Source organism: Temnothorax nylanderi, unplaced genomic scaffold (genome assembly GCF_030848795.1).
Source record: "Temnothorax nylanderi isolate EJ_2023f unplaced genomic scaffold, tnyl_v1.0 TNYL_tig0186_pilon, whole genome shotgun sequence".
NCBI lineage: Eukaryota > Metazoa > Arthropoda > Insecta > Hymenoptera > Formicidae > Temnothorax > Temnothorax nylanderi.
This window is the reverse complement of record NW_027249248.1, coordinates 123939-196027: the sequence shown is the minus strand read 5'-3', so window position 1 is coordinate 196027 and position 72089 is coordinate 123939. Positions and strand designations below refer to the sequence as shown.

At 34.6% G+C, this 72089-nt stretch overlaps 4 protein-coding genes across 17 annotated transcripts in view; all 4 read right to left on the bottom strand.

Annotated features, from left to right (window-relative positions):
* Positions 1-24901, bottom strand: part of Plx (PTB_TBC1D1_like and TBC domain-containing protein plx) — a 32862-nt gene extending 7961 nt beyond the window's left edge. Inside the window, exons 1-2 of one of the 5 annotated variants that reach the window (XM_071716454.1) lie at positions 9616-9828; positions 8706-9219 (exon numbers count right to left, since the gene is read on the bottom strand). In XM_071716454.1, the coding sequence (XP_071572555.1) occupies positions 8706-8822 (117 nt within the window). In that variant the 5' untranslated portion in view covers positions 8823-9219; positions 9616-9828. Of the gene's footprint in view, positions 1-8705; positions 9220-9615; positions 9829-21144; positions 21397-24451 lie in introns of those variants that run through there. The other 4 variants (XM_071716455.1, XM_071716456.1, XM_071716457.1 and 1 more) reach the window with 4 other exon arrangements.
* On the bottom strand, positions 24629-38596 carry LOC139778507 (uncharacterized). 4 transcript variants are annotated; one of them, XR_011719581.1, is made up of 2 exons: positions 29291-38596; positions 24629-25332 (listed from the first exon to the last, which is right to left on the bottom strand). XR_011719581.1 is itself a non-coding variant. In XM_071716447.1 (2 exons), exons 1-2 carry the CDS (start codon positions 37017-37019, stop codon positions 29468-29470), a joined length of 7011 nt encoding a protein of 2336 aa, XP_071572548.1. In that variant the 5' UTR covers positions 37020-38596; the 3' UTR covers positions 26319-29467. The 4 variants fall into 4 exon arrangements, 2 of the variants coding, with proteins under 2 accessions (XP_071572548.1, XP_071572547.1); XR_011719580.1 differs by lacking the exon at positions 24629-25332 and adding an exon at positions 26319-29009; XM_071716447.1 differs by lacking the exon at positions 24629-25332 and having other exon boundaries at positions 26319-29505; positions 30047-38596.
* A 2036-nt stretch (positions 38597-40632) lies between these two features.
* On the bottom strand, positions 40633-71263 carry LOC139778508 (uncharacterized). Of its 7 annotated transcripts, XR_011719583.1 has the most exons (4): positions 52549-53189; positions 44975-52436; positions 44135-44219; positions 40633-43542 (listed from the first exon to the last, which is right to left on the bottom strand). XR_011719583.1 is itself a non-coding variant. In XM_071716452.1 (3 exons), the coding sequence occupies exon 2, from the start codon at positions 51821-51823 to the stop codon at positions 45020-45022; it is 6804 nt and encodes a 2267-aa protein (XP_071572553.1). In that variant the 5' UTR covers positions 51824-52436; positions 52549-53189; the 3' UTR covers positions 40633-44219; positions 44975-45019. The 7 variants fall into 7 exon arrangements, 5 of the variants coding, with proteins under 5 accessions (XP_071572553.1, XP_071572551.1, XP_071572550.1 ...); XR_011719582.1 differs by having other exon boundaries at positions 44135-52436; XM_071716452.1 differs by having other exon boundaries at positions 40633-44219.
* LOC139778506 (uncharacterized) lies at positions 54355-70333 on the bottom strand. Its single transcript, XM_071716444.1, has 2 exons — positions 58965-70333; positions 54355-58483 (listed from the first exon to the last, which is right to left on the bottom strand). The coding sequence occupies exon 1, from the start codon at positions 69816-69818 to the stop codon at positions 62553-62555; it is 7266 nt and encodes a 2421-aa protein (XP_071572545.1). The 5' UTR covers positions 69819-70333; the 3' UTR covers positions 54355-58483; positions 58965-62552.
* Positions 71264-72089: the final 826 nt, after the last annotated feature.

The window sequence follows — 72089 nt, the reverse complement described above, 5'->3', positions numbered from 1 at the left end:
ATTGATATACTAAACTAACTAAACGGATTTCGCAAGGAAACGTGCATCAAACGTGGCTGATGGCCGTGGACAGAAATAACTTATTTCAGCAGCACTCGTGGACTGCATGGCTCTCATCCTCCGTCTTTGTTTCGAAAGAGCTCTCTCTCTCTCCTTCTAATTTCTTCCCACGTTCCACATCTGCTGCACATCGTCTTTGTGACTTCGCTGGACTTCGCCCGAAAAGATACTTTAATTTAGCTCTAGAATGCACAATAACAAAGATTCGGCGCGTGGATCAAAAGAAAATTATAATAAGTTACAACGAAAGAGAGAGAAAGAAGAAGAAGAGAGACGTAATAAAAATAAAAGTAAATTGAGATTTCGGGAGATCTAATTTAGATACCGTAAAAAAAAGCGATTAATTTAGGGATTGTTCAAAAGAGAAAAATTAACCGGAAGTATAATCAATATGACGAAGAAGATAAATGTCGCAGAATTAAAAAAAAATCTTTATGCGTTCAGTAGCATTATATATATAAAATACATTTATTTTGTCCTTTTTTTAGTTCGCAGCAATTTTTATATAAATGTTTTCATGACTTTTTATTTAAGGAACCTTTGTTGAACGAGTCTTTTCCTCGACATACATCAGTTGATTTCCGTTGAGTCCGTTTGATTTTTTTCACACTGGACGTTATTATTCATATTCTTGATGTGGGATTGAGAGCGACATAATTTTCCTAATGAGGTTCTTTAAGGCCGATAGCACGCGAATGAAAATTACAGAGGACAGGACAATGCGGCGATATTATACTTATTATATGACAATAAAGTAAACGTCGCGTCGTAAACACTTGGTTTTTATAATAATAATCACAATCTCTGATGACGTGGAGGGTCTGCATAACGAATGATGATCCTCCTGCGAGTGCGATTATTCATTTAAAAAGCTATTCTATCGCGTGTATATTTGAACAGATACCGGGAAAATTTGCCTGTTTAAGTGACACAGAAAGAAGACAATTAATAGAGGGGCTTCTCGTATCCAATTAAGGCACGTGCTTTGTTATGTTCTCTCTTGTGCTTCCGCGAAGTTGTGCAATATTATTGGTATCCGATGGAAGCGGCCCTTCGTAGAGTTTATTTAACTTCTCATTATGCTCGACGTCACACGTACATCATTAGGGATTTTCCGATTAATATAGATAACGTTAATATGATCTCTTGTGCCATGGCCACCTTGTGACAAAGGTTCATTCCAATCGGAGGGGTGGCCTTTTCGGAACAACCCCCAACGTGAAATAATTAATCGATCGAGACGAGGAGAAAGCAAAAATAAAAATAGATGTGAACATATAATTATAGTTTTACGATATAATTTATAGACATTTGATCAATGTTCGGATATTATATTATATATTGTATTGTTTATTGAAATGACGTTTTGCCAATACCCACATACATTTCGCAAAACTAGAATTGTGATTTTAATTTTAGAAGGATAAAAAAAAGGGGGGCATTCGGTTTTCCCCCAATCTAAAAGCCGCGCACATATTTTTCTCAATAAAAGCAATTCGCCGGGCGATAAAAATAGACGTTTGAACTATTTCTCCCGATGCTATTTTCTTCTGGCACTTGGCACTTTGCGTGCGTTGAGGCTAATACATTCGACTTTGTCTCTCGATCCCAATTGATCGAATTAATTTTGTTGGCATACGTCATCCGATGATCGACGAATCGATGCCATGAGCGTGATGGCAATTAGATTCACGTGCGAGAGCAAAAGTTAATGCGTGCGTGAAGCCGAGTTTCGTTTCAATTGAGACGATATCGCGAGGATATACTTGGCCGTTCGTTTACGGATATATTTCTGCTCAAGGACGAGCGTGATGCAAATTGTGCGAAATTGTGAGAATAAAAAATTTATTTGTTGTTTCTTTCCCATTCGCATGACTCCACTCTCAATCAAATATCAGGAGAGTTGATAACAAAGAAGCTCTATTTCAATATCCAATTGCACAAAAAAAAATCTTTAATTTAGTAAATGGAGTCACAGTTGTATGCAAACTAATATTTACTAAAATGCAGAACATTTTTTTCTCAGTGTGCAATATATAAAATAATGTACTAACAATACGCTTTGATTCTGTTTAATTTCTTCCAAGGATTATCGAATAAGTCCTTAATTAGTTGCTGTATAGTTGTATTAATCGACGTTATTAAGGCGGGATTGACAGACTAGGTATTATCTTATTTTCAATTGCTCTGCATCTATCTTTAACCCTTCGTGGTCACTAGGGGTTAGCATGACCCCATAAATTTTTCAAAGCAGAATTACACTAACGATATTACACTTACTTTGTGATTTTTTTTCAATATGTTAATATTAAATAATTAACAAAATTAATATTGCGGCAAGTTTTACAACATTTCAAGAAGGTTCAGTAATTTTTTCAAATCAAAATAATAAAAACTTTAAATACGGCAGCCGATTAAAGTCGCTAGGGTCGTTTTGACCCCGGTGTGACCATTATGAAACTGTAGATGAGTATGACCACGTTAAGGAAAAAAGTTTTAAAATAATTTTGACAATTTTGTTGATATAATTTGGGTCAAAGGACTAAACTTGACTTAAAATATCTCCAGAATTTCATGTTATTACGATTTAAGCTCTTAGTAGCTGGAGTTAATAAATCCTACCTTAATAATCGTACTACATATTTTGCACTTTAGTAATGCCGGTTCAAGTATTTATGTGTTGTGAAGTAACTTAATAACAATTAGCATAATTCTCTAAGAATCTAAATATTTACATGTTAAACATATACACAAATTTTAATGTCAATGTTAATGTTGCCAGTAATTAAAAGATATTTTTCCGCTTTTACTATATAGAAGGATTAATGTGACGTTTTCACATACAACGAAAAGAAGATTATGTCTACTCGCATTTTACAATACGCATAAAAAATTACAAAGGTGCGTCAAGGTTGTTGCATAAAAAGCAGCTAGAAAAGATACGAGTGCAATAAATTAAACGATATTAAGCCAATATAAAGAAGATAATTTGAAACAGCGTGTACTTTTCGTTTCGACTGCATCAACCTTGTTGAAGACATCATTAACATGCGTATGTTTAATCAAGTAGAAACGATTACGTAAATTATTGAGTATCATAATAATGTATCATGATAACTGTGTCCCTTTCAATCGACATTTGCCACGCAATTAAATAGTCCCCGAAAATATAGAGTTTAATGCTGCGTTGGTCAGCGACAATAAATAATTATCGAATCTGTATCTATCTAGCTTTTTGCTAGATTTCGATTTAGCATAAATTTCCGAGAATATTACGCAAGCGTGACTCCACATGCAAAATTGCATCGCACAGAGCAGCGCAGGAAAAAAAGTATCTGCGAGAACGTGTAATTACGCTGTACGCTTTAAGAGCGTTACGCGATTCGCATTTTATCGTCGCGGCCGACTACTAGTTAGTATACCGCGAACAACGCTTTTTGCACCTGAAGAGTTCGTACGCTACACTGACAGTCATTATGTATAGCAGAAGGGTCGGAAATGCGAAGAGCTAATTTATTCCTCGCGCGAATCTCCCTCAACCACATGTCGAGACGCAAGGAAAGAATCATTATTGTCTTTCTTTCTCCCACGAGCGACCTCGCGCTGTATGATGCCTCATTAGCAGTCGCGCTGAAAGCACGATGATTATGTAAATGCACACACATGAGAAGCATAACGATGCATCGATTACTAATAATTAGTGGTAATGGAATAACTGTGTCACTTTCGATCGACATTTGTCACGCAATCATCAAAATGGGGTCCTCGAAAATAGAATTTAATGTTGCGTTGGTCAGCGACAATTAATTTATCGGGAACATTACATAGCGTCACCTTGGTCGAAAAGCCTTGACGATTATTAAAGTCGGAACTTCGTTCTTTTGTCTCTTGCAAAATAATTAGTAATACAAGATACTAGATGTAATCGAGATATCTGGATATATACTCGAGTGTTGGCAGTATTAGACAGAACATCTTGAGTTTTAGAGAAAATAACGCTCCGTATATGATTATGCAGGCAATTTGTCCTGATCCGTTCATAAATGGCTGAACTTTCACCTGCGAGCTGGGTTAAGTTTATTTAAGCGCTATGAATATTATCGGTAACAATATAATATCTTATAATAGTTTCACGTAATGAAATCTGTTCGTGTAATATTGGATGAATTTTATGTAAAGGAGGGGGTCCAAAAATGGCCGTTTTGTGCCCCGCTGGGAAACCTGTGAAACATTTTTTTCCACCTTATTTAAGGTTGAAATAAGAAGGAAATAATAGTCATTTACCCAGGAAACCACGGGAAATATTTTAAAATCTATAATAATGTGTTTAAAACGTCTGTTAAAGTACACTGAGAGAAATGCTGAAGAAAGTTTTGTTGAAACAACCAAAATTTTGTTACTGTAACAAAATTTTGGTTAATTTTGGTTGTTTCAACAAAACATTTTTGTTACTGTAACAAAATTTGGTAGTTTCAACAAAACATTTCTCTCAGTGTAACTGTGTTTGAGCGGTTTAATAAAAGGTGAAACGTTTTAAAACAAGCACTACATTTCCATTTAATGAATTTTGCATCATGAAATTGTATATAAATGCCGTACATATAACACAATTGCTCATATACGCTTATCATATGTAAATACATTTATAAAACGGGAACTTTGAATTTCATGTTTCAAAAGACACGAGGAATATGGATTACCAGCACTTTGAAATTAATGTCGAATCACAAAACAGTCTCCTAATTAAAGTACGACTTCGTTCTAGGCACTCTTCTAGTATTAAGTATTTTTCTTACGTTCTTATAGACAACTAAGAGTGGTATAGACGCAATTATTGGTCACACATGTGGCTGCAAAGTAGGAAAACGAGTTGTCGGTTGCTGCTCTCACGTCGCAACAATTCTATGGTACTTTGGGTTTGCTGTACATCAACCAACAATACATTTACCTGCAGATTATTTAAATAATTATTTTGAAGATGATTATGATGGTTCATCTGAATCAGATTCTGAACATTAAATCTCGTAATCTTTCAAATATATCTGAATATTTTTCATAAATGGTTGACGTAGTTAGTAAAGAAACAGAACAAAAATAAAAAGATGTGACTGCATATATGTGTATATACAGAAAGTATAAAAATATATATATATGTATGTAATAAAAAATATGTATTTAAATGTAATAAAAATATTATATACAATTTCATGATGCAAAATTCATTAAATGGAAATGTAGTGCTTGTTTTAAAACGTTTCACCTTTTATTAAACCGCTCAAACACAGTTACTTTAACAGACGTTTTAAACACATTATTATAGATTTTAAAATATTTCCCGTGGTTTCCTGGGTAAATGACTATTATTTCCTTCTTATTTCAACCTTAAATAAGGTGGAAAAAAATGTTTCACAGGTTTCCCAGCGGGGCACAAAACGGCCATTTTTGGACCCCCTCCTTATTCACATTTACATTCACATTCACATTTGATATTTGAACTTGCTTTTATGTAAATCGATGGAAACTTTTAAAGAGTTAACATAACACCGTTATGTATATATGTACAGAAGACAAAGAAGTTAATTTGTTTGCACTTCTAAACTGTCAGTAGAGAGTTTATACATATATAACTATTCACCCATAAAATTTCAGCTCCATTTATTAAAGCGATATAACTTATACATAATAATTATAATTAAATTTAACGTGATTGGATCTGAAAGTTTAGTTAAATTAATTCTGCATAAATCTCGGCATAAATCAACGAGTATTAATATTACGTAAAGCTTATTTCCGTCGTAAGAAGTGGAGCAATAAATATTCGAATGGACTTCGAAATTTTATTGGGACGATGGTAGTTTATTGAGATGCGAAACGGTGCGAAGTAAATATGCGCTGAGAAAAAACGTATCTACCAGTATTTTTCTCGATGCATATATAGATATAAGATAATCGAATTTCCTAGAAATTTTTCCGTGTAACGTACGGTCGATATATCGTTGTACGTGACCGGCAGTGGCAGAGAAGTACGCGGAGCGATCTCGGAAAAAAAAACCTGTCGGTTACCATCGCCCACTGTCATCTGCATATGCAGTAAACACGAGGTTGACGAAACGAGGAGAAAAAAAAATATTAGTCTGTAGAGTGCAGTGTTTCTCAACGTTCTTTCAATTCGTAATCTTCTTTCAGTCTTACGTTCCATCTTTCTTCTGCTCTTTCTTATTTTTCTTCATCATCTTTTCCATCCCTATCTTCCCTCACGGATGCAAACAAAAACCGACACTGATCACGATAGAAGATCGGACGATCTATTTAGAAATTTTATACGTTCCATTAAATGTTTATTATGTACAATATTAATAGATTGCATTTCTAGGAGGCCATTAGCTCATGCCGAGAACTATTGCCGATAAATAAACGCTTCGATCAATCAATTATCGGATTATTTTACCGTCAGATCGTCCGGTTCACAGTTATTACCGCGTTCCTAAGTAGCGTCCACGAGGATCGCCACTTAAAAATTCTCATCACGAATGCGATTACGATAGATGATGCAGCTTCAGTTGCTCCCAATAATTTATACATGCAGAGTTAATGCGGGTTTTTAGACTAACAAGGTAGCAATTATCGAGTGCAGCGGTCATCGAATGTTTGCTCGTTACACGTGCAAGCGTATCGACGAGCATCGCGAGGGGGCATGATCGTATAAAGGCTCTGTATTACAATTAAGCCCGATGTAAACCGCGTTGAGAGGATTCATTGCCAAGTTATAGGCAGAACTCTGCAGAACTCTCGCATGCAGTGTGCTCCACTGCTCCATATGCGACGCGCTTGCGTATGCGAACTCGCTGCCAATTTTCGTGATTACGTGTCTACGTAAAATTATCCTCATCCCTCAGTGTTACTGGAACTTTGGCGAGAATTAGTGGGACTTCGACCCAGACTTTGGCCAGACCTTCCGGGAATTCCGTCTATGAATAAAATAAGCGTCAGAACGGGAAGCTTGAAAATTTGTATAATGCGCATTTTCCCTGTTAAATCTCGCGGCGAACGAGTATGCAAACGCATCGAGGAATCCGGCAATTCGGACAGGAATGTCGACGGTAGAAGCTTTCATGCTTCTTACGAGGGAATCGGAACACGGTCAGTCAACGGTTGCTGGCAGGCCGACTTGGGATTTCACGTCGCTTGTCCGGCGATGTAAATTTAGATCGCTGTACGCTCGGTTTCACAAAAATACGCCTTTCCGCTCTAGCGGAAGGAAGGAAAAATAGATACGGGATATATAATAATTTAGAAACGAGAGAGCATAATCTAGAGTAATTTTTCGAATGGTATTATAGGGATCCTGAAATGTTATCATATATTATTAAAGCAAATCTTGACGCTTTTCTTGCGAATTTCTAGGTGGAAGTTTGCAAAACTTATCGCTAAAACGAAGAAGAAAAAAAAGAGAAAGATGTAGTATGCACGTTTCTGCACTGAGAGAAAGGTTTTGTTACTATGTGACCAACCAACATTTTTTGCTGCGAGAGCTAATTAATTTTGCAATAATAGCAAAACTTTTGTTGCCATAGCAAAGTTTTGCTGAACTTTGCTATTGCAACAAAAGATTTTGTTATTATTGCAAAATTAATTCGTTTTTGCAGCAAAAAAATGTTGGTTGTTCACATAGTAACAAAACCTTTCTCTCAGTGTGACGTTTCCATCAGTGACGTGTTATCTGCACAATCTTTTGATTTTCAATTGCAGTGAGTAATGCAAAGTGAACTTCGAGAAAAGCAGATAAGCTTTAATTCAGTGTCACTTGCGATTACCGATCTTTGGCAACGATAAAGCGGTGAAGTGTGCGATAATGATGGCTGGCAGATTCCGTGATAAGAAATCTAGGTGATGAATACACAATGAAGAAAATTAATAACGCCGTCATTCGCCATGACGTATCGAAGCGACACGTTCCACTCGGTAGCACCGGGTTAGCTTTAATTAACCCTTTGCCGCGCGTGTCATCAGCAATTACAGCGAAATTTCTCGGCATCCTGGACGAAGGATGTAAGTAAACAAGATTTTCCAAGTAATAGTTTATCTACATTTATGTTCATTCAATTTCAGAAAAATTATAAAAATTCTGAAAGTGTAAAAGAAATCGTCGTTTCAGGATTAATCTAAAACAATACTTAAATTAAAACGATACGGAAGAGAAGTTTCAACAGAAAAAATTGTCCAAATTCTCTTAACATTGCCAATTGATATTATCAAATATTGCCTCACTCGTTTGATAAAGTCTGATAATGATAAACAGATAAAAAGACAAAGAAAAAAAACGCGGAAGCGTTTATACTTCATCTACGTCCAACTTCAGAGAGACACGAGTAGAAAATAAAATTACGTAAATGACTTTAGCGGTCATGTATGACCGAATGATTCGCCGAAGCATGCAGTTTCACTAAAACTATCAATGAGAAGTGAACAGACACGCTACATCATTACCTATCACAGATGTATTTATGTAATTACGCAATTTACGTAACTCCGAAGTATGTACAGAGGATCGTATCAAATGCGATTTGAACGCGAGCTTCGAAAAAAAAAAGAGATTGTGGCTGAATTCGCGACTGTACCAGTCGCTAAATAAAGTGCACACGTACTTGCGCATTCGGCGAAGCATGATCTTCCGATACCCTGACCAAGGGCTCCTTAGCGACTTTGCTGCCGTCGCTGTAAGACCTGTAGGGACTGGAGGCTGATATCGGTACCGTTATCATCTTGACTTCTGATCCTTCGCGCAATAAACTTCTTCTATAGCGTTATTCTACCGGTCTCATGCGGAATAAATTTGCACAACTTATTACACTCGGTTATCTGATGCCTGTTTGTTCTACAAGTAAAGTAACACGATCTTCAGCTGGTCGTCGAAGTGTCATTGACCGAGATCGGAAACAAATCGTTTCATTTTTTTTAACTAATAATTTTATCCCATTAAGGCTAATGAATATATACGATTGTGGTCGCGCTAAATCTTTCCGTTAAAAATTTTCCTTCGCGGGCCCAATGTCAATTGCTTTTGATAATTGAGAGTATTTTTCCAGGAGCGAAGCAGCGTGGCGAAAAATATCGTAAAGAATACAAGTAGAAGAGCTCTCGTGAAACGTGCTAATCGATCTGTGCGAAAATATGTAAATGTACAGTTGTGAAAGTAATCTTAACGAAAACCTAGACGAGAACTTTCAAAATTTTATACCAAATTACCACCGTGGTTTTTTCAATACGAGTATCAATACTTTACATGCCTTTTTTAGAAGTAGATTTTTATATAAATGCGTGCAATAGAATCGAACTGAAAGGCAAAATAACGATTTGCAATTATTTTTAGCTTGTAAATATTTAATATAATCAAATCGTATATAATAATGCCAATCTCAAATATTTGTGCTAAAAAATTGGAATCTCCAGTTGGAGACACGGCGAAGGGAGCCTATCACAAATTACTAAAAAAAAAAAGAAAAAATGCCAGTCTCAAGACTTCTCATCGTCAAAATTTATCCGAGTCAAACCTACGGTAAAATATTAACTACACATCACTGTTATATTTTTTCAGCGTCGGTGCAACGCAGTTATATTTCGCGTGAGTTTCTTCGCGATTTCAGAGACGATCTTGTTTTCCCGCGGCACTTTGCAAAACGTGTTTTCGCAGTTCGCGTCGCTCGTCGTCTTCGCTGACGGCCGAGCAAACATAGACTGACGTATTGGAGCACGGCGACGCCATCCACGGGACGAATGAACCACTCGACTGGTGGTTGCGCGCTGTCAGGTAATGCACGGTCCCTGTTTAGCACATCCAATATTCCTCAAATGTGAAAACAGTGGCGCAGTTACGGCCCGGCGTTAGAAGGGGTTGGTAATCATGATTTTTCGGAGCGGGTACTTGCCTTCCAGGCGAGATATTTCCACACGAATGGCATATATTTTACTTTAACCCTCGGGGGGGATCCAAATTATTTCGTGTAAATGAAGATTAAGTATATTCTGTCCTCTACTTCATTTAATGAATTTAATATCAAAGGATTTTTATATATTATTTAAAGGGAAATATAGCGTGCTAATTTACAATCGATTTGAATGCTTGATGAACTGCATGTGCGAAAGAGCGTTAATCTGCAAAGCATTATATTCTAAAAACAAAGGGTACCCCACAGTAAGATAGGCAAAATGCCACTGTCAATGAAACGGAAAAATGACTTTGGATTTGCATAAGTACACTAAAAAAAGAATTTTCTACGATTTTTTCGACCATCCATCCCCCCTCCTTTTCCTAGTGGCACCAAAAAACCGCTTTTTTCGAAAATTATTTTTTTTCTCCGGTTCTTTCATGTTAAAAATTTTGAAAAAATTTGAGAATATAGCTTATAAAAAGTACTTAGCACACAATTTTTTTTAGCTTTAGGCGCGTTGAATACCTAACCTAAAAAAATAAAATAAATATTTGAATCAATTTTTTTCTAATTTCTTTGATAGTTGCAGGTCTAATTACTCTAGAAAATTGTATATTTTAGTGTTCTACATGTATTAGAATTTTTTCAGATTTTTCGGAATGGTGGGCCGTACTCAAAAATGCGAAAAACTCTATTTTTAGCCACTTTTGGGCCTTTTATGGTCCTCAAATGATTGATAGTGCCTTAACTGACTCTAAAATAAACATAATATATTACTTTTGGATATATGTTGTCAATATTTGATACATTCCGATACGTCTCATATGTTTTTGAGCATGAAATCAGTCATAACTTAACGAGAAAACCCTACTTTTTATATAAAAGTGCCTATTTTTCGTCGATTTCTGGATTTTTGGTTATTTTATCTAAGTTTTTTTGCATATGATTGGTAAATGTGAATATAAATATAATAAAAAATTGTACCTCTTATACATATATTTCAAAGAAATCGTTCATTTATTCAAATATATACATTTTCATGAAAAAAAAATTAACTTTTATGATTCCATGATCGTCTCTTTAATCCTCCTCGTCACTATCTTCCTCAATTACTGGTGTTACTTCTTCGAAGTCAAACAATGCTGTAAGTATCTCAGCTAGTCGAATAATCGTAGACGTTATTGCTGTAACTGCGCTAATGGTAACAGAACTATAGGGTGTTGCTCGCATATAGCCGCCATAGTTTTTTACCTGTCTCATGCAAGATACTTGTCAAGGATTATTCGACCAGCTGAGATACTTACAACATTGTTTGACTTCGAAGAAGTAACATCAGTAATTGAGGAAGATAGTAACGAGGAGGATTAAAGAGACGATCATGGAATCATACAAATTAATTTTTTTTCATGAAGTATATATTTGAATAAATAAACGATTTCTTTGAAATATATGTATAAGAGGTACAATTTTTTATTATATTTATATTCACATTTACCAATCATATGCAAAAAAACTTAGATAAAATAACCAAAAATCCAGAAATCGACGAAAAATAGGCACTTTTATACAAAAAGTAGGGTTTTCTCGTTGAGTTATGACTGATTTCATGTTCAAAAACATATGAGACGTATCGGAATGTATCAAATATTGACAAAATATATCCGAAAGTAATATATTATTTTTATTTTAGAGTCAGTTAAGGATGTATTGCACCTATTTTCAAAGCGCTACCAAGTAGATAAAAATTTGTGAGAATGTTCTTTTAGTCTTCCTGATGTGCTACAAAAAAGTAGAAACGAATCCACTAAACGGTTGCTGAGATATAACGATTTTAATTTTCACTGATTTTACACGTATTCTTATGGGAAGAGACGATTTTGGCGGATAAAACAGCTAAAAAAATGTTGAAGGAGCGCTACCAATATTTTGAATTTTTTTGTACATCTAGTATACGAATAGATGAAAATATCTGCCAAGTTTCAATTGTCTTCACTACACCGTTTTAAAGAAATAAATTATAACTTGAGATAATTTTGCTGTCGGCACGAACATCTCGTGAAAGCGCGGCAACGTCGCAATCAGCTGGGCAAGCGAATCATAACCTATGGCTGTGGCTGTCGCTACACGTATAGCTTTTCGTCGAGCGAGTCTTTTTTTATAAACTGCTTTTGTCACTATTTTGCCTTTCCACCGATAACTTTTCGTGTCTGACATTGTAAAAATGTAAACGAACAGACATAACCTCGCAGCTCGCATCAAGTCTCGCACTGTTTTGGTACTGTGCAAGGCTGCCAACCTACGTGAATCGAGTCATAGAGAGTCGCATAACAATGTTTATAATAAATAATATTCAAAATTATCGTTTATATGATACATATTTATCTTTTTTGACGTTATTAAAGTCACATTTGTTTATCAGCACTGCTGAATAATGTCTTTCGCTTTGAAATAATTTGACGTTATAAAGTTGAAATCAGGGCATTTTCACTGCCAAAAGTTTAGGCTCATAAATTACAAAAATTGCAAATAATACTGGAAAAAACATTTGTAAAGTAAAAAATACCTTTGTAGGAGTAAAAATAAGACTCCTACTATCATTTGAGTATCTTACATCTAGATTTACTATGCGTTAGGCGTAGATATTCAAGTATTTCAAATTTCATACGGCCCACTTTTGTCTAAGATTGTACGTGTGATACATCCTTAAGGCACTATCAATCATTTGAGGACCATAAAAGGCCCAAAAGTGGCTAAAAATAGGCGTAGATATTCAAGTATTTCAAATTTCGTACGGCCCACCATTCCGAAAAATCTGAAAAAATTCTAATACATGTAGAACACTAAAATATACAATTTTCTAGAGTAATTAGACCTGCAACTATCAAAGAAATTAGAAACAAATTGATTCAAATATTTATTTTATTTTTTTAGGTTAGGTATTCAACGCGCCTAAAGCTAAAAAAAATTGTGTGCTAAGTACTTTTTATAAGCTATATTCTCAAATTTTTTCAAAATTTTTAACATGAAGGAACCGGAGAAAAAAAATAATTTTCGAAAAAGCGGTTTTTAGTGCCACTAGGAAAAGGAGGGGGGATGGAACCCCTATCAAGTTAGCCCCCCCACCATCGCAAAAAAAAATCCGGACCTATTAAAAAATTTAATGCTAATTATGTGCTAATTTGTTGCTCTAGTCCGGATTTTGTTGCTCAAACCGTTTAGCAGGAAATCGCGATCGAAATGGGTGGGGCCAGCTTGTCGTCAAGCTAGCCCCCCCCATAATAAAAAACCTATATAGAGTGCTCAAATCCAAAAAACTAATACACCAGAATTTGTTGCTTTTTTGTTGCTCCAAGATAGCGTGAAAACATTTTTGAAATATAACGTTTTTTTAGAAAATACGTATATCTGAATACTTAACAGACATCACCATATTGACTACATCTTAAACAACGTTATATTTCCAAAATGTTTTCACGCTATCTTAAAGCAACAAAATAGCAACAAATTCTGGTATAAACGTTTTTTCGATTTGAGAGCACTCTATATATTTTTTTTCGCTTGGGGGGGGCCAGCTTGACACAAGTTCTAGCCCCACCACATACTAAAAAACACATATAGAGTGCTCAAATCCAAAAAACTAATACACCAGAATTTGTTGCTTTTTTGTTGCTTTAAGATAGCGTAAACAAATTTTCGAAATATAAGGTTCTGTAAACAATGCCATTAATAAATACTGCATCTTCGACCGTTATCTACGACTTGGATGGCTAAAAACTAAGTAAAAGAATTTGTTACTCGGGTCTTTTTGTTATTTAAATATTCTGTGGACCGTGCCCTACCAGAATATGCAACGTATGATTTTGTTGCTCGCCCCTAACTGCAATAAACAAATTATTTATCTCCGCGTCGACCGTTATCTACGACTTCCGTGGCTAAAAATTAAGTAAAAGAATTTGTTGCTCGGGTCTTTTTGTTATTTAAATATTCTGTGGACCGTGCCCTACTAGAATATGCAACATATGATTTTGTTGCTCGCCCTTAACTGCAATAAACAAATTATTTATCTCCGCGTCGACCGTTATCTACGACTTCCGTGGCTAAAAATTAAGTAAAAGAATTTGTTGCTCTGGTCTTTTTGTTATTTAAATATTCTATGGACCGTGCCCTGTCAGAATATGCAACATATGATTTTGTTGCTCGCCCCTAACTGCACATAAACAAATTATTTATCTCTGCGTCGACCGTTATCTACGACTTCCGTGGCTAAAAATTAAGTAAAAGAATTTGTTGCTCGGCTCTTTTTGTTATTTAAATATTCTGTGGACCGTGCCCTGTCAGAATATGCAACTTGCGATTTTGTTGCTCGCCCCTAACTGCACATAAACAAATTATTTATCTCCGCGTCGACCGTTATCTACGACTTCCGTGGCTAAAAATTAAGTAAAAGAATTTGTTGCTCGGGTCTTTTTGTTATTTAAATATTCTATGGACCGTGCCCTACCAGAATATGCAACGTATGATTTTGTTGCTCGCCCCTAACTGCACATAAACAAATTATTTATCTCCGCGTCGACCGTTATCTACGACTTCCGTGGCTAAAAATTATGTAAAAGAATTTGTTGCCCAGAATTATTAAATAACAGAATATTTAAATATAGAATATTTAAATAACAAAAAGACCCGAGCAACAAATTCTTTTACTTAATTTTTAGCCACGGAAGTCGTAGATAACGGTCGACGCGGAGATAAATAATTTGTTTATGTGCAGTTAGGGGCGAGCAACAAAATCATATGTTGCATATTCTGACAGGGCACGGTCCATAGAATATTTAAATAACAAAAAGACCAGAGCAACAAATTCTTTTACTTAATTTTTAGCCACGGAAGTCGTAGATAACGGTCGACGCGGAGATAAATAATTTGTTTATGTGCAGTTAGGGGCGAGCAACAAAATCATACGTTGCATATTCTGGTAGGGCACGGTCCATAGAATATTTAAATAACAAAAAGACCCGAGCAACAAATTCTTTTACTTAATTGTTAGCCATCGAAGTCGTAGGTAACGGTCGACGCGGAGATAAATAATTTGTTTATGTGCAGTTAGGGGCGAGCAACAAAATCATACGTTGCATATTCTGGTAGGGCACGGTCCATAGAATATTTAAATAACAAAAAGACCCGAGCAACAAATTCTTTTACTTAATTGTTAGCCATCGAAGTCGTAGGTAACGGTCGACGCGGAGATAAATAATTTGTTTATGTGCAGTTAGGGGCGAGCAACAAAATCATACGTTGCATATTCTGGTAGGGCACGGTCCATAGAATATTTAAATAACAAAAAGACCCGAGCAACAAATTCTTTTACTTAATTTTTAGCCACGGAAGTCGTAGATAACGGTCGACGCGGAGATAAATAATTTGTTTATTGCAGTTAAGGGCGAGCAACAAAATCATATGTTGCATATCCTAGTAGGGCACGGTCCACAGAATATTTAAATAACAAAAAAACCCGAGCAACAAATTCTTTTACTTAATTTTTAGCCATCGAAGTCGTAGGTAACGGTCGACGCGGAGATAAATAATTTGTTTATGTGCAGTTAGGGGCGAGCAACAAAATCATACGTTGCATATTCTGGTAGGGCACGGTCCATAGAATATTTAAATAACAAAAAGACCCGAGCAACAAATTCTTTTACTTAATTTTTAGCCACGGAAGTCGTAGATAACGGTCGACGCGGAGATAAATAATTTGTTTATGTGCAGTTAGGGGCGAGCAACAAAATCATATGTTGCATATTCTGACAGGGCACGGTCCATAGAATATTTAAATAACAAAAAGACCAGAGCAACAAATTCTTTTACTTAATTTTTAGCCACGGAAGTCGTAGATAACGGTCGACGCGGAGATAAATAATTTGTTTATGTGCAGTTAGGGGCGAGCAACAAAATCATACGTTGCATATTCTGGTAGGGCACGGTCCATAGAATATTTAAATAACAAAAAGACCCGAGCAACAAATTCTTTTACTTAATTTTTAGCCACGGAAGTCGTAGATAACGGTCGACGCGGAGATAAATAATTTGTTTATGTGCAGTTAGGGGCGAGCAACAAAATCATACGTTGCATATTCTGGTAGGGCACGGTCCATAGAATATTTAAATAACAAAAAGACCCGAGCAACAAATTCTTTTACTTAATTTTTAGCCACGGAAGTCGTAGATAACGGTCGACGCGGAGATAAATAATTTGTTTATTGCAGTTAAGGGCGAGCAACAAAATCACATGTTGCATATTCTAGTAGGGCACGGTCCACAGAATATTTAAATAACAAAAAAACCCGAGCAACAAATTCTTTTACTTAATTTTTAGCCACGGAAGTCGTAAATAACGGTCGACGCGGAGACAAATAATTTGTTTATGTGCAGTTAGGGGCGAGCAACAAAATCATATGTTGCATATTCTAGTAGGGCACGGTCCACAGAATATTTAAATAACAAAAAAACCCGAGCAACAAATTCTTTTACTTAATTTTTAGCCACGGAAGTCGTAGATAACGGTCGACGCGGAGATAAATAATTTGTTTATTGCAGTTAGGGGCGAGCAACAAAATCATATATTGCATATTCTGGTAGGGCACGGTCCACAGAATATTTAAATAACAAAAAGACCCGAGCAACAAATTCTTTTACTTAATTTTTAGCCACGGAAGTCGTAGATAACGGTCGACGCGGAGATAAATAATTTGTTTATTGCAGTTAAGGGCGAGCAACAAAATCATATGTTGCATATTCTAGTAGGGCACGGTCCACAGAATATTTAAATAACAAAAAAACCCGAGCAACAAATTCTTTTACTTAATTTTTAGCCACGGAAGTCGTAAATAACGGTCGACGCGGAGATAAATAATTTGTTTATTGCAGTTAAGGGCGAGCAACAAAATCATATGTTGCATATTCTAGTAGGGCACGGTCCACAGAATATTTAAATAACAAAAAAACCCGAGCAACAAATTCTTTTACTTAATTTTTAGCCACGGAAGTCGTAGATAACGGTCGACGCGGAGATAAATAATTTGTTTATTGCAGTTAGGGGCGAGCAACAAAATCATATATCGCATATTCTGGTAGGGCACGGTCCACAGAATATTTAAATAACAAAAAGACCCGAGCAACAAATTCTTTTACTTAATTTTTAGCCACGGAAGTCGTAGATAACGGTCGACGCGGAGATAAATAATTTGTTTATTGCAGTTAGGGGCGAGCAACAAAATCATACGTTGCATATTCTGGTAGGGCACGGTCCACAGAATATTTAAATAACAAAAAGACCCGAGTAACAAATTCTTTTACTTAGTTTTTAGCCATCCAAGTCGTAGATAACGGTCGAAGATGCAGTATTTATTAATGGCATTGTTTACAGAACCTTATATTTCGAAAATTTGTTTACGCTATCTTAAAGCAACAAAAAAGCAACAAATTCTGGTGTATTAGTTTTTTGGATTTGAGCACTCTATATGTGTTTTTTAGTATGTGGTGGGGCTAGAACTTGTGTCAAGCTGGCCCCCCCCAAGCGAAAAAAAATATATAGAGTGCTCTCAAATCGAAAAAACGTTTATACCAGAATTTGTTGCTATTTTGTTGCTTTAAGATAGCGTGAAAACATTTTGGAAATATAACGTTGTTTAAGATGTAGTCAATATGGTGATGTCTGTTAAGTATTCAGATATACGTATTTTCTAAAAAAACGTTATATTTCAAAAATGTTTTCACGCTATCTTGGAGCAACAAAAAAGCAACAAATTCTGGTGTATTAGTTTTTTGGATTTGAGCACTCTATATAGGTTTTTTATTATGGGGGGGGCTAGCTTGACGACAAGCTGGCCCCACCCATTTCGATCGCGATTTCCTGCTAAACGGTTTGAGCAACAAAATCCGGACTAGAGCAACAAATTAGCACATAATTAGCACTAAATTTTTTAATAGGTCCGGATTTTTTTTGCGAAAGTGGGGGGGCTAGTGCCACTAGGAAAAGGAGGGGGGATGGATGGTCGGAAAAATCGTAGAAAATTCTTTTTTTAGTGTACTTATATGCAAATCCAAAGTTATTTTTCCGTTTCATTGACAGTGGCATTTTGCCTATCTTACCGTGGGGTACCCTTTTAACGAAAAACGTTGATGCTGCTGGTTCGGAATAAGTAAATTTTAAATATTTACGTTACAATTTGAAATTAATGAATTTTATAATTTCAATAAAATTATAATAATACAGGTTGAAATAAAGACTGAAATAAAAACAACGAAGATAATTTTGGCCTTATTGCGGGTGATATTAATTTCGCATTTACGTATTCGTAGATACGTGCCTGTCTTAACACTACCTCTGTTATCATACGTTCTCTCATTTATGCGGTAACTCGTCGCAATTTACATATTCATATTATCGCGAGTCGCGAGTGTATACACCTACGATGTCTTTCGTAAACAAAGATGAAACGGCGAGACGATAGCGTGCGTTTGATGCCAGGCGATGCATAATCAGGTTTGTTCCACCAAGCGACCGCGATTGTATACAGAATGGAGCCGATTTCTGTTCGGAATGAAATAAGAATACCAATGCGTGTGCCAGTGAACCATGAAAGGTCCTTTCGTTTCTTTTTCTTGAAATTGCGTAAGCCGTATTTCTATTCCTATGTGGTACGTTACTGTTGCGCTCGTGAAGGACACGTAGAGCGTCATTTTTAATCGTTTATGCAGCCAACGTTGAAAAGTGCGATGGACAAATGTGCAAAAGCGACACACGCGAGACATTTCGTGACATTGCAAATAACGCTGAAAAGATTTGGAAAAAAAATGTTCAAGGCTCTTCCCGCATCGTTTCAAGTATCTCTAATCAAGATCAGCTTGACTAATTGTACCGTAATTAATCCGTTATTAATTCTGTTTTACTTAATAATAAATCAGAGATTGCTCGATACCCTCTCGTGTCACAAGATGTTTACATTTTGCATAATTTGAACACATTTTAACATAACGTAAGAAGCTAAATTGCGTTTCTTTATATCAAGTATCGTGCATTTAATGCAAGACGCGACTAGTCACGAGGTAGAGAAAAAAAAGGTGGGATCGTCAGAGGATTAACATTAATAGCTTAATAGAAAAAGCGAATATAAATAGAACAGCAGTGCTGGAAAATCCCAGCAGTGCGATCCCGCTCGATCACATGCGTCATCTGCAAAAACCATGTGTGCAGCAAATCCCGATGATAACAATAGAAAGAATATGTGTGTAACACATCGACCAGGGACTGATTAACGTTACACTCTTGACAATCGGTGGTATTATGTAGATTGTAGAGCTAATGACACTATGTTATCAATCCAATAATGCTATCTTCAGATTGATTTAAATCGATCTACCAAAGAGGAAGTTATGTAGCATCGACCATTATTTTACTGACATTTGAAAAAAATAAAATCTGAAATTAATGAAGTACAATACTAATCGCTAGTTCTTTGCTATACTTGTTGATATATTAATCTCACTATATAATAATCAATAAATATATTTTAATTATTTAATATCAAATACATATATTTAATTAATAAATAAATAAATATGTATATATCTAAATGTTCTGTCGTATAAAAAAATATGCAACATAAAATGCAATATAAATATTCGCATATAATGTCTCGTGCAAATTATTATGCAAAGTGTTATATTTATTCTGGTATTCAGTGCGCTGTTCGCGGAAACGTAATGAACTATGTTGAACAGAGAAGCAGAAAAACAAAATTAATCGCCGTTAACACGTCGATTATCATGATAATCATCCGCGACCGGTGCTCGACTTTTCAATAGCGCTCTGGTGATCACTGGTAATCGGTTCGAAATTTTTTTTAAACGCTTGTGAGAAAAAAATGTACCTAATGTACCTAAAATTCTAATGACACAAATTAGCCAAATAATAATGTAAAGTAAAAAGTACGTTATTTAACACAATCCATGAAGATATAGTCTTACTTTGTCATATCATATTTGTCATTAATATTATAAGTACTTCATCCTGTATACTTATGATAATGAAAATTCTACTATGGCGTATACGATAACACATAGTAGACAACATGTTAAGCTAAGCTTATATTTACTTTCGTGCTGATGTAGTGAATCTAATTTTGCACGCAAGAAAAGGAAACGTGCTATTATAATCGAGATAACCTCGCATTATCTTATCGAGGCTTATTCATAATGAGGCATCGATGGGCGTTTCTGATATTTATCGTTTCTTTGTGATGATAATAATAATAATAATAATAATAATAATAATAATAATAGGTGCATTATATCTAGAGTGTGTGAACTACATTTTATCGGCGATCTCAATAAGAAAACAGGAAGAAGAAGTAGAGGCTGTTTTTTTATTATTCGCTTATTTGAATCGTTTATAGGCCGTCGTTCAGGTACGTAAACTAGCGTTGTTTATACGTAAAAATTTAACTTAGTACTGACTTGACATACTATACGTTTATCTTCGCGTTTCAGCCGATCAGCGACGAGCAAGTTTGGCGCAACAGCGCCAAAAGGTAAAATAAACATAATAACAACTACGTATGTTACAACTGTTACATAACGTCCAGCTAAATGTTTACCACGGTTAAACAGCGTGACTAATAAAAGTTGTAAATAACTGCATATCAACAAAGGCTCGACTCGACAACAAATAAAAGAATAAAACTCGCGGATGCAGATCGCGTTGTGACAAACAAGATGGCAATATAATATAATAATTGGTATACGCAGTTAAGTCTAGAAATTTTGATAGTTTAGAAACATAATATAATATGAATAAATTTCAGGGGTCCACATTTTAAGACGTATCATTCGTATCAATTATTTTGCCAGGAAACAATAATAACAAGTTGTTTTTGTAAATAATAACAACTCTAAATCTCGTGGCACGTGCTGGCATGTGATTTCAGGTGACCTGGTCGTTCGTGGAAATCGCACGTGTGAGTTTCGAGTCGAAACTCGGTCGGCTAAGTACGCGTTTCAGCTTCAGACGCGATTGACGCGAAACGCAGGAAATTTAACCGATGCGCGATGGTTCACCTTTTTCGGGTGCGCGGCGGCCGCGAGAGACACGGCCACTTACCGGAGGTGTGCTCTTTCGCTCCCTCTCATCCCGTCCATTCGAAAATCGGCGTTAACTTTAAAATCGAGCCACTCCCGGTTGACTTTCACCGCGCGATTACGCGAGGCGAAGCGAGACGAAGCGAAGCGAGGCGAGGCGAGGCGAGTCGAAGCGAGATTTCGATTTAAATGCCTCGTTTTACCCGTGTTACGCGGCCCCGCACGAGATACGCGGATTGACTCCGCGCGACACGAGCTGGCAATCCGCGAGCGATAGTCTTGACGATTGTTAAGGACAAACTTAATAATAGTCGCGGTGAACCGACGATATATGACCGTGACGCACGATTGGCTGTCTAGCGAACAGCGATTTCTCGGCGATTGGCTACTTTATGCATATATCGACGATGATCGGAGCCGCACGTAAGAAACACGTGCACCAGAAGCAATTAGAATGCTGCATTTAAGCGTGAGAACAAGATTACACAGAAAAATAAAAAAAATTGAAAAAAGCTTTAAAAAGTATAAAATAATACTTTTAAGAATCCCTTTCAATTTTTTGAAATCGGTGCAAAATGAATAATACTTTTAAGAATTCCTTTCAATTTTTGAAGTCGGCGCCAAATTAATTTAGTAATTATTAATTTGGCGCCGACTTCAAAAATTGAAAGAAATTCTTAAAAGTATCATTCATTTTGCACCGATTTCAAAAAATTGAAAGGGATTCTTAAAAGTATATTATTTTATACTTTTTAAAGCTTTTTTCAATTTTTTTTATTTTTTAAATACTTTTTAGAGCTTTTTTTAAAGTCAGTTCTATTTTTAAAAAAAATTTTTTATTTTATACTTTTTTAGTGCTTCATTAAATTAATATGAATAAATTATTATCGCATATTTCCTTACTGCTCCGTACCCTGATGTTCTAGCGCGATATTTTATGTACTAAAACCTTCCTGGAGAATTGCTCTATAGGACATTGAAAACCGCATTTAAATCCGTCCAGTAGTTTCAGAGAAAATCGTGGACATACATACATACATAGCCGAATATAGAACCTCCTTTTTTTGAAGTCGGTTAAAAAAAGAAGTGTCAAATCAACACTGATATACTTGTATATACGCAAGAATATATAATCTTGAAATGAATTGCGTTAAACGAAGAAAACTTGCTTGAATGAAGTCATTTATATAGTTAAACGAAGTTTTATATTTCAATTAAGTTAAATTAAGAAAAAAAGTTGAAATAAAAAGTTGAAATTCTTATAAGATTATATATTTTTCTTGCGTATATACAGTTAGTGTTAATTTGATACTTCTTTTTTTTGTGTAAGACCAGTGGTCTGATAAATAAGATGATAAAATAACATAATTCGACTAGTCTCTGGTACGAAATTAAGTTTAGAAATTTCGATACTCGTTTGAAGAATAACGGAGAAAGAGAGACGCGTGTTTTGAAATTTATGAAGTTGATAGGTACCACCAGAATCAATTGGAATACTTTTAAACACGAGAATGAGAGCAGGACGAGTAATGATAAATAAGATAGTAAGATGACATAATTCGATTAGCTTTTGATACAAAACTGAGTTTAGAAATTTCGATATTTGTTTAGAAACGTATGTTTTGAAACTTGAAATTGATAGTCACAGACCTAAAATTGTGCACTGTTAAATATTAAAGGATAAAATTTAAACCTCCAATATTTTGAGTTAAATAACATTTTATTATTTTTAACTACCATGTGTGTCGAAATTTATTATTTTAACACAAAACAGCATTATTTTAACTCCATTCAGTTAAATTAACATTGTTTTAGTTAAGTTAACGACATATCGAGTAGAACCAGTGGCGACCTACAGGAATAGTTAAAAATGACTCAAATTGAGTATAATTTGACACTACGAATTGATTGATTGATTGTTTAAAAATTTCGATACTCATTTGGAAACGCGTGTTTTGAAATTTGCAATTGACAGGTCATCAGAAGTGATTGAATAAAACGCTAAATTTAAGTTAAATTTAAGAACAAGGACAATACACGTTTAAGAAATCCGACAATAAGCGAGAGCTTGGAGATGAATATCATTTTATAACAATGTACACAGAAAAAAAAGAACATTCTTGATTTGAAAATATCTTTAGTTTTAACGTGGAAATCTTGAAATAAGATTACATTGCGTTAAACTTATTTGAAGAAAATTTGCTGGAATGAAGTCATTATATAGTTCAACCAAGAAAAAAAAGTTGAAATAAAAAGTTGAAATTCTTATAAGAAGAAGATATAGATTGTTTCGTATATAAGTAAGATATATAATTTTCTTATAAGAATTTCAACTTTTTATATCAACATTTTTTTCTCGGTTGAACTATATGATTTCATTCAACGAAGTTTTCTTCGTTTAACGCAATATAATCTTATTTCAAGATTTCCGTTAAAACTAAAGATATTTTCAAATCAAGAATATTTTTTTCCTGTGTAATAATCATTTGGAAATTTGGACCCAATAGAAATTCATTACACGTAAAGTTTGAAGCCAAGAATAAAAAAAAAAAAAAAAAATTCCTCTTGGGAAAGAATTTGCGTAATAATAGTATTCGCCGCAAAGATAAGCTATCGCTTAAAATATCATTATGCATCGTGCACGTACGTATAGCATATACATATAACAACACGAGGAATAACAGCTTAGCTCTAATAAGAATATTAATGAGTGAGTTTTCACTTTTTTATACGCCTTAATTAAATATAAGGCCTGTTCGTGAAACAAATATATTTTCTTTCATTCTAACTTATTGCACTAGTTCAGAAGTGCGGTGAAAACGAACCAGGCCTATATTTTCACATCAAATATTATTCAAACACGTCCTTCCGCCGCCGACTTCTGCGCATTTCTGTTACGTTCGTGAGAGAGACTTGCTCCCGTGAGATTCTCTCGCACGCACTTCTCCGAAATCTCTCGCAATTGCAACTGGTCGCAATTGTCTTTGTCTGCATTGTCGCGACGACCAGTGGAGGCTACCAGGCCCCGCGATTAAGCGCGCCTCGTCAATTGCAGCGCAATCATAACGATAACGATCGCCAAGAATTGTGGAAACTCTTCCTGTTTACACGCTACGTGGATAAAGCCGCAATTATCGAGCAACGGCGCGGCGCACGGTACGTTCTACCGTGCGCCCGAGTAGGGAAAAAAAAACCCGCTCGATCGCGCAAAAACATAACCTAATTTCGCAGGAAATTCGCGAGTTTCGCGACGGGGTCATGCGTCCTCGTCCAAGGATTTCGCGTTCACAGTAGAACGGGATGTCTGTCGTGGGAGGACGCGTCCTTACCTCACTCGCGACTCCACACTCGCTCCAGTTGGCCCGCTGTGACAACGCGACTAAAGCAAATCGCGAGACTCCCGAGTCCTGCGGGAGCTCCGCTTGACGCCGCGCCGGAGCGATCCTCGGATTTCTCGGCCACCTTCGACAACCTCGTCCTTATTCCCGTCCTCGACTCGCCGTTGACGATCCCGCCACGCTCCGCGTCGTCCGCCGCATCTCATCGGGTACGAACCGCGGAACCACTGACTGCTGGCAGTGCTGGCGGGCTCCGCCGCCTCTCGCGATCGCTCGGAGGAGTGAGGACACGGGAACTCGCGGCTCGCGGCACGAAGAAGGCACTCGCGCGCGTGCGGCACTCACTACTCACTACGTTCAACGTAGAGACGTGCGACGTTACACCACCTGCGTGCGACACCGTTCTATTTGGTTTGGTTCTATCGGTTCTGCTCGGCGGCCGACGACACTCGCTGACTCGCTTTGACAACCACTGCCGCGGCTGACTCGCTTTTGTTTACTCTCAACGGCCCTCTGTCGGTCGGAGGAGAGAGAGGGAGAGAGGGTGGGGATTGTGGGGAACGTCCTTCCGCGAGAGAGATCTCTGGTACACAACAGGTAGATGACTTGACCCTCCGCGGTTTCGGGCCAGCGACGGATTTCACGGATTACGGGAGTTCGATCCTTCGGTTTGAAGAGCGACGGGATCCTTAGAGATTGCGAACCACTACCTTAATCTCGCCACAGATTACTGGAAGTGAAGACTGCTTGACACGTACCGAGTATCTCCCTCCCGGATCTCTCACCCCGGTGATAATTTGAAATCGAATTATCGAGGGAAATTAGTTCGTACAGTTGATCACACAGCTGTTTTCCCGTATAAATGAGAGAGGCTTGAAAATAAAAAAAAAACCATCCCATCCTTTAAAGCATCGTTGAAAGTTTAGGATCGTCCTAAAAGGTGTTAAATGATACTGTTCGTGGTAAATGAAAAATATTAAAAGAAGATCGTCAAGTTTTTGCGTCATGAGATTGTTGCCGAGCACTTGATTCGCACTCGGTTCGCTCTTTCAAGAGATATTTCTTATATAAATGCTGTTATTGCGTAACGATTTAATCGTCGGGAATTAATATAATCGTTGATAATTAATAATAAATTATTGCAGTTAGTTCTTACGTACTATGTTTACGGGAGCGTTTACTTAGTAACTTATTACGATAGTTCCTCCGCGTAAATATATAACGTAGTTTTTTTTTTAGTAACTTACGATAATTCACTACGCGTAAACGAGTGAATTATCGTAAGTTACTACAGAAGTAAAGTTCGCGTAAACGTAGTAATAGTGAGAGAATAATATATTCAATTGGATATTATTGAGCAAGTCGTTCTTTAAATAACGAGGATCACGCAAGAGAATCATTTTACACTTATTTCTCAAAGTATGAAAATATGATTTAAGATTAGCAAGCATTGTAAACATTGTAAATTATCTAAGCGTAATTATCTAAAAATATACGCAATGCGTAAATATATTAAAAATAAAATAATCAAATCTTTAAACGCATCACGTTGCGCCATCTCGCGACAGAAGATCGGATCTCCATGCTTGTCGCGCACTGTTTGAACATATATTCGCCGTGTGATATTTTCTCTTTAAGAAAATGGCGGCATTATATTTGTTGACACTCTGCGTAAATTATCACTGACGTCTACAAAGATAAATGGTTATAAAAATCGCAAACAAAATACATTATAATTTTATGCGTACACTTTTGAATACCTGCGCCTTATATGTATAATAGTGATAATTTACGCACGCGACGGAAAAGTATAAGTTGAGGATTTGACAGAACTGGATTTATAAACACTCCGTGTAGCTTCTATCTAACACAGAACTGGATTTATTTATAATTATTTCTATAAAATGTATATAAAAATAATGTGTATATATTATATATAAACATACTTGAAGAATTATTTATTTCCTTATCTTAGTAATTAGTCTTCCAAGAGAAAACATAATGTTTGTATTTTTATTTGTTGATACTTCTGTATGTATTATATTATTTAGTAAATCTATAATATTAAAATAATTATTATGAAATAATGAAAATAATACCTATAAAAATTTAAGTATAATTAATATACAGGATGTTCAAAAAAGTACTAAATTTTAAGAGCATGTAGTATTCGTCAAAACAAACTAAAAAGTCTTAAGTTCTTTTGTGGTTTCTCCTGGACGGCCTTGTGCACGAGACAGTTCTGGCACGTACTGTGCAATGCCGGGCAAGTAAAATTGTTCTGCAATTCGGGCAATCGTTTTGGCTATTCCCAGATATCCAAATATCTGGCTGTAAAGTGCATGGTAGCGGTTCGAGATCATGGTCTGTTGTTCCTTGAGGATGCACTCCTTCCACTGTCCCACCGCCGGCGTTTCTTTAAAGTCGAAGTTGTGCACATGCTTGAACAGTCAGTCGCCTTTTATCCTGATGTCCGGTACTTCCTAGGATGCAGTCTTCGCGAAGCGTTACATATTGGTATCGTGAGCACTTTATAGTTTGGCGAGGGTCCCAGGTTAACGTGACAGGCCATATTGTTGAGAGTCCCCTTCCGGCATTTCAATTCGAAATCGTATTGTTAGATTTGAAGGACCAACGATTCAACCATCCAGTCAGAGATTCCAGCACTTGGAGCGTAAGGATTGATTATCGGACGATAATAATGAGATGGTATCCTTCTAGGTAGCCACACATCCGCTTTATGTCCTAGACAGCCAGATACTCCAGTCCAGATAATTACGTTTAGCCTTATTGAGCGCACGTCTTGCGCGATCATCCGCTCTCCTTCCGGGATGTATTGCGTTAGGACGGCCACAAATCCTGTCGGGCATCTGTCTGTAGAATGAACTGCCGCGTGAAGTCGGGACACATCTGTTCGGTGGTTTCCTTGGCCTGTTTACGTACAAGTGCGATAAGCAGGGCGGTGATGATGGCGAATCTTTCAATAAAGATACCACTCCCGGGAACTGTCGTATTTGCCATACGTCCTATGGAACGGGCCAGTTGGTGATGACACTAGTCTTCTCAGGTCGGTCCGGATGTCCTCGCAGTAAATGATAGTTAATGCAATTGATGCAAAAGTGGCACTTGTCGGAACTGAATCGAAAGCGCGCTTTTCGGAGACAGTGGAATACTTCTTGTAACACGCAGAGGTGTTCGTCGAAGGTCCGGCTATAAACGATGATATCGTCTAGGCAGGCAAACCCCGTTGAGTTCCAGCTCTGGTGTCCAATAATTGGAACGTTACGGGGACAAAGTGCAGTCCGAACGAGCTGTGAATGAGAACATGACCCTGAATTGCATCAGACCTTTGCCTGAGCACGATAAATGTGGTAATCTTTCTGCTTTTCGGAGATAGAGGCACTTACCAATATCCGTTTTTTAGGTCCAGTATTGAAAGATACCAAACTCCCCGCAACTTATCGAGTGTCGCAATGATCCGTGACAAGGGATATGCGTCCATTGATATGTCGGAAGTCAATAAAAAATCGGGACTTCACATCCTTCTTCCCATTCTAACGATAACTACTTGCATTGACTTTACACAATAATTACTGCTTTATTAAGCATTATAGAAAAAAATGACTCAAGACTTTTCAACTTAATTTTTGATAAGAAAAATCGCTGTGCAAATAGTGAGCGCAAAATAAGTGACACCCTGTATATTTTATTATGAGTAAAAGTTTTAAACATGTTACTTACATTTGCATAACATTGTTACAAAAAGTACAAAAATTAGAGTTTATAATAAATTATAATATATAATAATTATTAAGATAAAAGTACCAATACTCGCCGGACACTTAAGAGTAGGTAAATATACCAATACCTTGAAACACGTACCATGTCTGGATACCTTTAAAAAAATATAAATTTATGGAAATAACCGTTTGGATATTATAAGTAAAGTTTCAAACTACAAGAGAAAATATTTTTATCTCTGATTTTAATTCGCGTTATACTTATAAATAATAAAGTCCAGATGTAGGTACACGTCCGGGTATTTTTACCTTATAGACTACTTGATCGTTAACATGCATTAAAATACGAGAAAAATTTTTTTTTTTCAAGATTAATAAGCTGATCCGCATTACACGATATGTTCCACATTACTCCAAAATCTACCCTCGAAAAAACTGATATAATATTAAACTTACTATAAATAAACGAAATTTGATAGGATACCTTAAGGTATTATTATGATAATTATCACAAACATTTAACATTACAACCCAGTGAAAACTAAGTTCAGATATCTTTAAGGGAATGTTGGAGTGACGGCTGAACTTCCTCGATGTCGATAATGTCAACATTTCTAATTTTGTTTTTCCTATATCTGTCTTTGTCTAACGAAATGACATCTGTCTTTGTTCGATTGCTGCGCCATCTCTGCTTACTAGCCTGCGTGTATATTTTTGTGGAAAATATACACGATTTCTTCGAAGCTCTAATTTTTTTCCCAGGCTTTCAATCTCAATTTCAACGGTACGTTATTGTTTATGCACGTATTCTGAAAAGTGGGAACATTTCATTTCGTACATATAACTTATACAACTGTTTATATTAGAAAATATGATTATGAGGTGACAGCATTTTTACATTTTTTTTCAATTATCACTAATTTTTTATATTCCCACTCTTCATTAGTACCTATACTTTACTCCTGTAAAAGGATTTTGCGATCTATAAAGCCGTTTCAAAGAACGAGCTCTGACTGTTTTTGTCGGTAATTGTCCCCTGTCCAGGATCCCCTTATCTTAAGCAAGACTTAGGGTATCCCATAATACCTACACTTCCTCTATAGCGTTTTAACAACAGATGGTGATTTAAGACTGCACAAACGCGAGAGAAACATCAATTCTTTTCATCGTAGCCGCAATCAAATCATGTTTGTAACAGATGTTGCCTCTCGTCGTCCTAATATTCCCTACATCCTATATCAATTATAACACCACAATCGCAAGCTGACTATATCCATCGCATGAGCAAGTCTGCACACGCTGGAGCTGAAAGATAGGCATTATCTTTTATTACATCTCAAAATAAGAAAAGACTGCTTGTACTTTCAGACAAAACAGGACAGCCAAATTTTGATTATAATGCGCAATTTAAAAAACGCAAAAGTAAAAAGGTATCTTTAAGCGAGGGCTAAATGCACTGAAAACTAAATATGGTAAGAAAAAGACCAATACTTTTAAAGAGAGAATATAGCATGACGAAAAGATAGAAATATTTTGCTAACTCTACGCTTCATAGCAAACCACTGAAGCTCAATTTCGTGAAATCATTAACTTAAGTTACGTAATATTTCAACAGCATTACAGTTTTAAACTTTTAACACCTCTCTCTGTATAATATTGACAATTGTTAATTTTCATCTGGCCCTTTTAACAATTAACATTTCTAATAATTTACTCGCAACATTCTTGTGTTTATTAAATATAGCAACTTGCAATAACGTATTTCCTTGATTATTACGAGCATTTGTTACAACTACAAATTCATCAGGTTTTATCGCTTTTAATTTGCCGATTATTTCACAGTTACCATTTTTTGCATCTCTAAACATTTCTTCAACTAGCTTCAGTAAGTCATTAACATTTTGGTCCTTAGAAAGATCAAGAGGTGTTTCGCCTTCATTATTCTTAATGTTATAAATTGCACCTCGCTCCAATAAGGACTTCGTAATATCCAAAAAACCATTCTTAGCTGCAACGTGAAGCGATGTAGCACCGCTAGTAGCAGTTTTAACATTGATGAAATTATTCAATTTATCATGACTTACATGTTGTAATAAAACTTCAACAATTTCTTTGTAACCTTTAGAAGTAGCAGTGTGTAATGGTGTATTACCTTTATTAGTTACTTGAATAACATCAGCTCCGTTTTCTAGTAAGAAATTCACAACACTTGCCCGTCCACTGTTAACAGCGTAATGTAACGGTGTTCTTCCATCAATGTCTTTATCATTGGCATCAGCTCCATCTTTTAATAGACGCTTAACGACTTGTATATCACCATTACTAGCAGCAATGTTAATGTCTTTCTGCAGATACTGGAAAATTTCCGATGGTTCGTTGCCTTTAAACTTAAATATACAATTAATAAATTCTATCTTGTTTAAAATATCCAAAAAAGTGGGATGACTTGGTCCAAAAACAGCTTTGATTTGATAAAAACATTCTCTGTAGGCTCTAAGTGCACCAATCCATTTACGTTGATCAAAAAGTACATTTGCAATGCTGTACTGAGTACTCAAGGTTTCAGGGTGATTTGCTCCCAAAGCATTTTTCTGGATATTTAAAACCTCTTGATAAGATTTTAAGGCTTCATAATATTTTTTTCGACAGACATGTATTCCAGCAATGCTATGCAACGTTCTCAAAGTAGTCAAATGATTAATACCTAAAACTGCTTTCTTCCTCTCGAAAACTTCTTTATAAATTTTCAGTGCCTCTTCATACTTACACTGGTTAGACAGTACCATCGCTATATTATTGTGAGCATACACAACTGATAGGTTATTTGCACCTAGTATTTTTTTCCTTTTTTCAAAAACTGTTCTATTGATATTTAACGCTCCTTCGTATTTTCCTTGTCTATCTAATACTAGTGCCATGTGAAAGTAAGTATCTAAAGTATCTAAATGATTTGGCCCTAGTATTTCCTCTTGCTTCTGACAAACTTCTTGATAAATATTAAAAGCTTCTTCATTCCTTTCCTGTCTATGCAGCACTAAAGCAATTGTACTTCTTGTACGTAAAATATTCCTATCATTCAAACCCAGCATTTTCTTCTGTTTCTGAAAAATGTCTTCAAATGTATTTAAAGCTTCTTGGTAAGCCCCTTGTGCATACGATACTTTGCCTATGTATTTCTGAATATCTAAAGTGCCAGGATTATCTGACCCTAGTATTTCTTTTCTTTTTTCATATGCGTTCCTGAAGAAACTTAAAGCCCTTTGATAATCGCCTTGATCAAAAAGCACTAAACCTACGTTAAACTGAGCGGATACATCACCTTGTGATACCGCTTTCAATTGTTCGATTTTTGAAAAGTTACTGTGCACTGCAGCAACTACTAACGTTTTCTTTTCTCTATCATAAGCATTCATTATTGCTTTTACCGTATCAATATCCTCTATTTTGTTAAGATCATTAACAACTTGAGAATTATCATTTTTAATATTTTTAAATGAGTCACTCAGTAATTTAAATAAACTTGTTATACTTTTATCTACAGTAAAATCTGATGGTGTTTTACCACCATCTGAAACAGCATTATATATTGCACCATTAGACAATAAGAGCTTTACAACTTTTAAGTGAGAAAATTTAGCAGCATAATGTAGAGGGGTAAATCCCTTGTTACCAACTGCATTAGGATCAGCTTTATTTTGTAATAGAATATTGACAATTCTGTCATAGCCTTTCCACGAAGCATAATGTAATGATGTTCCCTTAACATTTTTGGCGTTAACGACAGCTCCTGCTTTAATGTAATTCTCAATTTCTGAAGAATCATTACGTTTTACAGCCGAAAACAAATTCTCAGTTAGTGTTAATAGATTAATAACGTTTTCGTCATCAGACATTTCTAACGGTCTTCTAGAAAAATTGTTCTCAACGTTATATACTGCGCCATTTTTTAATAAAATTTCAATAAAGTCTTTACAACCGCAATTAGCTGCCATATGCATAGGGGTTACGCCATTAGCATCTTTAGCATTAATGTCAGCGCCTTGTGATATCAAATACTTTGCAACTTCTAAATCACCTTTCATTGCAGCATAGTGTAATAATGTCTGATTAAATGCACCACGGTCATTAATACTTAACCCCTTACTAAAGAAAAATTCTACAGTATCCTTATAACCGTCTCTAGCTGCAATATGTATAGGTTTTGAGCCAGAGGCATTTTTAGCATTAACATCAGATCCCTTATCTACTAGATATTTTACCATCCCTAAATTATTTTCTTGTGAAGCAATATGCAATATCGTCCAATCATTATTACCTTTAGCATCCATATCTATTTTTTCATACTGCAGTAACATTTTAACTACTTGTAAATGACCACGTGCCACTGCTAATTCCAAAGGTTTTCTATTCTTATTATCATTAATATTAATATTTGCTTTATTATCTAGTAAAACTTTTACAACATTATCATGACCATTTGCTGCTGCCAGATGTAATGGTGTACCTTCGTAAGATTTAATATTAACGTTAGCTCCACTTGCTATTAAGATTTCAACAACTTCCTCATGACCCCCATATGCTGCACAACATAATGGTGTTAGATCACAAATAATTACGGCATCAACATATGCTCCTCGTGTAATCAGAGCGTTTACTATATCTTTATGACCTCTTTTAGCAGCCTTATATAATAGTCTATTCATATCAGTAATGTTCATATTAACACAGGCTTTGTTTTTAAGCAAAATTTCTACAATATCACTGTGTCCAACAAGAACTGCTAGTGACAAATATATAATATATTCCGCGTTAATATTAACTCCATTTGCTATAAGAGCTTCAACGATTTCCTTGTGATTATATCTTATAGCAGAAACCAATGGTGTCACGTCGTTACTCTTAACATTAACATCAGCTCCATTTGCTATCAAAATCTCAACGATTTCTTTATTACCTACTTCCACGGCTGCATATAATGGTGTGATGTCTACAAAATCTCTTGCATCGACTTGGGCTTTATTTTTTATTAAAAGGTTGACAACATCTTTGTGGCCTTCTACAACAGCTGCATGTAACGGAGTAATACCATTATTATTTCTAGTATTGACTTCAGCTTTATTTTTTATTAAAGAAACAATAGCATCTCCATGACCGTTTAGAGCAGCAAAATGCAATGGTGTATAACCGTCATAAGTTATAGCTTCTATCTCAGCTTTATTTTTTATTAGAAGATCAATAATATCTTCGTGACCTTTCAGAGCAGCTGCATGTAACAATGTTAAATTATTATCAGCTTTGGCATTAATTTCTGCTCCATTTCTTATTAAAAGTTCAGCAACTTTCGCATGACCACTTTCTGCTGCGTAGTATAATGGTGTAGCGTTATATCGATCTCTAGCACAAATGTCAACACTTTGTTCAAGTAGAGCAACAACTATTCCTAGATGACCATTCTGGGCAGCAAGATGCAATGGAGTCCTACCTGTAAGAGTGGCAATATTAGCATTGGCTTTATTTTTCAGTAGAGCCTTAACAATTCCCTCGTGTCCATCTTTTGCTGCATAGTGCAAAGGTGTATTATTACCGACTTTGTCAACAGCATTAACATTAGATCCATGTTTCAATAGAATATTAGCTATCTTCTCATGGCCGTTTTCTACTGCACAGTGTAATGGTGTAAAACCATTTATGACTCTAGCGTTAACATCAGCTCCGTTTAAGATTAAAGCACTTACTACTTCTAAATGTTTGGTTGCTGCTGCATGTAACGGTGTCCAATCTTCATCATTTCTAGCATTAACATCTGCCTTATTTTGAAGCAAGAAATTAACTAACTCTAGATGACTATTCTCTGCAGCTACGTGCAACGGGGTAAAGCCACCCGCAATTTCATTAACATCCACATTTATATCGTTTTTCAATAAAATCTTGACTACATCGATATGATTATTATATATTGCATAGTGTAAAGGTAAAAGACGTTTTTCATCTTGGGCAATAGTATTTGCTTCATTTTTTAATAAAACTTCAACAGTATCCTTGTGGCCATTTTGAGCAGCAACATGTAGTGGAGTTCTGCCACTCTTATCTAGCTCATCAACATATGAACCTGCTTCTTTTATAAGAAATTCTATCATGTTTTTCCTTCCATGCGCAGCAGCAATATGTAATGGGCTTCGACCATTAATATCTTTCACATTAACGCTTAAATTTTGATCAAGAATAAATTTTGTAACATCTAGACTAGGTCTTTTAACAGCAAAATGTAACGTGGTCCATGAATTAACATCTCTAGAATTAATATCTGCTCCTTTTTTTAAACAATCCTTTAAGCTTTCTAGATTTCCTTCTTCCAAAGCAGCAAACATTATTTCCTGATTAATAATGGTATTTAAGTCTTGATCGTATTTCTCTCTTACCTTGAAAGAATTATCGCTCACTAACTTGCCAATTTTCTTCTTGCTTTTTATTATATTTTCTTCAGTAAGTTTTTTAGCGTTCAAAATAACTGCTATTGAAGGATCAGATAACAGTACACCAACTAAGACATTATCATGTGCTAAATGATTCCGTAAACATTTTCCAATTAATAAAGGAGCGTTATCGTCTAAAAAAAGTAAATTATTTTCCAAATTATGTTTTGAGTTATCTAAAATTGACATTATATCTAGAACGAGCATTTCTACTACTGCTTGCAATTTTTTATCACTCTTATTATAGAACGGTAATTTTTCAATTAATTTGCAATTTAATGCGTTATTGCTTAAAATACTTTTCAGTTCAGACAGCTTCAAGGTAAGCTGGTCATTATATTCTTCTTCTGTTATATTATGAGTCTTCTTTTGTTTATCTGTAGAATGTTTTACTGTCAACTTTTCTTTTAATTTCCTAATCCATTTAATGTCACTTGTTCCAAATTCAATATAAAAAAGAATTTCCAAAATTATTGCGTTTAATTTATCAAGACTGTCATGTTGTATTCTTGACCCAATAATTTTCTTGACCAATTCAGCAATTTTTTTAAGGTTATAAGGCTCTATTTTTGGAGTCATATTCTTTAATGCTCTATTAGCAAAGAACTTCATTTCTCTAATAAAGTTGTAGTCAATCTTAATGTCACTAATGAAGCTAATTAAGCCCTGCAATGATGCAAATCCTGCAATATAACCAGTTCTGATATTTTCTGATTGAGTTTCCGCACAATTGATTATGTTATTAATTTTTTTAAACAGCTCCTTTTCGTAATTGGTCTTGTCACTTATATTATCGCTTAATTCATTAATGAGTTTTTCAAGCTTCTCGTGTTCTAGCATTTTAAAATTTTCCGGTATCATTTTATCCAATTTAACATTACTAAATATTTCAGCAATTTCTTTTATCACACCTAAGCTTATACTATCAGCAATTCGTTTTAGCAGTATTCTGATCGTTTTAATTTTTTTATTGTAAAGAATATCAGTAATTACATTATCGATTCTTTTAGTATCCTTTTGAACGCCAATAAAAAAACTAACATCTGTATTTTCCTCAATTTCTGTTCTCTTGGAGAGAGAATAAGCATGTGATAGTGAATTACGTAAATCTATAATTATTTCTCTTGTGTTTTTTGGTAACAATAATAGCAAAAGCTCACTTGTATTATTAGATAACTTGGGGGATTCTAAAGTGTTCTTTAAATGCTCACCGATAACCTGTAAAACCCTTGTAATAATTAACTGTCCTTCCCTTTCTTTAGGATCAGCCGATAACGCCAACTTTATATAATCACTTATTTTCATTAAAGAATGGATATCCCTAATTTGTTGATAATCGTCATACAACTCTTCAAATTGAGGATAACTGTTAATAATTTCGGCAACAACTTTCACGCGTTTTAACTTCGGAAAATCAGCGAATTTACCAATATTCACACTTTCTATACTATCTTTTTCGTCTTCAAGTTTCTTTGCAAAATTTTCTAGGTGATTTAGTATTTTGCTTTTATTCAGCGTAGCATTATAAAATAGATTAATTTCTTCTCGTTTTGTGTGAGAGGAAACAAAACTGACTAAACAAAACTCCATTTCTTCCCAAGGTAATCTATCATAGGTTGATTTCAACTGTCGCTTTAATATATGAATATTTTGTGCAATAGATTTGGCTACAAATAAAGCCCTTTTATCTACTTTTTCCGCGTTTGAGTAATCTGTTTTTAACAAGTTAATGTTTTGAAGTGTTAATTCAATCCGTTCTCTGATGTTATTAACACAATTCTTAACATTTTTATCTTTTCGAGAAATATTAGAGAAGAAACGGAGGTTTACTAACTTATTTTCAACAAAAATTTCCATTTCGTCTGATAATAGTACGTTTTTTAACTTTAATTCTTCATAAGCTCTTGAAAGGATTTGATCCAAGTCTCCTAAATGAACAGCAAAATAATTACCTGGCCATTTACTAATGAGTGTATCAAGAAGCTCAACATTGCATGAACGTATAGCATAATAAAATGCATTATGGCACGTTTCATCTTCATCACCTGGTAGTATAGTGTTTCTTCCAATAACAACAGATAGATTATTTAGAATTTTATCACTATCAAATAGATACTCTAAAATTCTTACTTTATTATGTTTACAAGCTAAGATAACTAAATTAGTGCTTCTAACAGGGTTGCCGTCATTATCATAATAATCTTTCAAAGTTATTTGATCTTCTGCTTTAGTTATGTTGTCAATTAAATTACTTAATTTTTTTAAGCTATCAATATTATTTTCTAATACTGTCTTTTCAAGTTTAGTTAGAACTTGGGTATAAAGTTCTCTTGCTCGTTTCTTCATATTTTTTGTATTCTGTTATAAATTTCTGTTTAGATTTAGAAGTAGGTGACAAAAGTTTTGGCAGGCAAAAATTAGTATGTTTTTTGTGTGCGTCCCCCTCTCTATAAACCTCTCTAACAATAAGATACAGTTATTCCAGCAGTAGCATATAAAATTTATTTAATGTAGCAAAAACAAAGACACATCTTCGAATATGTCTGAATAAGCTAAAAACATGCTAACAGCATTTTTAAATGATACTGGAAGTGATATAGAGAAGGTGCAATGTGCTGAGAGATATAAATCGGTTTTATATTTTTTCAGAACGCAAATTTTAGTTAAATTATTTAAGTTCGTGTTTTTTTTAAGCTAAAGTTATGACCGAACAAACGCTGTAAATAATGAACATTAATTATAAATAATAAATAATCGTTATTGTTGCTCTTGGATTTCACCGCCAAAAAGGATCCCTCTGATTGATAATCTTTTCTTCCTTTGTTACAGGAATACGTTCCGGATTCGACTGCTCGCTTCACCAGGATTGGTTTAATCCCGTACGAATATCGAATTGTTCTCAGTGACAGGTAAGTATTTTTCCTCACAATAGATAGTTATTCCACACAATAGAGAACTGTTATCAATTCACTTTCAGATATCAACGACACCCGGAATAGCAGTGCGGTGCGAAAGAAAGAGAAGTTCGAACGACTTGTACGCCGTCTTCACTTAAAAAAAGTATTATGAGTTATCTCTCACTCGCTCGTACAGTGACCACACTCGCACACGCACACTCAAACGTTTCATATGACTCACGTAATACTAATCGGAAGTGTTCCGCAATGTCGCGTAACAACGCAATTGCAACGTACACTCGTAATTAATTCGATGTAAGTGGGTAATGATGGTTACATATTGTAAAAAATCTCACAACTCGGTATTAAATTGTTTTTCCCGGCAAGTGACCTTTTATTTATTCTTAATCACAATCCCTACTTCGTGTTCTTGTAGTGACTCATACGTATGACGCGCCTACGGATTACGTGCCAGGACGTTAAAAAAAACGCCTCGTGATATGTCCGCTACGATGTTCTCCCGACAAAAGACCTATATTGAATTTTATTACGAAGTAAATTCGCATTTCAATTGACGTATTAAGACGTAATAGCGTCACTCTGATTTCAGTGTTACGCACTGTCACAGGGCACTGTCTCTGTCGATAAGACTTACGTCCGCTTGCTGTGACTGTTCCCGGACAAACAACTTTTATTATTTAATTGGCTATTCACAATTACTTTTACACCTTACTAACTCACGTACGTAATACGCGCGGTTGCGGGTAAAGTGCCCGAATAGTTATACGAACGCCTCATCACGACTCGTCCGCACGCTACGACGTTGTACCAGCAAGTGATAAGGATTTTGCGATCACACACGTCAAAGCAAAGACCACATCTGTACGCTTGACACTTCGGCAAGCTTTGAGAGGTGGAGAAAGACGTATGATTTGCTATCTCCTTCTCTCCCGAGCTGTGTGATTTCGAATCTCGAGAATCTCGAGTCTCAAGTTGATGAGTTGACGATGCACGACGTTATTTATTTATTTGTAATTTATTAATACTCTTCCTACCAAATTTTGATATATTTACAAGTATGCTGTTATAAAATTGAAATTTATAAATATAAAAGCTATAAATATAATTAAATAAATATTTATAAACATAAAAATTGACATAAAAATGTAGTGTATAAAAATCCTGTCTTGGCCAATACGCTTTAAAAAAAATTCTTACATTTAAAAAATTAAGTTTAGCGTAATATTTAAATTTGCATAATAATAATTAAATATTAACTGTTGAGGAAAAATTATAGTTTATAGTTTTTTTACTCTTATTTAATTTATATTTTATTTATGTATAACGTAGTTGTATTGTTGCTCAACAGAATTGCGAGAAGGTGGTGATCGATATCGATAACACGCTTCAGTCGCTATGTGTTCCCCGCGATATATCTTACATTTGACGACTTCAGAGATAAAATGCTGTGAAGAAAGAATACGCTCTCTGTTTGATATTGACACATTTTTCAGTAGGCCGACCAAACAAAGATAGCGGTCTAGCAGTATAGTATATACCCCACACAGCACACTTTTTCCTGCACGGAGAAAATTGCTACGGTTGTTACAACAACATTCTCTATGATTGAAAAAGAAATGTATGTGAATTCAAGTTAAATTAATATTACATTGAATGTAATATGAATGTATGTTAAGATATGCTCATTTATACAGTTTTCATAACCGTAGTTCTTACGATATGTGACATTCGGTTACAATACCCTCGTATATGGTTGCCTCAACCAAAGAATTATTGCTATCTCTCTTATGTGGTCTGCAGCACAAATATTATGGTTGAGAGATCCATAAGATATAGCTGCACGGTACAGCACTGAATCACTGCATGATTGAGAGTTTAGTTCCATTGCGCGCGCAAAAGAATTTCTGCATAGAATAAAGTGGATTTGATAAGGATGTTTTAACTTTATAAATATACTTTTTTCATAAATATATTTATGAACACAAAATTTCGTAATGAGCCGACACTGGTTTCTGACATTCACCCGACATTAAGAAATATTACATCATATATCATCAAACTCAAAATTTTATTACTCTTTTTAAATTGCATTTGTTTCTTAAGATGATTTTTGAAAAATTATATATTTGCGCTGGTTATGACATATGTAGACTATATATAACACTCACATTAAATTAAGAAGTAGTCTACCACGTAAGGCAGTTGGCTCACGATCCAGAGGTCCCGAGTTCGAATCCCACCAAGGTAAGTGTTTTTTTCAAATACGAGAAAATATTTATAATCATAGACTGCATCTTAAGAAACAAATTTAGTTAAAAAATAGTAATAAAATTTCAAAATAAATAATTTTTTTTGTCGGGTGAATATTTGTTCATTATGGTTGTAACATCCATATATTATGGTTGCAACATCCATATAGTAGCTACCCTCACTAAGATTAGGGCAACCATATAGGTCACTTCCAGAGTACTATGGTTTCCATAACCCTTTTGTATGGATGGGTGAAAATTAACATTATTATTCTGTTGTAGCAACCGTAACTTTTTCTCCGTGTGGGGATATTCCCAGGATATAGCGATATCACATTGGACATATTGCGATCCTATGGATGTCCTACGGTTATTGTGATCAATATTTGGACATATTGCGATCCCTCGGATATCTGGTGAATGTTGCAATATCTTGTGCTGTGTGGGACACGTCTGTCATTGGTGTCTTCAATCTTTAGAATAACCATCTGCGTGTTGTTAATTGTGCGAGCGCGCTTTATTTGAATTTGAATAGGTAATAAAAACTGCTTGATAATTGTTATTGTTCTAATACATGTGCCGAATGTCTTGACAATGCTTGAATAGAATTGTTATTTATAGTTCTACCATATATATATATATATATATATATATATATTATATATATATATATATTTATTTCATATCGAATATTACCATATAATGGTATTAATATTATAATAGATAAAATCATAAGAAATATTGTATTAATTAAATATTCAAAGCAAAAATATTCAATTCAACACATGTAAGTAAAAAAATACAAATTTTATTTATTGTAAAAATATAGAAATATATTGATGTATAATCGATAAAGTACACATCGATAAAGCAATATATTATACACTTAGAAATACAATATTAAGTAATAATATTAATTTCGATAATACTGTACTCGTTAAAAAACAAATAATTAAAAATAAATAAGTTTTCTTATACGTACTACCAGTTAACATGTACTAGTTACATGCACAGTTGTAGTTAAATATGTAGATACATACATAATTGGTAAATATACACATTTTTAGTTAATTATGTAATTTACATGCATATTTGTAATTAATTACATAAATCATACGTAATTAGTTAACAAGCTTCATATTATAAGAATTAATTACTTTTACTTGTGTCATAGAACTGACTTTTTTCTGATGTTTTCTTTGTTTTTTTAAATCTCAGTTAATACATTTTAAAGTATAAAATACACGGATCCTAATATAAAATTTAATTAAATATAAATTAAATATAAATTAAATATATATACTTTTCAGAAAATTAGAACATGCAAGAAAATTCTATTTTTGAAAGAATGATTGTAACATTTTGCATTGGGTTGCTTAATAATAAGAAAATTTTCAAAAAATTTGTATGCTCTACTTCCGCATCATCTTTTTTCTTTAACTTTAAATTCTAATTTTCTTACCTTTCTTTTAGCTTACTTTAATTTCTTTCAAATGTGACTTTTCCTTAGTAACGCTATTAATAATGTCAACGACATTTGAACGTTTATATATATTTCTTTCTTCTAGATATTGATGTGATTTAATGTATTTTACAATTATAACATTTTATAAGTAGCAAAACCTATTTCTATAAAATATATATAGAAATAATGTATATATATAAACATACTTGAAAAATTATTTATTTCCTTATTTACTAATTATAGTCTTCCAAGGAAATCATAATATTTGTATTTTTATTTGGTGATGCTTCTGTATGTATTATATTATTTAGTAAATCTATAAAATTAAAATAATTATTATGAAATAATAAAAATAATAACTATAAAAATTTAAGAATAATTAATATACAGGGTGTTCAAAAAAGTACCAAATTTTAAGAGCATGTAGTATTCGTCAAAACAAACCAAAAAGTCTTAATTTCTCTTGCGGTTTCTCCTGAACGGTCTTGTGCACGAGACAGTTCTGACACGTACTATGCAATGCCGGGCAAGTAAAATTGTTCTGCAATTCGTGCAATCGTTTTGGCTATTCCCAGATATCCAAATATCTAGCTGTAAGTGCATGGTAGAGGTCCGAGATCATGGTCTGTTGTTCCTTGGGGATGCACTCCTTCCACTGTCCCTTCGCCGGCGTTTCTTTAAAGTCGAAGCTGTGTACATGCTTGTCATGTCAGTCGCCTTTTATCCTGATGTCCAGTACTTCCGGGGATGCAGTCTTCGCGGAGCGTTACATATTGGTATCGTGACCACTTTATAGTTTGGCGTGGGTCCCAGGTCATCTTGTTGAGAGTGCCCTTCCGGTATTTCAATTCGAAATCGTATTGTTGGAGTTTAAAGGACCAACTCCCCAACCATCCAGTCAGGGACTCCAACATTTGGAGCGTAAGGATTGATTATCGGATGATAATAATGAGATGGTATTTTTCTAGGTAGCCACGCATTCGCTTTATATCCTAGACAGTCAGATACTCCAGTCCAGACAATTACGTTCAGCTTTATTGAGCGTGCGGCTTGCGTACGCGATCATCCGCTCTCCTTCCGGGATGTATTGCGTTAGGACGACCACAAATCCTGTTGGGCATCTGTCTGTAGAATGAACTGCCGCGTGAAGTCGGGACACATATGTTCGGTGATTTCCTTGGCCTGTTTACGTACAAGTGCGATAAGCAGGGCGGTGATGATGGCGAATCTTTCAATAAATCACCAAGCAGACACCACTCCCAGGAACTGTCGTATTTGCCATACGTCCTATGGAACGGGCCAGTTGGTGATGGCACTAGTCTTCTCAGATCGGTCCGGATGTCCTCGCAGTAAATGATAGTTAATGCAATTGATGCAAAAGTGGCACTTGTCGGAATTGAGTCGATAGCGCGCTTTTCGGAGACAGTGGAATACTTCTTGTAACACGCAGAGATGTTCGTTGAAGGTCCGGCTATAAACGATGATATCGTCTAGGTCTAGGCATGCAAACACGTTGAGTTCCAGCTCTGGTGTCCAATAGTTGGAACGTTACGGGGACAAAGTGCAGTCCGAACGGCCCGTGGATGAACATGGCCCAGAATTGCATCAGGCCTTTGTCTGAGCACGATAAACGTGGTAATCTTTCTGCTTTTCGGAGATAGAGGCACTTACCAATATCCGTTTTTTAGGTCCGGCATTAAAAGATACCAAGCTCCCCGCAACTTATTGAGTGTCGCAATGATCCGTAACAAGGGATATGCGTCACTTCATTGATATGTCGGAAGTCGATAAAAAATCGGGACTTCCTATCCTTCTTCACATCCTAACTATATTGCATTGACTTTACACAATAATTACTGCTTTATTAAGCATTATAGAAAAAAATGACTCAAGACTTTTCGACTTAATTTTTGATAAGAAAAATTGCTGTGCACATAGTAAGCGCAAATTAAGTGACACCCTGTATATTTTATTATGAGTAAAAGTTTTAAACATGTTACTTGCATTTGCATGACATTGTTACAAAAAGTACAAAAATTAGAGTTTATAATAAATTATAATACATCTGTGGTGTTATTTTAAGCAAATATCTTTTTATTTGGAAGTACCACGCAAGAATTTTCAACGTGTCGTTTTCTCGCTTCTGACGTCACGATTCAACATGGCCGCGGCAGGTACCCAGGAGCCTTAAGAGTAGTAAATGTACCAATACCTGGACACGTACCATGTCTGGATACCTTTAAAAAAATATAAATTTATGGAAATAACCGTTTGGATATTATAACTAAAGTTTCAAACTACAAGAGAAAATATTTTTATTTCTGATTTTAATTCGCGTTATACTTATAAATAATAAAGTCCAGATATAAGTACATGTCTGGGTATTTTTACCTTATAGACTACTTGATCATTAATATGCATCAAAATACGAGAAAAATTATTTTTTTGCAAGATTAATAAGCTGATCCGCATCACACGATATGTTCCACATTACTCCAAAATCCACCATCGAAAAAACTGATATAATATTAAACTTACTATAAATAAACGAAATTTGATAGGATACCTTAAGGTATTATTATGATAATTATCACAAACATTTAACATTACAACCCAGTGAAAACTAAATTCAGATATCTTTAATAGTTTTCAAGTTATCTTAAGCAAGACTTAGGGTATCCCATAATACCTGCACTTTTTCTATAGAATTTTAACAACAGATGGTGATTTAAGACTGCACAAATGCGAGAGAATCATCAATTCTTTTCATCGTAGCCGCAATCAAATCATGTTTGTAACAAATATTGTCTCTCGTGGTCCTAATATTACCTATATCCTATATCAATTATAACACCACAAACGCAAGCTGATGACTATATATCCATCGCATAGGCAAGACTTGTACACGCTGGAGCTGAAAGATAGGCATTATCTTTTATTACATCTCAAAATAAGAAAAAACTGCTTGTACTTTCAGACAAATCCATACAGCACATGGATATCACCTGTATATACTGCGTATATACAGCACATACTCAGTACATACTCAGTATATTCAGTATATACGCAGTATATACGAATGATATCATGTGCTGTGTGGGAAACAGGACAGCCAAATTTTGATTATAATGCGCAATTTAAAAAACGCAAAAGTAAAAAAGTACTTTAAGCGGCTAAATGCACTGAAAACTAAATATAGTAAGAAAAAGACCAATACTTTTAAGGAGAGAAAAGCAGAACGCCACGAAAAATATATCCTTCTATGTTTTTAGAAATTCAAATATAAAAAGTAAGAAAAAGTGACTTGAAAAGTGGTATTAGACAGAACTTAATCACATAGCAAATGAAGAATTAATAGATTTAATTTCTATTCATCTAATTTCAACAATTCCAATTAAAGAAAATGTCAGTACATCTCGAAATTTTAAATTTTTTGGACGTGTTTCGTAGCACCTTTATTAGTTCTTATATAAAAAAAAATTCTTGCATAAATTAGAGTGTTATTAAGGTGTAGGCAGTATGGTGGTACATAGCCTTTCTCATATAACTGTCAAATCAATTAAAAGAATTAAAGTATTCGTAAAAATCATTAACTTTTATATAATATTTATATTTATCCCGTTTATCTCGGATAAGAAATATAATAAAATATTTATATAAAATATTTACGACAATACATGTTGTCCTGGATGTCCTTCGGATTTTCCGAGGATGTTATTGGCTCTGGAAAACAACTAAATATCCTGAAAATATCCCAGGACATCCTGGACATATTGAGAACAATCCTGAGGACATCCGGGACATATTCAGGACGATCCTGAGGACGTCTTGTGCTATCTGGGTATCAGCAGCAATGTTAATGTCTTTCTGCAGATACTGGAGAATTTCCGATGCACCGCTGTCATTATATTTTAATATATCATTAATCTTTTCTATCTTATTTAAAATATCCAAAACAGTGGGATGACTTGGTCCAAAAATAGCTTCGAGTTGATTAAAACATTCTCTGAAGGCTTTAAGAGCACCAATCCATTTACCTTGAGCAGAAAGTACATTTGCAATGTTGTATTGAGTAAGCAAGGTATTAGGGTTATTTGGTCCTAAAGAATTTTTCTGGATATTAAAAACTTCTTGAAAGGCTATCAAAGCTTTATGAAATTTTTTTTGACTGACAAATATTCCAGCCATGTTATGTAATGTCCACAAAGTACTCAAATGATTAATACCTAAAACCGCTTTCTTTTTTTCAAAAACCTCTTCATAAATTTTCAATGCCTCTTCATACTTACCCTGGTTAGTTAGTACCATTGCTATATTATGTTCAACACACATAACCGTTGAGTGATTTGCACCTAATATTTCCTTTCTTCTTTCCAAAATTGTTCTATTGATATTCAGTGCTTCAACGTACTTGCCTTGTTCCTCTAATACAAGTGCCATGTGAAGGTAAGTATCTAGAGTATCTAAATGATTTGGCCCTAAAACTTCTTCTTGCTTCGGAACTACTTCTTGATAAATATTAAAAGCTTCTTCATTCCTTCCCAGCATATGTAGCATTAAAGCAATTGTACTCTTTGTACTTAAAGTATTCTTGTCATTCAAACCCAGAATTTCTTTCTGTTTGCGAAAAATGTCTTCAAATGTACTTAAAGATTCTTGGTAAGCCCCTTGTGCGCATGATACTTGACCTATGTACATCTGAATATCTAAAGTGCCAGGATTATCTGACCCTAGTATTTCTTTTCTTCTTTCAAATGCGCTTTTGAAGAAATTTAAAGCCCTTTGATAATCGCCTCGATTAAAAAGCTCTATACCTAAATTAATCTGAGCGGATACATCACCTTGTGATACCTCTTTCAACTGTTCGACTTTTGAGAAGTTACTATGCACTGCAGCAACTACTAGCGTTTTGTTTTCTCTATCGCAAGCATTCATTATTGCTTTTACTGTATCAATATCCTCTATCTTGTTAAGATCATTAATAACTTGAGAATTATCATTTTTAATATGTTTAAATGAGTCACTTAGTAATTTAAATAAACTAGTTATACTTTTATTTACAGTAAAATCTGATGGTGTTTTACCATCATCAGAAACTGCATTATACACAGCACCATTAGATAATAGGAGCTTTACAACTTTTAAATGAGAGATCTTAGCAGCATAATGTAGAGGAGTAAATCCCTTGTTACCAACTGCATTAGGATCAGCTTTATTTTGTAATAGAATATTGACAATACTGTCATAGCCTTTCCACGCAGCATAATGTAATGATGTTCCCTTAGCATTTTTGGCGTTAACGACCGCACCTGCTTTAATGTAATTCTCAATTTCTGAAGAATCATTAAGTTTTGCAGCCGAAAACAAATTCTCAGTTAGTGTTAATAGATCGATAACGCTTTCGTCATCCGACATTTCTAAAGGTCTTGTAGAAGAATTGTCAACAGCGTTATAAACTGCTCCATTTTTTAATAAAACTTCAATAAAATTTCTATAACCGAAATTAGCAGCAACATGCATAGGAGTTAAACCATTAGCATCTTTAGCATTAACGTCAGCGCCTTGTGATATCAAGTACTTCGCAACTTCTAAATTCACTTTTATTGCAGCATAGTGTAGTAATGTCTGATTAGATATACCAGGATCATTAATACTTAAACCCTTACTAAGGAAAAATTCTACAGTATCTTTATAACCTTCTCTGGCTGCAATATGTATAGATTTTGAGCCAAAAATATTTTTAGCATTTACATCAGATCCCTTATCTACCAAATATTTTATCATCTCTAAGTTACTTTCTTCTGAAGCAATATGCAATATCGTATAATCATCGTTACGTTTAGAAACAATATCTATTTTCTTGTACTGCATTAACAATTTAATTACTTGTAAATGACCACGTGCCACTGCTAATTCGTCAGGTGTTCTATCGTCATTATTCTTAACATTAATATTTGCTTTATTATCCAGCAAAACTTTTACAACATTATCATGACCATTTACTGCTGCCAGATGTAATGGTGTAACATTTTCTGTAGATTTAACGTTGACGTTAGCTCCACCTGCTATTAAAATCTCAACGATTTCCTCATAACCCTCCTGCGCTGCAAAACATAATGGTGTTAGATTATCATAAGTTATGGCATCAACATCAGCTCCTCTTGCTATCAGAGCATTCACTACATCCGTATGACCTCTACCAGCAGCCCAATGTAATAGATCAGCATTTGCAGGATCTTTCATATCAACATAGGTTTTTTCTAGCAAAATTTCTACAATATCACTGTATCCAGCAAGAACTGGTAGTGACAAACATTTAATGCCTTCTGCGTTAACATTAGCCCCACTTGCTATAAGAACTTCCACGATTTCCCTGTAATTACATTTTATAGCAGAAAGCAATGGTGTCATGTTGTCGTTCTTAACATTAACATTGGCTCCATTTGCTGCCAGAATCTCAACGATTTCTTTATCACCTGCTTGCACGGCTATATGTAGTGGAGTATTATCTGCAAAATCTTTTGCATCAATTTGGGCTTTATTTTTTATTAAAAGATTAACAATACCTTTGTGGCCTTCTACAATAGCAGTGTGTAATGGAGTAAAACCATTAATAGCTCTAGTGTTAACATTAGCTTTGTGTTTTATTAGAAAACCGATAGTATCTTCACGGCCGCTAAGAGTAGCAAAATGCAATGGTGTCATACCACTATAAAATTTACCATTAATCTTAGATGTATCTTTTATTAAAAGATCAATACCGTCATGAGCTTTAGCCTCAATCTCAGCTTCACTTTTTATTAAAAGATCAATAATGTCTATGTGGCCGTTCAGAGCAGCTGCATGCAATGGTGTCATACCACCATGAGATTTAGCATTAACATTAGCTTTATTTTTTATTAGAAGATTAATAATGTCTGTGTGGCCTCGCATTGCAGCTACGTGTAATGGCGTTAAATTAGTAGTGGTTTTGGCATTAACTTTTGCTCCATTCTTTATTAAAACTTCAGCAACTTCCTTATGGCCACCTGCTGCCGAGCAGTCTAATGGTGTAGAATTATTTTGAGCCCTAGCACAAATGTCCACACCATGTTTAAGTAGAGCAACAACTATTCCTAGATGACCATGCGCGGCAGCAAGATGCAATGGAGTATAACTTGTAACAGTGGCAATACTAGCGTCGGCTTTATTTTTCAGTAGAGCTTTAACAATTCCCTCATGCCCATCTCTTGCAGCAAAGAGCAAAGGTGTACTATTGTAAAAAATGTTGACAGCATTAACATTAGCTCCATGCTTCAATAGAATATTCACTATTGACTCATGACCGTTTTCTACTGCATAGTGTAATGGTGTACAGCCACTTATGACTCGAGCGTTAATATCAGCTCCTTTTAGAATTAAAGCATTTACTACTTCCGGATGACCGTATAACGCTGCTGCATGTAACGGTGTCCAATCTTCATCATTTCTAACGTTAACATCTGCATTATTTTGAAGCAAAAAATTAACTAACTCCAGATGACCTCTCTCTGCAGCTATGTGCAATGGGATGAAGCCACCGTTAGTTTCATTAATATCAACGTTTACATCTTTTTTCAACAGAATCTTGACCACATCGATATGATTATTATTTATTGCACGGTGTAAAGCTGAAAGACCATAGTTATCTTGGGCAATAGCATTAGCTTCATTTTTTAATAAAACTTCAACAGTACCCTTGTGACCATTTTGAGTAGCAACATGTAGTGGTGTTTTGCCATTCGTATCTAGCTCGTCAACATCTAAACCTGCTTCTTTTATAAGAAATTCTACAATGTTTTTCCTTCCATGCGCAGCAGCAACATGCAATGGGGTTCGACCATTAATATCTTTCACATTAACGCTTAAATTTTGATCAAGAATAAATTTTGTAACTTCTAGACTAGGTCCCTTAACAGCAAAATGTAACGTAGTCCATAAATTAACATTTCTAGCATTAATATCTGCTCCTTTCTTTAGACAATCCTTTAAACTTTCTAGATTTTCTTCTTCCAAAGCAGCAAACATTCTTTCCTGATTAGTAATGGTATCTAAGTCTTGATTGTATTTCTCTCTCAACTTGAAAGAATTATCGCTTACCAACTTGCCAATTTTTTTCTTGCTTTTTATTATATTTCCTTCAGTAAGTTTTTTAGCGTTCAAAACAACTGCTATTGAAGGATCAGATAACAAAACGTCAACTAAGGCATTATCATGCGCTAAATGATTACGTAAACATTTTCCAGTTAATAAAGGTGTGTTATCGTCTAAAAAAAGTAGATTATTTTCCAAGTAATGCTCTGAGGTATCTAAAATTGACATTATATCTAGTACAAGCATTTCTACTAGTGTTTGCAATTTTTTATCATTCTTAAAGAAAGGTAATTTTTCAATTAATTGATCACTCAATGCGTTATTACTTAAAATACTTTTCAGTTCAGATAGCTTCAGGGTAAGCTGGTTATTATATTCTTCTTCTGTTATATCGTAAGTCTTCCTTTGTTTATAAGTAGAAATAAACGAAGCGTTTTCATTCAACATTCCACTTAATTTCTTAATCCATCTGATATCACTTGTTCCAAATTGAGGAATATAAAAAAAAATTTCGCAAATTAATGTGTTTACTCTAGCAAGGTTGTCATCTCGTATTCTTAATCTAACACTACGAAAAATTTTCATTACCAACTCAGAAATTTCGTTAAGATTATGAGGCTTTATTTTCAAAGTCATATTCTCTAATGTTCGTTTAGCAAAAATTTTCGTTCCTTTAATAACGTTGTAGTCAAACTTAACATTTTCACTCAAACTGATTAAGCCCTTTATTAATTGATATCCTGTAATATAATCAGTTTGGATATTTTCTGACCGAGTTTCTGCACAACTGATAATGTTATTAATTTTATTAAACAACTCATTTTCATAATTCGTCTTTTCAGTTATACAATCGCTTAATTTTTTAATGAGTTTTTCAAGTTTTTCATATTCCATCATTTTAAAATTTTCCGATATCATTTCATCCAATTTAACATTACTAAATATTTCAGCAATTTCTTTTATCTCGCCTGAGCTCTCACTATCAGCAATTTTTTTTAGCAGCATTCTGATCGTTCTAATTTTTTTACTGTAAAGAATAGCAGTAATTACAATATCGATTCTTTTAGTATCATTTTGAACACCGGTAAAAAAACTAACATCTGTATTTTCCTCAATTTCTGTTCTCTTAGAGAGTGAATAAGCATGCGATAATGAATTACGTAAGTCTATAATTATTTCTCTTGTGTTTTTTGGTAACGATAATAGCAAAAGCTCACTTGTAGTATTAGATAACTTTGGAGATTCTAAAGTGTTTTTTAAATGCTCACCGATAACCTGCAAAACTCTTGTAATAATTAACTGTCCTTCCCTTCTTTTAGGATCAGCCGATAACGCCAACTTTATATAATCACTTATTTTCATTAAAGAATGGATATCCCTAATTTGTTGATAATCGTCATACAACTCTTCAAATTGAGGATAACTGCTAATAATCTCGGCAACAACTTTCTCGCGTTTTAACTTTGGAAGATCAGCAAATTTACCAATGTTTACACTTCCTATATTATCTTTTATATCTTCAAGTTTCTTTGCAAAATTTTCTAAGTGATTTAATATTTTGCTTTTATTCAGCGTAGCATTATAAAATAGATTAATTTCTTGTCGTTTTGTGTGAGAGGAAATAAAACTGACTAAACAAAACTCCATTTCTTCCCACGGCAATCTATCATAGGTTGAGTTCAACTGTCGCTTTAATATATAAATATTTTGGGCGATAAATTTTGCTACAAATAAAGCCCTTTTATCTACTTTTTCCGCGTTTGAGTAATCTGTCTTCAACAAGTTAATGTTTTGAAGTGTTAATTCAATCCGTTCTCTGATATTATTAAGACAATTCTTCACATTTTTATCTTTTCGAGAACCATTAGAGAAGAAACGGAGGTTTACTAACTTATTTTCAACAAAAATTTCCATTTCGGCTGATAATGGTACGTCCTTTAATTTTAATTCTTCATAAGCTCTTGAAAGTATTGTATCCAATTCTCCCAAATAAACAGCAAAATATTTACCTGGCCATTTACTAATGAGTGTATCAAGAAGCTCAACATTGCATGAACGTATAGCATAATAAAAGGCATTATGGCACGTTTCATCTTCATCATCTGGCAGTATAGTGTTTCTTCCAGTAACAATAGACAGATTATTTAGAATTTTACCGTCACTATCAAATAGATACTCTAAAATTTTTACTTTATTATGTTTGCAAGCTAAGATAACTAAATTAGTGCTTCTAACAGGATTGCTGGCATTATCATAATAATCTCTTAAAGTTATTTGATCTTCTGCGTTACTTATGTTGTCAATTAAATTACTTAATTTTTTTAAGCTATCAATATTATCCACTGATATTGTCTTTTCAAGTTCAGTTAAAACTTGGAAATAAAGTTCTCTTGTTTGTTTCTTCATATTTTTTGTATTCTGTTATAAATTCCTCTTTAGATTTAGAAGTGATAAAAGCTATAGCTGTCAAAAATCAGTTTGTTTTTGTGTATCCTTCTCTCTATAAACTTCTCTAACAATAAGATCCAATTATTCCAGCAGTAGGATGACAAAATTGATTTAAAATGGCACGATTAAAGAAATACTTCTTGACACATGTCTAAGTAAGCTAAAAGCTATGCTAATATGTTTTTAGATAATATTGGAAGTGACACAGAGAAGAATCAACCACAGGTCAAAAGCATAAGAACAGGCCAGTAATGTTCTGTTGGTCTGCAATACGCTAAAGGATGTAAAGTCTTGTATTTTTCGCAATTTAAATTTCAAATTAGTTAAGTCTGTGTTTTTTAAACTACAGTTATGACTGAACGGACGTTATAAAAAATAAACAAAATTGATTCAGTCCTTATGGTTACTTGATTTCACCATCAAGAAGAATTCCTCTGATTGATAATCTTTTCTTCCTTTGTTACAGGTACCGACGTGTCAGACTCAGCTGCTCACTCCACTAGGATCGGCTTATATCTCGTATAGATTGTTCTCAGTAACAGGTAAGTATTCCTCACAGTAGACAGTTATTCTACGCAACAGAGAACTGTTATTAATTTGGTTTCAGATATCAACGACACCCGGAATAGCAGCGTGGTGCAAAAGAAAAAAAGATTCAAACAATTCGTACCATATTCACTTACAATAGAACGTTTTATATGAGTCATCTCTGGCTCGCTCGTACAGACACCACACTCGCACTCGCACTCGCCGGGCCATGCACACTCAAATGTTTCGTATATGACTCGCGGTGTACTCGGAAGTTATTCGCAATGTCGCGTATCAACACGCAATTGGTAACAAATACCTGTAAGTAATTCGACGTAAGTCGGCTGGTAAACTGGTAACACGTTGCAACAAGTCTCTCGCAATTCGGTATAAATTGTTTTTCCCGGCAAGTGGCTTTTCTTTGTTCTTAATCGCAATCACTATTTCGAGTCCTTGTAGTAGCCCCGACACACACACACACACGTGTCACAGGCCTATTAAGACATAATAACGTCACTCGGTGTTCGGGGCGCCTTCGATATTACACGTTGTCGCTTGTCGCGCGACACTGTCTCTGTCGGCCGCCGTCAGCGAGATTCACGTCCGCTCGCTGCGATTCCCGGGCAATAACCTTTATTCTTCAATTGCTTATTCACAATTACGTTTACTGACTACTAACGCACATACGTTCTGCCGGCAAACGACCAAGATCCAAGATCTCGCGAGCACGCAACGCACACGCACATCAAAAGGAAAGAGGAAAGACTACGTGAAACCCGGCTCGAAGTCTATTGGTCTATTGGCTCCTGCGTACTGTACCGTACAGGACGCGGAATCGCGGAAATGCTTGTCGCGCGGGAAGAGACAACGCGGCAGCCAATAAACTTCTTCGTCTTACGAAAAACGGCACATTGATTGGCTACCGCGTCCCTTCTCGCTGCGCGGCAAACGTTTCCGCGTCCTGTGCGCAGGAACTATAAGCGCTCGTCACTTCGGTGACATTAGGCCTGTTCTTTTCAGCTGAACTTCTGCACGGTTCATCTTTCCTCTTTTTCTTTTCATGTTGGAGAGAAAAAGATAAAAGATGAACTGTGCAAGAAGTTCAGCTGAAAAGAACAAGCCTTTTGACGAACTTTGAGCGGTGGATGCCATGATTTCGATGATTTCGAATCTCGAATCTCGGATTGACGAGTTGACGATGAGCGACGTTATTTATTGTTGATTTATTAATTCTCTTCTACCAGATTTTGATATATTGACAATTATGCTGCTACATGAAATTTATAAATATAAAAATATTAAAAACTATAAATGTAATGAAATAAATATTTGTAAACATAAAATTTGAAATTTAAAAATGTAATGCATAAAAATACTCTCTTAATCAATACGCTTTAAAGAAAACTTCTTGCATTTAAAAAATTAGTACATTTTTTAAAGCATATTTAAATTTACATAATAATAAAATATAATATTTAGAAAAAATTATAATTTGTTTTACTTTTATTTAAATTTATTTTATATGTGTAACGTATACATGCATGCATTATATGTGTTGTGCAAAGGCACTCACGATAAGGCGGTAGTGAACGATATCGATAACATGCTCCAATCGCTACGTTCTCCCCACGATATATCGTCTTACATTTGACTTCAGATAAGCATGAAGAATACGCTCTTTCATTCGGCGGATATTAATTATTATAAACGTTCGTCACGATGATCCTTACGTGACGAGCGAGCCTTCCCTATAACATCAAGTGACGATAATATTGTAACAGCTAACTATTTTGTTAATATGGATAGAGAAGTATATGTATATATTTAGAAATTTTATTTTATATTAATCTTTTGAAAATGAAGATGGCACCGATATAATGTTCTGTATTATAATTAAATATTTCATATTTAGACTTAAATGTTATGCAGAGAGAGAGGATTATGTAATGAAATACCTAAAGTAATAAAAAGAGAATTTAATCTGTTGTATGATATTGCAGCTTTAGCACAAACTGATATATAAATGCATGTTTCCCAACTTTTTTTGGCCTAGTTTACACCGACCGTTTGATACGCGTACCAAGTACTGTATCCGTATCAAATTTCGGTTTACACCGGGATAACCCGAGATTTGATACGGATTTGATACGGATATAGTACTTGGTACGCGTATCAAACGGTCCGGTGTAGAGAGCCTCTTTGACAATATCAGAAGTATCCTAAAGAATAGATCGTCTACTTAATTCCAAATTTGTGGTAGGTGATAGATCACGGGGACACACAACACACATGGAACAGAAGATGTACCAGAAGATAACGCCACATCGTCTGCACTTAATCCAATCAGTTAGATACATAACAGTATTTTTCACAATATATGTCTAATAACAGTTTTCTTAATGAGATTTAATGTCTTGCAGAACATCAATATGTAAGATATAATCCATTAAAAGCAGAATGGGTGCTACTATCGCCACATCATATGAAGCGATCTCGGGAAGGTCAAATAGAATCCAGTACACAAGGAGCTTCCAGATTACGATCCCAAAATTCTCCTTTGACCAGGAAATGTTAGAGCTAGTGGAGAGGTCAGTTGGTTACTTTTATTCTATTATATAAATAACGTTTCACTATTTTCGTTCCCATAACTGAAACATCAAATTTTTTGACTTCATTTGATAAAAGGACACTTTGCTATATTTGTTTTAATATTACGTTCTGTCGCCTACATTTCTATTTATTGAAATTTAGTATTTATATCGGTATGTTACTCTTCATTTACAGGAAATTTTTGTAACAGAATAAAATTTTGTATAATATATATTTCTCTCTCTTTTTCTATTTGTTAACATGTATCAGTTATATGTATACTTCTAGTTAAGTATGTAGGTACATGTATAATTGGTTAACACACATATTTTTAGTTAATTATGTAATTTACTTGCATATTTGTAATTAAATACATCATAATACGTAATTAGTTAACAAAGCTTTATCTTATAAAAATTAATAAATTTTTACTTGTGTTACAGATTTGACTTTTTTTATATTATGTTTCTTTGCTCTTTAAAGTTTAAAAGCGAGATTTCAAAGAACAAATATATACGGTTCCTAATATTATATAAAATTAAATAAGCTCTTAGCTCTACGAAAATTAGAACATGCATAATAAAATTCGAAGAATGTTTGTAAAATTTTACACTACGTTAGATTGCTTAATAATAAAAAATTTTAAATTTTTTGAACGCATTTCTCTAATATACTGTAGAAATAGACAACTTGGAATATGCAAATGGCCAAATGTATTTTTATTATTGTTATATGCTCTGAAATAGCTGAATAATTTTGAAGTGTTTAAATTACTATTTTTTCTAAAAGTAATTTACACGTTTGATATGTATGTTTTACAAAACAACGTTAATATTCACAAGTATGTAAATGCATTTTCTTCAGTTATTGACAATTTTGCAATATTCATGTAATTATCTATTTCCATATTAACACACAGAAATATTGTTATCAATAGCTGTCTGAATTTTGTATTTTTTTTAAATAATTTTTGAAGTACTGTTTTTAAATATCGATACGTAATAATTAAGACAGCTTTACAAAACTAGAACTCATCTGAGGTAACACAAACTTTCAAACCAATATTTCTTAAACCCATTATACCTTCGTGTAATATATTCAATAAATAAGAATTATCAATAATAGAACTTGAAAAAAATATGCCAATGTTTGTTTCTAAAATTGGCATATACCTCTAACTAGCATTATAATCACATTTCATCCAAGTACATACAGTGTTCAGTACACACGTTATCTAACCCCATATCTTGAAAGTCTACAACTCTATCTCTTGTTAAATTACAAAATAAATGTGCTTTTAAAGACATTTCGTTTAAACATAAAATATAATTTCTTTTAACATGTTTTTCAGTTTTAATTTTTAATACTTTAAATGCTACATTTTAAATACCTGGAGTTAGATAAAAGGTATGTGTAAGTCGTTCTTATGTTATAGGATTAGGCAGACAAAATAATTTAAAAACCGCTAAATCTTTATATGCTTTAGGACTAGAGAAATATAAAGATCATTTTGTTTGAAAATAGAACTATTCTACCTTTGGCATTTACTTCAAACAGACATGCTTACAAAATAGAACCCCGCATTAAATCGGTGGAAAATAGCTTTCTGTCAAGTGAGTTGTTGATATGTTGTAATTTAGTCTCAATGGACAAAACTGTCGAAAATGGACCATTTCGGTGTTATTGAACTTAAAGCGTACGTAACCAACTGATGATACAGTAAAATTTTCCTTACATTTCGGAAGTGTATTAAATGTTTATATGTGCGTAATATTTGCATGTTCTTGAACATACACACTCCCACACCCCTCACATATACAAAATATATACACATACAAAAATACACCTATACATGGATGGAGGCAAATATGTATGTATGAAATAATGGATGCACAGTATGACTTGTAAGTACATACGTATTTGTGCGTTCAAGAACTTGTGAGCGTAGTTTATAAAGCGTGTGTGCCGAGTAAGCCGAGTAATTAAGCCAAGAAGGCCGCAAAAATCTTGCTAACGTACAAGTAAACGTGTTCTGAAAAGAACAGATTAAAGTGCCACTATCGACGTTGGACCGTGCGAAAAAGCAACAAAGCAACCAACTCATGCTTCTATAAAGTCGGCACGGCATTTGCAAATGTGTGCGCGAGTAGCACCTAGGGAAACTCGGCGGATGTCGTGTCGCCGCGCCCAAGAAACTCGCACAAGAGTGACGTCTGAAAACGCACAACCCGTGCACGACGTCTGGCTCTGCCGCACGCTGAATCCCGAATATCTCTATAGATATATTGTTGTGTAAGTGTGTGAGAGGGTGTGTGGGAGCGTGTATGTTCAAGAATCTGCAAATATTACACACTTATAAATATTTAATATACTTTCGAAGAGTAAGGAAACCTTTGCTGAATCATTAATCACGCGATAGGTACGCTCTGAAGTCAATAACACTGAAATACTGAAACAGTCCATTCTTTAGGGTTGTGCCCTTTGAGATTTTTAATCAAAATGCCCTAAACTGCAAACATAAAAAATTTTAGCCCATTCGACCAAAAGTCATTTCCCATTAAATTTAGTTGTGGATAATTTAGTTCTTTGCTGTTACTCGGCGAAAAAATTCATCTACTGCCATGTATACTAAATGCATATCTACTTCCGCATTGTCTTTCTTCATCAACATGATATAATTTTCTTACTTATCTTACAGCTTACTTTAATTTCTGTCGAATTTGACGTTTCCTTGGTGACTTTGTTGATAAAGTCAACGATATTTGTACATTTATATCTTTTTTCTTTCTTCTAAATTGATGTAATTTAATGTATTTTGCAATTGTAACATTTTATAAGTAGCAAAATTTATTTTTATAACATAAGACGTTTTTATGTATAAACATACTTCAAAAATTATCGTTTCCCTTATCTAGTAATTAGTCTTTCAAGGAAATCATAATATTTGTATTTGTATTTGATGCTTCTGTACGTATTATATTGTTTAGTAAATCTATAATATTTGAATAACTACTTCAAATAAATTATCTTCTTAAAGAAATATACAAAAATATGCTGTAAAATGTTCATGTAAAGATAATACCATGGTAAAATTTAAGAATAATTATATATACATATACATATATACATATATATACATATATATATATATATATATAATATAAAAAATATACATATAGATATTAATTATAAAAATATATATATCTACATATACTAATATTACTGTCAGTGGCTTCGGCAGTGGCGGCGTGGTCAGCTTGTTTCGCCCAGTTGGCGGGGTCAGACTGCTGAATCATCTCAATTCGCGGTTTGTCTCGTTCTGCTGGAATCAACGCGAATGGTTGTGTCGCTTCTAATTCCGCACATAAGAACGTGTCTCAGCATTCCTCCATGGCCGGTTGAACTGAATCGTATTCCGACGGGTTGCCGCACAATTTTTTGATGGCCGTTTCAAATCTTGAACGTGCACGTGATACTACTTGTCTGTGCAGACTGCAGTCCCTAGAGAAATAGTACATACAAGATATGTAAAAGATATGCACAATTTATGTATAGGTATATAGAGCTCTGTATATCAAATGTGTGTATTCTATTCGTGGCCTGTGTATTTAGATAATAAAAGAAAAAATTTTTTTGCAAGATTAATAAGATGTTCGCATTACCAGACATATCCTACATTACCATTCCAAAAAAAATCTTCGAAAAATTGATGTAACATAACACTTACTGAAATTTGTTAGGAACACGTTATAACAAACATTTGATACCACTCAGTAAAAACTAAAATTTATTTATCTATAATAGTTCTCAAAATTATCTTTAAAAAAGTTTAGAGTATCCCGCACTTCCCCTATATGTATATTCAATCTGTGCATATGAAATACACACGACTGAATATACCTATATCGAATCACTATGTACGGATAAAATCAAAATACTGTACAGAATTCTAAATATACAAGATAAACGAATTTCTATATACCTTTTAAATGTCCTCTAGGAGCTCCTGAGGTCTAAGATGACCGAAGAGATAATGTGGCGTATTTCTAGTGGCTCCATGTACTTCGGCGCGAGCATTGAATCCTGCCTGCTTGTCAGACAGCGAGTGGTCTCGTTTACACACCCAATCCTCGTTGTGAGGCAGCCAGTCTCGCAAATTGTAGCGCAGGTTAACTGAATTTTTATTAACTCGTACGCCTCTTCCAATCGACGGCAAATGGTGTGCAGCGGTCCTGAATTTGGTGTTCTCCCTTGGGCATCTCAATTCATGCCCGTGATTGAGGAAGGCGGTGACATCACAGTTATAGGTAAACCTGGAGCTTGGACAATCGTTCATCCCAGGTCTTATAATTGTTCTGGACATATTGTGATCATGGTACTGATTGGTGCGATTGGTGCGTCCGACCGAAACGCACAATGTGAGACGTGTGCTGGTGTGAAACGTTGACGTATCCTGAATCCCTGTAGTAGATCCGATAATTGTCGAAACCGTAGTTGTCGTTATCCGAGAGGATCTCTTCGAGATATCCATGACAATCGCCTCGAAAATATTCTTTATGATGTTTATCACGGTAGCTTGGCGGAGTGCCAGTCTTTCGGTCCACTTCGTGAAACCGATCGTGTACATTTTGGAACCAGGCGTGTTCCGTGCTGGAACGCGGCAATAGCAGTATCGCTGATTAATCGGCACGCCCGTCTTAATCCGGATGACATGTTAGAACCAGTCCGTGGGCCCTCGGAGTTCTTCGAATTTCGGCAACTCTATCCGCAAAAATTCCTGCAGACTTTCTTCTTCCAGTGGTCTTTTTCGGGCTCGGAGAACCGAGGTAGGAACGCATTTTTCTTGGCCCGAGTGGCATTTTCGGCGGCGGTTGACATTTCTTTGTTAATATGCTATCCTTGCCGCATTAGGAGCAAAACCAACGTGAGATTCGCCGGTAATCGTAGAGCGAATGCTCTGGCTGTTTACATCATAGGCGGTTGCGGCAACCGGTGCTTTCTGCGTTGTCGTTTGGCGGCTCTTGGTTTGTGCTTCTATGGTCTGTACTCGATTTCTTCAATACGGCAGAGTATGTCTCCCGTTCGCCTCACGGTCTCCCGTTGAATGTATAATTTCTCGTATCTCAAATACACGTTGTTGTACAGCATGTCGACTCTCTTCCTCCAAGAATCCGGTAGACGACGATACATGGCGATAATATCAATGGCGAATTTGTGATAAGGCTTGTCTCGCAGCTGTAACTTGACCTGATATGGATCTCACATATGAATTGGGAGCGGAAAATTATTGCAGCAAGTAGTGTTCGAGAAAATCGTGGCAAAATCCTCCGATTCTTGTCAGTTGTGCCGGTTACTGCCATAGGAGTCTTTCTCCGAAAAGCAACTCGGGAAGTCCTATTAGTAATTGCGACCTAGTATATTAATACCCGGATTTCAATTCCTTAAGTATCTCCAGGGACGCCAGTAGAATTTTCCCGTCGAAATGGGAAATCCTATTCCTGTATCTGATTCATAAATTTTACCAACGAATCCGTGTATGGCAGGTTTTCTGGCGAGTGCATCGGAACGGTAAGTGTTCGTGTCCATGTTTTCCAGGCGATTTATGCGAAATATTTTTGAGTAAACGCTAACAAATGGGCTCATGCGTTATAAAAAACAAAGTAGTACAAAATTGGATTTTATAGATCTACCTGTACTCGACTAAAAAGTTAAATTCAGAAAGAACTGGAAACGCAACTTGTACTGTACAAGTAATGCTGCAATTGTTCCTGTAGGTAGTAACCTCTATATCAAAAATGGCAATATATTATTTGACGAATAAATTGAGAAAATGTGAAAAAGAAGGGAGATATAACTGTATTACTTAGTTTTGATGTTAATCTAATCAATGGTTATTACAGTCAAGGTGGATCAGAATTTTTTATAGAAATTGAAAAAATAATGTATTTAATACACTATACTAATGTATCACATTACTAAAATAATGTATCACAATACAACGTTATAGAAGCTTGGAGGAAATTCTACGAACCGATGATTTAATCGAAAAACTTCCTTTCTTTTCCTTCTTTTTTAAGATTTCTTTAGCATTACCCAGAATGCACCACAGGGAAGTAAAGTCTGTAGTATCCCGTGTGTGTGCATGTGCGTGTGTGTCACAGCAGAGATAAGGACCCCACGGTTCGTCACTTCCGTAGTATTTTCTGACTCCAAACCCTCTCTGCTGCTACTGTTGTGAGTGCGTGCGTGCGTGCGTGTGTGTAAGGGGGGGAAGGGGTCACAGAGATGTTCGGAAAAAAAAAAACTGTATAGACAATATTTAACATAAAACTTTGCTCATAATAAACATCAAAACTCTCGTGTTTGACGAAACAAATAGTATATTCAACATAGACTTTGGAATTCAAATAGAAATTATTATAAAATACATTCATAAAAACTTCATCTAAACCTTCATGTTATCTGTGACCCTTCCTGATGATATAGTTAAACTTGCTGAAAAGTCTTAACCAGCCAGAAAGTGTTTCTATTGAATATAAAGTTACTATACAAAAATCAAGCAAGAAATTATTTATGCATTATAGTCAGAAAAGTATAGCAAACTTATTACATTAGCTGAATTATATCAGTGTAAAGGATCAATCACTATTTTTGTCAAAACAAAACAAGGAACAAAGCAACTAGCTAACAAATTGTGCGAAGGTCATTCTAGCGTGACAGTGGCGATTTATGACAGCACAAACGTGAAAGAGTCAATCCTTCATCGTGTTCGCAATCAAATTATGATTGCAGTTGTCTCTCGTGATAATATTCTTACACGTTATCAATTATGATGAACTATAATCGCAAGTTAACTATACCCATCCCATAGGCATGCACACTAAAAATGAAAAATAAGCATTATTTTTTATCACACCAAAATAAGGGAAGACTGTTTACATTTTCAGTCTAATTAGAAAAGCAAAATATTGATTATAATGCGCAATTTAAAAAACGCAGCAGTAAAATTATATTACACAACAATCAAATAAAAACTAAATATGGTAAAAGAAACATACTTTTATAAAGAGAGATAAGCAAAGTGACACAAAAAAAATACACCCTTATATCATGTAAGAAATTCAAATATAAAAAATTAAGTGATCTGAAAAGTGGCTGTAATAGACAGAACTTAATCTGATAGCAAATAAAGAATCAATACGTTTCATTCACCTAGTTTCAACTATTCCATAATAAAGATATTATAACTAAAAAATTTTTAATTTATTAACGTGTTTCATAGAACTTTTATCAGTTCAAATATAAAAAAAAATCTAGCATAACTTTGGGCGTAATGCTACGATTAAGATGTGGGCGGTACGGTAGCAGCCTTTCTCATAATAGTCGAAACCATTAAAGAAAAGCCGAAACAACAGCATGATAAAATGAAGGAGATATTTTGCTTAACTCCATTTTTTATAGCAAACTACCGATACTTAATTTCTTTAAGATTATTACCTTAAGTTACATAATATTTCAACAGCATTAATTAAAGTTTTAAGCTCTTAACTCCTCTCTATGTATTGACAACTTAATTTTCATCTGGCTTTTTTAGCATTTCTAACAATTTACTCGCAACATTCTTGCGTCTATTAACTACTGCAACTTGCAATAATGTATTTCCTTGATTATTACAAGCATTTGTTACAACTACAAACTCATCAGGTTTTACCGTCTTTAATTTGTTGATTATTTCAAGATTATCATTTTTTGCATCTTTAAACATTTCTTCAACTAGTTTCAGTAAGCCATTAACATTTTGGTCCTTAGAAAGATCAAGAGGTGTTTTACCTTCATTATTTTTAATGTTATAAATTGCACCTCGCTTCAATAAGGACTTCGTAACATCGAAAAAACCATTCTTAGCTGCAACGTGAAGCGATGTAGCACCGCTAGCAGCGGTTTTAGCATTGATATAATTGTTTAATTTATCATGACTTACATGTTGTAATAAAATGTCAACAATTTCTTTGTAACCCTTAGAAGTAGCAGTGTGTAATGGTGTATTGCCTTTATTAGTAACTTGAGTAACATCAGCTCTGTTCTTTAGTAAGATGTTCACAACACTTAACTGCCCACTGCTAACAGCGTAATGTAACGGTGTTCTTCCATCAATGTCTTTATCATTGGCATCAGCTCCATCTTTTAATAGGCGCTGAACAGCTTGTATATCACCATTACTAGCAGCAATGTTAATGTCTTTCTGCAGATACTGGAGAATTTCCGATGGTGGGCTCCCTTTAAGTTTAAATACTAAATTAATATGTTCTATCTTATTTAAAATATCCAAAACAGTGGGATGACTTGGTCCAAAAATAGCTTTGAGTTGATTAAAACATTCTTTGAAGGCTTTAAATGCACCAATCCATTTATGTTGAGAAAAAAGTATATTTGCTATGTTGTATTGAGTATGCAAGGTATTAGGGTTATTTGGGCCTAAAACATTTTTCTGGATATTAAAAATTTCTTGAAAGGCTTCCAAAGCATTATGAACTTTTTTTTGATTGACAAATATTCCAGCGATGTTATTTAATGTCCCCAAAGTACTCACATGATTAATACCTAAAATCGCTTTCTTTTTTTCAAAAACCTCTTCATAAATTTTCAATGCCTCTTCATACTTACCCTGGTTAGTTAGTACATTTGCTATATTATTTTCAATACAGATAACTGTTAGGTGATTTGCACCTAATATTTCCTTTCTTCTTTCAAAAACTGTTCTATTCATATTCAATGCTTCAACGTATTTGCCTTGTTTGTCTAATACGAGTGCCATGTGAAAGTAAGTCTCTAATGTATCTAAATGATTTGGTCCTAATATTTCTTCTTGTTTTGGACAAACTTCTTGACAAATATTAAAAGCTTCTTCATTCCTTCCAAGCCTATACAGCACTAAAGCAATTGTACTCCTTGTACTTAAAGTATTCTTGTTATTCAAACCCAGTATTTTCTTCTGATTCTGGAAAATTTCTTCAAATATACTTAAAGCTTCTTGGTAAGCCCCTTGTGCGTATGATACTTTACCTATGTATTTCCGAATATCTAAAGTGCCAGGATTATCTGATCCTAGTATTTCTTTTCTTTTCTCATATGCGTTCTTGAAGAAACTTAAAGCCTTTTGATGATCGCCTTGATTAAAAAGCAATAAACCTATATTAAACTGAATGGATGCATCATCTTGTGATACCTCTTTCAACTGTTCGACTTTTGAGAAGTTACTATGCACTGCAGCAACTACTAACGTTTTGTTTTCTCTATCGCAAGCATTCATTATTGCTTTTACTGTATCAATATCCACTATCTTGTTAAGATCATCAATAACTTGAGAATTATCATTTTTAACATGTTTAAATGAGTCACTCAGTAATTTAAATAACCTAGTTATACTTTTATCTACAGTAAAATCTGATGGTGTTTTACCATCATCAGAAACTGCATTATACACTGCACCATTAGATAATAGGAGCTTTACAACTTTTAAGTGAGAAAACTTAGCAGCATAATGTAGAGGGGTGAACCCCTTATTATTAACTGTATTAGGATCAGCTTTGTTTTGCAATAGAATATTGACAATCCTGTCATAGCCTTTCCACGCAGCATAATGTAATGATGTCCCATTAGCATTTTTGGCGTTAACGATCGCCCCTGCTTTAATGTAATTCTCAACTTCTGAAGAACCATTACGTTTTACAGCCGCAAACAAATTCTCAGTTAATGTTAATAGATTAATAACGTTTTCGTCATCAGACATTTCTAACGGTCTTCTTAAAGAATTGTCAACAGCGTTATATACTGCTCCATTTTTTAATAAAATTTGAATAATGTCTTTACAATCACAACAAGCAGCAACATGCATAGGAGTTAAACCATTAACATCTTTAGCATTAACATCAGCACCTTGTGTTATCAAATACTTTGCAAGTTCTAAATGACCTTTTTTTGCAGCATAGTGTAGTAATGTCTGATTAAATGCACCACGGTCATTAATACTTAACCCCTTACTAAGAAAAAACTTTACAGTATCTTTATGACCTTCTGTAGCTGCAATATGTATAGGTTTTGTACCAGAGGTATTTTTAGCATTAATATCAGATCCCTCATCTACAAGATATTTTACCACCTCTAACCTGCCTTCTTGTGAAGCAATGTGCAATATCGTAAAACCATCTTCATCTTTAGCATTTATGTCCATTTTCCTGTATTGCAATAACATTCTGACTACTTGTAAATAACCATATGCCGCCGCTACTTCCAAAGGCGTTTTATTGTCATTTGTCTTAACATTAATATTTGCTTTATTATCTAGTAAAACTTTTACAACCTTACCATGACCACTCAGTGCTGCTATATGTAATGGAGTAATACCTATGTTTGATTTAAAATTAACGTTAGCTCCACCTGCAATTAAAATCTCAACAATTTCCTCATAACCTTCATGTGCTGCAGAATATAATGGTGTTATATTATTAACAGTTGTGTCATTAACATCAGCGCCTCTTGCCATCAGAACCTTTACTACATCCTTATGACCTTTACTTACAGCTAAACACAGTAGTGCAGAAATTTCAGGATCTTTCATATTAACGTAAACTTTGTTTTCTAGCAAAATTTCTACAATATCTCGGTAACCAGCAAAAACTGCTAGTGACAAAAGTTCAATGCCCTCTGCATCAACATTAACTCTATTTGATATAAGAACTTCAACGATTTCTCTGTGATTATATTTGATAGCAGAAGACAATGGTGTCATAATGTTACCTCTGACATTAACATTGGCTCCGTTTGCTGCCAGAATTTTAACGATTTCTTTATGACCTGCTTCCACGGCTGCATGTAATGGTGTATAATCTGCAAAATCTCTTACATCAACTTGGGCTTTATTTCTTATTAGAAGGTTAACAATATCTTTGTGGCCTTCTACAACAGCTGCATGTAACGGTGTAATACCATTATTATCTCTAATATTGACTTTTGCTCCATTTCTTATTAGTGAAACAACAGCATCTTCACAGCCGTTCCGAACAGCTAGAAGCAATGGTGTAATACCGTCAAAAGTTTTAGCATTAACTTCAGCTTTATTTTTTATTAGGAGATCAACAATGCCTTTGTGTCCTTTCAGAGCAGCTAGATGCAATGGTGTACGACCGTCATCAGTTGTTGCATCAAGCTTAGCTTTATTTTTTATTAAAAGATCAACAATGTTTTCGTGGCCTTTCAGAGCAGCTATAAGTAGTGGTGTTAAATTATTATTGTCTCTGGCATTAATTTCTGCTCCATTTTTTATTAGAAGCTCTGCAACTTCCTTACAACCACCATCTGCTGAGCAGTACAGCGGTGTAGCGTTATTTTGAGCTTTAGCATGAATGTTAACACCATGATTAAGTAGAGCAGCTACTATTCCTAGATGACCATTCTCGGCAGCAAGATGCAATGGAGTAAAACTTGTAACAGTGGCAATACTAGCGTCGGCTTTATTTTTCAGTAGATCTTCAACAATTCCCTCATGCCCATCTTTCGCTGCACAGAGCAAAGGTGTATTATTGTATAATTTATTGACAGCATTAACATTAGCTCCATGCTTCAATAGAATATTCGCTACCGACTCTTGACCGGTTTCTACTGCATAGTGCAATGGCGTACAACCACTCAAGACTCTAGCGTTAATATCACCTCCTTTTAAAATTAAAGCATTTACCACTTCCAGATGGCCGTTTAATGCTGCTACATGTAAGGATGTCCAATCTTCATCATTTCTAGCGTTAACATCTGCTTTATTCTGAAGCAAGAATTTAACTAACTCTAGATGACCACTCTCTGCAGCTATGTGCAATGGGGTAAGGCCACCCGCAGTTTCATTAACATCCACATTTATATCGTTTTTCAATAAAATCTTGACTACATCGATATGATTATTATATATTGCATAGTGTAAAGGTAAAAAACGATTTTCATCTTGGGCAATAATATTTGCTTCATTTTTTAATAAAACTTCAACAGTATCCTTGTGACCATTTTGAGCAGCAACGTGTAGTGGAGTTCTACCACTCTCATCTAGCTCATCAACATATAAACCTGCTTCTTGTATAAAAAATTCTACAATATTTCTCCTTCCATGCGCAGCAGCAACATGCAATGGGCTTCGACCATTAACATCTTTTACATTAACGCTTAAATTTTGATCAAGAATAAATTTTATAACATCTAGACTGGGTCCCTTAGCAGCAAAATGTAACGCGGTCCATAAATTAACATTTCTAGCATTAATATCTGCTCCTTTCTTTAGACAATCCTTTAAACTTTCTAGATTTCCTTCTTCCAAAGCAGCAAACATTCTTTCCTGATTAGTAATGGTATATAAGTCTTGATCGTATTTCTCCCTCAACTTGAAAGAATTATCGCTTACTGACTTGCCAATTTTCTTCTTGCTATTTATTATATTTTCTTCAGTAAGTTTCTTAGCGTTCAAAACAACTACAATAGAAGGGTCAGATAACATAACGTCAACTAAGGCATTATCATGCGCTAAATAATTACGTAAACATTTTCCAGTTAACAAAGGAATGTTATCGTCTAAAGAAAGTAAATTATTTTCCAAGTGATGCTCTGAGCTACCTAAAATTGACATTATATCTAGAACAAGCATTTCTACTAGTGTTCGCAATTTTTTGTCATTCTTATAGAAAGGTAATTTTTCAATTAATTCGCCACTCAACGCGTTATTACTTAAAATACTTTTCAATTCAGACAGCTTCACGGTAAACTGGTTATTATATTCTTCTTCTGTTATATCGTAAGTCTTCCTTTGTTTATATGTAGAAATAAACGAATCTCTTTCATTCAACTTTTCTTTTAATTTCTTAATCCATTTAATATCACTTGTTAAAAATTCAAAAATATAAAAAATTTCGCAAATTAATTTGTTTATTATATCAATGTTTTCATGTTGTATTCTTGACTTTACACTACGAGAAATTTTCATTGACAACTCAACAATTTCTTTAAGAATATGAGGCTTTATTTTTGGGGTTATATTCTCCAATGTTCGATTAGCTAAATATTTTATTCCTCTAACAACATTGCGGTCAAACGCAAGTTTTTCAGTCAAGCTGATTAAGCCCTTCATTAATAAATATCCAGTGACATAATCAGTTCTGGTATTTTCTGATTGAACTTCTGCAGATTTGATTATGTTATTAATTTTATTAAACAGCTCCTTTTCATAATTCGTCTTGTCAGTGATATTATCACTTAATTCTTTAATAAATTTTTCAAGCTTCTCGTGTTCCATTATTTTAAAATGTTCCTGTATCATTTCATCCAATTTAACATTACTAAATATTTCAGCAATTTCTTTTATCTCACCTAAGCTTTCGCTATCAGCAATTCGTTTTAGAAGCATTCTGAGCGTTTCATTCTTCTTACTGTAAAGCATATCAGTAATTACAATATCGATTCTTTTAGTATCATTTTGAACACCGGTAAAGAAACTAACATCTGTATTTTCCTCAATTTCTGTTCTCTTGGAGAGTGAATAAGCATGTGATAGTGAATTACGTAAATCTATAATTATTTCTCTTGTGTTTTTTGGTAACGATAATAGCAAAAGCTCACTTGTATTATTAGATAACTTGGGTGATTCTAATGTGTTTTTTAAATGCTCACCGATAACCTGTAAAACCCTTGTAATAATTAACTGTCCTTCCCTTTCTTTAGGATCAGCTGATAACGCCAACTTTATATAATCACTTATCTTCATTAAAGAATGGATATCCCTAATTTGTTGATAATCGTCATACAACTCTACAAATTGAGGACAGCTGCCAATAATCTCTGCAACAACTTTCTCGCGTTCTAACTTTGGAAAATCAGTGAATTTACCAATATTTACACTTCCTATACTATCTTTTTCATTTTCAAGTTTTTTTGCAAAATTTTCTAAGTAATTTAGTATTTTGCTTTTATTCAGTGTAGCATTATAAAATAGATTAATTTCTTGGCGTTTTGTGTGAGAAAAAATAAAACTGACTAAGCAAAACTCCATTTCTTCCCAAGGTAATCTATCATAAGTTGATCTTAACTGCCGTTTTAATATATGAATATTTTGTGCGATAGATTTTGCTATAAATAAAATCCTTTTATCTATTTTTTCCATGTGTGAGTAATCTGTCTTTAGCAAGTTAATGTTTTGAAGTGTTAATTCAATCCGTTCTTTGATGTTATTAAGGTTCTTCACATTCTGATCTTTTCGAGAAATATTAGAGAAGAAACGGAGGTTTATTAACTTATTTTCAACAAAAATTTCCATTTCGTCTGATAAAGATACATCCTTTAATTTTAATTCTTCATAAGCCTTTGAAAGTATTGTATCCAATTCTCCTAAATAAACAGCAAAATAATTACCTGGCCATTTATTAATAAGTGTATTAAGAAGCTCAACATTGCACGAACGTATAGCATAATAAAATGCATTATGGCAAGTTTCATCTTCATCATCTGGCAGTATAGTGTTTCTTCCAATAGCAATAGACAGATTATTTAGAATTCTACTATCACTATCAAATAGATACTCTAAAATTTTTACTTTATTATGTTTACAAGCTAGAATAACAAAATTAGTGCTTCTAACAGGGTTGCTGGCATTATCGTAATAATCTCTCGAAGTTATTTGATCTTCTGCATTACTTTTGTTGTCAATTAAATTGTTTAATTTTTTTAAGCTATCAATATTATCCTCTGATATTGCCTTTTCGAGTTGAGTTAGAACTTGGGGATACATTTCTCTTGCTTGTTTCTGCATTTTTTGTATTTTGTTATAAATTCCTCTATATATTTAGAAGTAGATGATAAAAGTTTTGGCTCGTAAAAAGCAGTTTGTTTTTGTGTATGACCTTCTCTCTATGAACTTCTCTAACAACAAGATACAGTTATTCCTGCAGTAGGATGGCAATATTTACTTAATATGGTACAAATAAAGAAATATCTTCTTGGCACATGTCTAAATAAGCTAAAAAAGCTATGCTAATATGTTTTTAAATAATATTGAAAGTGACATAGAGAAAGGTCAAACATAGGCAGATCAAAAGCACAAAAACAGGCCAGTTCTGTTGGACTGCAATATGCTGAGGGATGTAAATTTATATTGTATTTTTCGAAACGTAAATTTTAAATTAGTTAAGTCTGAGTTTTTGAACTAAAGTTATGACCGAACGAAGGAGAGAGATGTTATAAAAAACAAACAAACTTGATTCACTCCTTATGGTTGCCACTTGATTTCACTGTCAAGAAGGATCCCTCTGATTGATAACCTTTTCTTCCTTTGTTACAGGCACCGACGTCTTAGACTCGGCTGCTCGTTCCACCAGAATTGGCTTAAACCCGTATGAGTATCGATTGTTCTCAGTAACAGGTAACAGGTAAGGTATTCCTCCGGTAGTTATTCTGCACAACAGAGAATTGTTATTAATTCACTGTCAGATATCAACGACACCCGGAATAGCAGCGCGGTGCAAAAGGAGGAAAGATTTAAACGACTTGTACCGTATTCACTTACAATATAGAATGTATTATGAGTCATCTCTCTCACTCGCTCCTACAGTCACCACACTCGTACTCGCACACGCACACTCAAACGTTTCGTATAACGACTCGCGGAATACTCGGAAGTTATTCGCAATGTCGCGTATCAACAAACAATCGTAATTAACCCGCAAAGTAATACGACGCAAGTCGACTGGTAACACGTTGTAAGATATCTTGCGATTCGGTACTAATCGTTTTTTCCCCGTGACTTTTCTTTGTCCTTAATCACAATCGCTATTTCGAGTCCTTCTCGAATAGTAGCTCACAAACGTATCACACGGATTAAGTGCCAGGACGTTAGAAAAAACGCCTCGCAATACTTATGTCCGCTACGACGTTCTCCCAACAAAAGACCTGTACTGAATTTAATTGCGAAGTAAATTTGCGTTAACGTATTAAGACGTAACAGCATCATTCAGGGCGCCTTCGGTGTTAAACCGGTGTCCGGTCACACGCTGTCGCGCGACACTGCCCCTATCCTCTGTTGGCGAGATTTACGTCCGCTCGTTGCGATTCTCGGGCAATAACCTTTATTCTTTAATTGCTTATTCACAATTACCTACGTTTACTGACTCACTAACGCACATACGTTCTGCCGGCAAATGACTAAGATCTCGCGAGTAGTCGCGAGCACGCAACGTACATCAAAAGGAAAGGCCACGTGAAACCACGCTCGAAGTCTATTGGTCTATTGGCTCTTGCGCACAGGACGCGGAAACGGTTGTCGCGCGGGAAGAGAGGACGCAACAGCCAATAAATAAACTTCTTCTTCTTATGAAAATCGGCACGTTGATTGGCTACCGCGTCCCTTCTTGCTGCGCGGCAAACGTATCCGCGCCTTGTGCGCAGGAGCCATATGCGCTCGACACTTCGGTGATTTCGGCAAACTTCAAGCGGTCGATTCGGTTGATTTCGAATCTCGAGTTGACAATGCGCGACGTTGTTTACTTATTGTTAATTTATTAATTCTCTTCTGCCATATTTTGATATGTTTACAATTGTGCTATTATAAAAATAAAATTTATAAATATAAAAATATTAAAAACTATAAATATAATAAAATAAGTATTTATGAAATTTGAAATTTAAGAATGTAATATATAAAAATCCACTCTCGGCCAATGCGCTTTAAAAAAATTCTTACATAAGGAGTGTAATGCACACTACCAAAAAATAAATGTATCGATGAAGATGGGGCAAACGTATTCTGGGCCCCATTACCAACTGACATGTGTAATTTTCACTTTTATAACGTTTTATATCAAGGTCAGGCTACGAAGATCTTTGACTTAAATACTCAATATCCTGTCGTATACTCTTTGACAACTAAAGAAATTACTTTTACTTTATTTAAAAAATCCGAATATAATGTTTGCGGTTACACCTTGATACAAACCACGAACACCCTAAATTGCTAATTGTAGAAACTGATAAAAATAATCTCTTCGCTAAACTCACCAAAATTTCAGTTAGTAACATAGATATTTTT

Bases quoted from the DNA above. Each gene is read 5' to 3' on its own strand.
- LOC139778506 (XM_071716444.1), bottom strand. From the start codon at position 69,818: ATGCAGAAACAAGCAAGAGAAATGTATCCCCAAGTTCTAACTCAACTC.
- LOC139778508 (XM_071716450.1), bottom strand. From the start codon at position 51,823: ATGAAGAAACAAACAAGAGAACTTTATTTCCAAGTTTTAACTGAACTT.
- LOC139778507 (XM_071716446.1), bottom strand. From the start codon at position 37,019: ATGAAGAAACGAGCAAGAGAACTTTATACCCAAGTTCTAACTAAACTT.